The sequence below is a fragment of the Oryctolagus cuniculus genome, chromosome X (genome assembly GCF_051225735.1).
Source record: "Oryctolagus cuniculus isolate XC-2025 breed Fujian yellow rabbit chromosome X, ASM5122573v1, whole genome shotgun sequence".
Classification (NCBI taxonomy): Eukaryota; Metazoa; Chordata; class Mammalia; order Lagomorpha; family Leporidae; genus Oryctolagus; species Oryctolagus cuniculus.
In genome coordinates this window covers 39,885,311-39,957,399 of record NC_142888.1, presented here as the reverse complement: position 1 = coordinate 39,957,399, position 72,089 = coordinate 39,885,311, and the positions used below count along the sequence as shown (strand labels likewise).

At 40.5% G+C, this 72,089-nt stretch overlaps 2 protein-coding genes across 2 annotated transcripts; both read left to right on the top strand.

Moving 5' to 3' along the window:
- The first annotated feature begins 5,701 nt into the window (after positions 1-5,701).
- On the top strand, positions 5,702-6,385 carry LOC100353374 (spindlin-2). The gene has a single exon (XM_002720048.2). The coding sequence runs from the start codon at positions 5,717-5,719 to the stop codon at positions 6,383-6,385; it is 669 nt and encodes a 222-aa protein (XP_002720094.2). The 5' UTR covers positions 5,702-5,716.
- A 44,593-nt stretch (positions 6,386-50,978) lies between these two features.
- SPIN3 (spindlin family member 3) lies at positions 50,979-55,626 on the top strand. Its single transcript, XM_008272686.5, has 2 exons — positions 50,979-51,260; positions 51,556-55,626. The coding sequence occupies exon 2, from the start codon at positions 51,574-51,576 to the stop codon at positions 52,348-52,350; it is 777 nt and encodes a 258-aa protein (XP_008270908.1). The 5' UTR covers positions 50,979-51,260; positions 51,556-51,573; the 3' UTR covers positions 52,351-55,626.
- The last annotated feature ends 16,463 nt before the right edge of the window (positions 55,627-72,089 follow it).

Genomic DNA, 72,089 nt, shown 5'->3' with positions numbered 1-72,089 from the left:
TTGCCCACACTCAAATGCTGGAAACATGGCTGATAAGTTTTTTCTCTGGTTGGTACACGCAATCACAAGACCTACATGACATCTTTGTTAACTTGAGTGATCGCAACCATAAATCATAGTCTATATAAATGCGTCCTCCAAATCCTCTCATTGCTATCGTCTCTTCAGGTCCAGCCCTTCCTCTGTGAGGTAACACTTTGTGTTTCTCACCTCTCCCTCCCTCTCCCCCGCCTTCCTCTCCCTCTTCTCCTTATTATTCCCTCATTTTATTACCTGCCACTTGTGGCTGTTTTTTCCTTGAGACACAACCCTTCAAGGCTGTTGCTTCACGAAGCATAGTCATCCCTCAGTGAAGTAAAATTCTGCCAGTAAATTACTGCTGACAAATCTTAGTTGGCCCATGTAACTTGGCCAGTTGAATACTTGTTAGTTTCCAGACTAGGAGTAGTAAAGAAGGAAATGGGAAGTTATAATTTAATGGGTATAGTTTCAAGATGGAAAGAATTATGAATACAAGTGGTAGTGTTGTTTTACAACAATCTGAATTATTTAATACTATTGAATTACACACTTAAAAATAAGATGATACATTTTATGTTGTGTTCATTTGCCACATTATATTTTTGTAATTACCTAATGGTGTTGAGCATCTTTTCATTTGTTCATCTGCCATCTATATAAGTAAAACATGGTACAATGCATGCTTTAAAAATTCACCGATACTACTATACTGCATCTAATCCAAGATAATGTTTCTTATTTTTAGAGAAAAAAAGAGCAACCAATCCCATATCCTTTCATTTTCTTCTTTTTTTTTCTATTCTTCCATGCTTTAATTTTTAAAATTTATTTTATTGATTTGAAAGGCAGAGTGATAGAGACAGGGAGAGACAGAGAGAGAAACAGATCTTCCATCTGCTGGTTTCACTTCCCAAATGGCCTGAATGGCAGGCCTAAGCCAGGAGACCAAACTACATTCAGGCCTCCCATGTGGGTGGCAGCAGCCCAAGTTTTGGACCATCTTCCACTGTTTTCCCAGGCATAGTAGAAAGCTGGATCAGAAGCAGAGCCAGAACCTGACCAGGTGCTCCAGGATGGGATGTGAGCATCACAAATGGTGGCTCAACCCACTATGCCACAAGACCAGCCCCATATGCATCCACATTTTAATGTCTTTGAATATGGTATGTATCTTACAGTTCATGGCTGATATAATTCTTTCTTATTGCTACAAACAAAAAATGAGTCTTAAAATGTAATAGCATATAAATATGATTAATGATTTATTAGTTATGATTAATGATCAATTATATACAATATATAAGTTCTATGAGTATATAAGTAGAGAAGGCAATAATTAGGGAAATAAAACAATTGTGATTGAGTATGTTTCTACATCTTTATTTGAAGTATTATAATAAAGGGATGATGTCAACATTTGTTGTGTGATTTAAAAATAATTTTATGTAGAATATGTAAAACTTACCAAGACTATGAATAACAACTTTTAAATATACAAGTACACTTAAAACAAAAGTAGTAGAAAAACATGAAAACAACTCAATGGCCAAATAACACCAGAGCATAAGTTCAATCTCACAAATAATAGGGAAAATCTAAACTAAAATAAACAGCCCTTGTTCAATCATAAGTTTGGCATGTAATAAAAACCAAGAAAATATCAAGAGCTAACTAGCATGTGGGAAACAGGAAACACATACACTACTGATTACATTATATTATAATTTAGTATAATTAGCAACAATTTGGCAATGTGTAGATATTTGAAGTGTTTATAGTTACAACTCAGCCTCTAGGATTTACTCTATAGAAACCCTGGTACATGCACACAAATTCATTGTAGCATTTTTATAAGAATGAAATATTGGAATGAATCAAAATTATCATTAATAGTTGGCCGGTGCCACGGCTCACTTGGCTAATCCTCTGCCTGCAGCCCCAGCACCCTGGGTTCTAGTCCCGGCTGGGCCTCCAGATTCTGTCCCGGTTGCTCCTCTTCCAGTCCAGCCCTCTGCTGTGGCCCGGGAAGGCAGTGGAGGATGGCCCAAGTGCTTGGGCCCTGCACCCACATGGAAGAACAGGAGGAAGCACCTGGCTCCTGGTTTTGGATCCGTGTAGCGCGCTGGCTGTAGCAGCCATTTCGGGTGTGAACCAATGGAAAAGAAAGACCTTTCTCTCTGTCTCTCTCTCACTAACTCTGCCTGTCAAAAAAATAAATAAATAAAAAAGATAATTGATTAAAATTATCATCAATAGTAGGATAAGTGTTTGAATACATTTTCCCATATATGACAAAAAGGTCACATATGTATCCATGCAATGGACTTTTATAGCAACAAGGAATCCTAGACATACAATAGAGGAATGAATGCTTAAAACAAAACACTGAATTTAAAAAAAGAGTTGCAGAAAAAGAATAAAATATAATCAGCTTTATTATTAAAGTTCGGATAATTTAAATTGGAAGATATGTCAGTGTTCTATTTCAGACTTGCTGAGAGTGTAAACACTAATAAAAATACATTTTCTTGAGTATCTTTGAACACAAATTTATCTTGTAAGAAAAAGAGATGCTAAATAAAGTATAGGATTGGCTAGTTTTACAAACTGAAAAGCTGTCACATTTTTATCAGCTGTGGAGCATATACCTGGGAGGTAAAGACCCAGAGCCACTTAACGGAAACATCAGGGTGAGTCACTGAAGAGAATTATTCATTTTTTCCACATTATGGAGAACTTCTGTATAATTTACATTTGAAAAAATATGAGATGTAAAATGCATAGCACATATATAATTTAATGTTTTGTTTACTAAGAATTGTTGTATATATACAAATATTTTTGAGATAAACAAAAACAAATGATGATTGTTACCATTATAGGGGTGGTAGAAAACAGAATCAGCACTGGAGGATTTTAAAAGGTTGACATTTTACTGGTAACACTTTATTTTTATTTTCTTTTTTTTTAACTTTTATTTAATGAATATAAATTTCCAAAGTACAGAATATTGATTACAATGGCTTCCCCCCCATAACGTCCCTCCAACCCGTAACCCTCCCCTTATCCACTCCCTCTCCCCTTCCATTCACATCAAGATTCATTTTTGATTCTCTTTATATACAGAAGATCAGTTTAGCATACATTAAGTAAAGATTTCAACAGTTTGCTCCCACACAGAAACACAAAGTGAAAAATACTGTTTGAGTACTAGTTATAGCATTAAATCTCAATGTACAGCACACTAAGGACAAAGATCCTACATGAGGAGTAAGTGCACAGTGACTCCTGTTGTTGACTTAACAAATTGACACTCTGGTTTATGGCATCAGTAATCACCCTAGGCTCTTGTCATGAGCTGACAAGGCTATGGAAGCCCCCTGAGTTCACTGACTCTGATCATATTTAGACAAGGCCATGGTCAAAGTGGAAGTTCTCTCCTCCACTCAGAGAAAGGTACCTCCTTCTTTGATGACCCATTCTTTCCACTGGGATCTCACTGGTGGAGATCTTTCATTTAGGTTTTTTTTTTTTTTTTCCCCAGAGTGTCTTGGCTTTCCATGCCTGAAATACTCTCATGGGCATTTCAACTGGATCTGCATGCCTTAAGGGCTGATTCAGAGGCCAGAGTGCTGTTAGGACATTTGCCATTCTATGGGTCTGTTGTGTCTCTCACTTCCCATGTTGGATCATTCTCTCCCTTTTTTATTCTATCAGCTAGTATTTGCAGACACTATTCTTGTTTATGTGATCCCTTTGGTTCTTAGTCCTATCATTATGATCAATTGTGAACAGAAATTGATCACTGGGACTAGTGAGATGGCATTGGTACATGCCACCTCAATGGGACTGAATTCGAATCCCCTGGTATGTTTCTAACTCTACTGTTTGAGGTAAGTCAGCTTGAGCATGTCCCTAATTGCACATCTCTTGAATTATAATGCATAATGCTAATTCTGAAAGGAGAGTATTTAGTATTTCTGCTATTGCTATACTCTGTATTTTTTGAAATATCAACCAAAAATAATTTTACAAAGAATTTTAAATGACTGAATTTGCAAAAATGAACATAGAAAAAAAGCAAAGGAAACAATGACTGCTAGCAATTTGCTGTGAGCCCTGAGGAATAAGAAGCAAGCTTAGAGTTGACTTTTGTCTTCAAGTCTATTTTAACACAGAATGCATACTGTGCATGCAATTGTTGGGAAATTGGCGGGGGTGAAGTGGGTAGTAGATAATCCTTAAGAAGTGAAGTCTGGGAATAAGCAGTTGCTAAAGATTATATACAGATTGTGTAGAGATGGCACACTGAGCGCTGAGTACTAGGGAATTTCTCTCATCCAAAACCCCAAATGACAAGAAAGGCAGCATTTTGTCCAGAAAGAGTAACTCCATAAGGGTATGGGGCCAGAGGAAAGGGCGAATTCCTGGAAGATGGAAAGCAGATGGGGCAGTGGCGTTGAACGCTTGAAGCCAGAGATGAAAGGGGAGCCAGACAGCCTTGTATGGGAGGAGGGGGCTCTAGGGCAGAAAGGTAGCGGTGGGCTGGGCTACTCTAGATTTGAGGAAAGGGGCGGGGCAAAGAGCCCGGGAACACAACACGGGCCCAGAGCCGTGTTGTGGCTTGATGGGGGCAGGGAAGCCTCGCGGAAAGTGGAGGCCTCTCTCGTGGCAGGAAGCTGAGCTGTGTAAAGAGGGAGGGGACTGCAGTGGCAGCAGCCCCTGGTGAAAGCCGGCTGTGGCAGAGGGGCCTCCGCTGCATACACGGAAGCAGAGGGCACAGGACCCAAGCGCTGGGGACACTGCCACTGTCCTCTTAGTCAGCCATGCTACCCTCCTATGCATGTTTGTAAAGATTTTCCCCTCTGAGCTCTTGCAGTCACTCGTCTGGTAACCTGCTGATCCTCCTTCATCACAGGCTCCCAGTGGAGGCATCAGTGAGGTGTCTAATTAGGGCACATGAGGTGGTGCGGAGGTGGTCTCTGGACTGTGGAATAGGATGACGGGGGTGGCGGTGCCAAGCGAGAAAATTGGGGTGGGTTCAGGATGAAACAACAGGGAGACTGGAAAAAGTGACTTGAGGTATCAGGGATGGGGGGGGCGGGGTGAGGGCTCAAAGAACATCAAGATGGTATATAAAGGTGGCAAAGAGAGAATAGGTTTGTGGTTGGAGCACACTGGCGAAATGGGGGTGTCCACGATTAACAAGTAGGAAGGATGAATAGCAAATGGCTGTAGACAAGAAACATGTGGAAGACATATACAGAAATGGAGAGATTAGGTGCAGACTTAAAAATGGGGGTGCATTAGCATGGCAAAAGAGAGACACACAATATGCAAAGGAACCCGTTCCCTCTGGTCGGTTTCTCGACCACTAATATCACCATAGCCATCTCTTCTGTAGCTCTCCTATGCAGCCAAACAAGCCTGCAAGGAGTGTGCTGTAGGCAGGAATCAAAGAGTGCTACTGTGTTGCTATGTGTTGCTACTGAACACATAAATAACTTGGCAGTGATGCACTTGTTGCACAGGAACATTGCAATATGAAGAGAAACTCACCTTATAGTATATTGAATGTTACTCCCTAGCATCTTCCCCTACAGCTATGAAGACACCTCACAAAAAGACACCAGCAGGACAACGATCCAAGGAAGCTGTAAGTCACCACACCATATCTACAAACATAGGGAAGAAAATGACCTCTCAAAAGAAGCAGAGGGGCAGACCTTTGTCCCAACACCTCAAGAACATTGTGGGTTGCAGAATTTCTCACGGATGGAAGGAAGGCAATGAGCCCATCACGCAGTGGAAAGGAACCGTTCTAGATCAGGTGCCTATAAATCCTTCCCTTTATCTGGTGAAATATGATGGAATTGACTGTGTCTATGGACTGGAACTTCACAGAGATGAAAGAGTTTTGTCTCTTAAAATTCTTTCTGACAGGGTGGCATCATCCCAAGTTAGTGACACCAGCCTTGCAAACACCATAATAGGAAAAGCAGTGGAACATATGTTTGAGGGTGAGCATGGTTCTAAGGATGAATGGAGGGGGATGGTCTTGGCCCAAGCACCTATCATGAAAGCCTGGTTTTATATAACCTATGAGAAAGATCCTGTCTTGTACATGTACCAGCTTCTAGATGATTATAAAGAAGGTGATCTCCGTATCATGCCAGAGTCCAGTGAGCCTCCTCCAGCAGAGAGGGAGCCAGGAGGAGTTGTAGATGGCCTGATAGGGAAACATGTGGAATATACCAAAGAAGACGGCTCCAAAAGGATTGGCATGGTGATTCACCAAGTGGAAGCCAAGTTTGATGATGATTTCCACATCTATGTCTATGATTTGGTGAAAAAATCCTGTTAGGGAAGAATTTGGCAAATTTGTGGATGCAAATGTGTAATATGTAAACATGCAAAAAATGTTAACTTGTCCATGTATTCAAAGTTTAAGGATCCCTGGTAACTCATCTTCTTAGCCACCATAACTGTTGTTTTGTTCTGAGACATAAAAATTCACGTGAACATGACATGTGATGTGTAAGCACTTTGTCTTGCTAAAAAGGTTGGACGTGTTTAGTGGATGGTGTGTGAAAGATAGGAACAGTTGTCCATTCAGTCTGTGAGTAAAGTTTAACTAGCATAATTAGTCATCTGAAAGGAAATGGGTCTTAGCTGCTTTGGTTGGGGATTGAGAAGTAACTAAAGATGGTGTAGGTGAAAGGAAAGGAGGAGATGATTGCCTAAAAAGAGATGAAGAGGGCCCAAGAGGGAAGAAACTCCCTGTTAGGGGAGGGGGGTCACTATGAGGGGGAATATCCAACTGGGAATGCAAGATCTGGACATAGAGAACAACATACAGAATAAATTTAGTAGAAAAGGACAAAATGAGTCTTAGAAGAGATCCACAGTAATGGAGAGTAAGATTAAGGTGTAAGGGAACCAGAAAGAAGCTAAAAGATACGCAAAATGGAGGGACTAGCCTGGGTGGGAGAAACTGAAGGGAGAAGGGACACTCAAGGAGGGATTCCAAGAAGAAATATTGACAGAGTGGATGAGAATACAAAGAAAGAGATGCGGGGAATGGGGCCCATGAAAGATGAGGAGATTCAGAAAAAGTTGGACTTCTGGCACTACTCCATATGGCTCTCTCTGACTAGGTGCATAAAGAAAGTAGCGATTGCAAAAGAAGTCAGATAAATTGTAGATTCTCTACAAGAGCATTTTAACAGGCATAAGTCAGGCAAATTAAGCAGGAGCATATAAGGTCTTTATACCAATAAGTCCTTTCTTCTTTCAGGGAGTTTGTGCCAAACCTACCCAGCAGAACCATAACCTTCAGCCTAATCACACTAACATAGTGTTCAATAAGTGCTGTTCTATGGTCTGTCTCATATTTACTATACAATACATGTGCAAGAATATTCGACCTGAAAGTTCATTGATTCATTTTCCATTCAAAGATAAACAATACTTGTGGAGAATGGGTTGATTGGGCTGTCAGAATTTTTTAAATGTGCCACTTTGTATTTGAAGAGTATTTTATCCAGAAGAATAAAATGCTACTGGATTCTAACCAGCACCCACATGGGATGCTGACATTGTAGGCAGCAGCCTAACCAGCTGTTACCACAAGGCAGGTCTCATGATTTGTCCATTTCTGAAAGCAGGGTGCTAAAATCCTCCACTACTAGTGTATTGGAGAGTTTCTCTCTCTGTCTCAAGATTTGCTTTATATATCTAGATTTCTAATATTGGGTGTATGTTTAAAGGTGTTATGTGCTCCTAGAGGACTGAGCACTTTATCATTATATAATGATATAATGACCTTCCTGGTTTCTTTTCATTGTGGTTCATTTAAAATCTTTTTTAAAGTAGAACTACTCTTGTTTTTGGGGTTTTGATTTGCACGGGATATCTAGTTCCAGCCTTTCATTTTTGTTGCCTGTGTGTTGTTAGAGATGAAATGAGTTTGATATGAGCAGTATATAGTTGGACCGTGTTTTTTATCTCTTTGATCATTCTATGTTTCCTAATTGGAGAATTTACTCCATTAATATTTAAGATAAATATTGCCAGGTAAGTTTTACAATTGCCATTTTCATATTTGTTTTGTAATTTTGTTGTAAATTTTCCTTCTCTCCTCTCTTAAAATTTTCATTTGTGGGTAAGTAATTTTCTTTAGTGCTGTACTTTGACACCTTACATGTCATTTTTGGTAATTTTTATTTGCCAAAAGGCTGACAAATATTTCTTTGGGCTATAAAAAGCTATCTTGAAATGCTAACAATTTTTAAAGATTTATTTATTTATTTATTTGAAAGGCAGAGTTACATAGACGGAGAGACAGAGAAAGATTTTCCATTCATTGTTTCATTTCCCAGATGGACACAATGGCCAACACTGGGCCAGGACAAAGCCAGAAGACTGGAGATTCATTCAGGTCTCCCTCGTGGATTGAAGGGACCCAAATATTTGAGCTTTCTACTCTTGGGTGTCAGGGGCACAAACACTTGGGCTGTCCCTGACTGCTTTTCCCCAGGATATTAACAGGGAGCTGGATCGGAAGTGGAGCATCCAGGAAATGAATCGGCACCCAAATCATATGCCGGCATCGCAGGCAGAGACTTCACTCACTATGCCACAATCTCAGCCCCAAAATGTCAGCAATTTTATATTGGTTATAAATATAAAGAATGAGACCAAAAAATGAACCAGTAGTAAATCCTAATAAAGAACTATATATATGGACTCCAGTCTTCTCTACATTTGGAATTTTTGATGTTACATTTTTACCTGTTTCCATATTGCTTGTTTCTTAATACTTGTATGTAATAATTTCACTTTTTAATCTTCACTCTAAAGATATAAATTCTTTACACATCATATTTACAATGTTGCAGTATTCTGAATTTGTTCACACAGTTACTCCATCCTGTGAATTTTCTATCTTCTGATATTTTCTTGTTATTCATTAGAATTTATTGTAATACACAGCTGATGGTGACAAAATGTCTCAATTTTTGTTTGTCTGAAAAGATCTTATATCCCCCTAATATATAAAAGATAGCTTTGCTGCATACAATATTCCTGACTGGCATTTTTTTTTTACTAAAGTACTGTGAAAGTCTCCTCCTACTCCCTGCTGGCCTTTATAAGATTTCTGCAGAGAAGTCTGCAATCAGGTGGACTGAGACCACTTTATGTGTCATTATGTGTTATTTGCTTTTATTCTCTACACTTTTGAGAATCCTCTTTATCTTTAAGCATGGAAATCTTGATCATAATATGTCTCAGGATAGACTTGATTGGATTGAATTTGACTGATGATATTTGACCTTCTTTACCAAGATAGTTATATTGTTCTCTTGGTTTGGGAGGCTTTCTATAATTATCTGTTTGAATATAATTTCTACCCTTTTGGCATTTTCAAGTCCGTCTTGAATCCCAGTAACTCAGATATTTGCTCTTCTCATGCTAACTTGTAGTTATTGTGAGCTTTTTTCATGCCTCTTGATTCTTGTATCTCTTCCAGTTGTGTATTTACAAATAATCTTTGAGTACACTAATTCTTTCTTCCTTTCAATATATTCTGTCATTCATGCTTTCTTATTTTTAATTTACTTTAGTGTATTTTTCAGTTGAGGGATTTTTACTTGTTTTTGCTTAATGATTTCTGCATCTCTGTGAAATCTGTGTGAATCTTATTGACTTTCAGTTCCTGGATAGTTGTTTTCTGGCACCTTAGTTTGTTCTTTAGGTGAAGTCATAGTCCCCTTGAAGTTCTTGACATTCATTGATGTATCAGTTCCACTGGGAATCCGGTTCATTTGTGGGTGGTGTATTACTCTGCTTTTGGTTACTTCAACTAAAATACCTGAGAAGAGCTTCATGGAAAAGAAACTGTTTTTTAGTTTAAATTTGGAGGCTATAGTTCAGGATCCATTATCCTCATAGTCTGCTGACAGGTGAAATCATATCATGGCAGATGCAGAGGAATAATCACATGGTGAGCCAGAAAGCAGAAGGAACAGATAGGTAGAACTTGAACTCAAATAATCAACTCTCCTGAGAACCACCTTCTACACTGGCATGGCCTAATGAACAAAGGACCTCCCACCATATCCTAAATCTCAGATGCCAAAGTTAACTAAATTTTCCACATTTAATCCATTGATTATTAACATTAAAACATTAATTTAAACATCTGGAGAGTCAAACTTTTTTACACCATCCTTCTTGAAATTCTAGTCTTGTTTTCTGAGACTATGGATATCTCTGCTATTTCAGCACTAGATGGCGCCCTAAGTAGATATTTGCCCTAGGTCCACTGAATGTTTTTTACAGATTAGGTCACTCAGTACTCAGCAAATTCAATATTTGCCAAGTCTGCAGTTTAAGCGTTGTTCTGTATAAACTGAAGAAGTGCCTAAAAAAAGTGCAGTCTGTTCTACAAGCTTCTTTCTGGGCAATAAGTAGTGATAGTGATGAGCTTAAGATTCCTTGTTTGTTGTTCACCAAGGCCATAATGCTAAATCATATCTGGATGGCACAGCTCACCAAGATCAGTGTAGCGTATGAGTTAGGAAAAAGCTCATTCTGCTATGGTGTATGTGACACTGAGGTGTATTTGTGATGATTCCACAAATGCAAACCATTAGTTATAGGACTCTCTACGAGGACTATGGAACTCCACTTGGCACTGAAACACCTACAGAGACTCTGTCTATTGGCACTATCCTGGGGACAGGGTCTACTGCTGAATTCTGGGTTTTACCACCTTAGCACTGAGTTCCAAAAACAAGCCTGTGATTCTTTGCTGTTCCCACAAGATTATAGGAAGGATGCACAGAGGCAGGCCCCAGCTACACAGATAAATACTAGGTGGATCACACTTGGCTCCATAGTCACCAGGCTCTTTGTAACCCTGCGAGTGCATATGAAAGGTTGGTGATTCATATCAAACAAGTCTTTCCCACCAGGGCCCATGTCTTGATATGATAGTGGGAAAAATTTGGAGAGTATCTATAGGTATTTATCTAGCAATAGAAATAATCAGAATCTGATCAGTGTTGGGTTTCACCAGTCCAACCCTGCAACTGAAGACAATTCTGTGAACCATGATGGCTGCCCAAAGTTGGAAGAGGGTGATAAAGGCAGCCCTATGGCCACTGAGCATGGTTCCATCCTGTTCACACCTGGGTCCCACAGTCACTGATGCCCAAAAAGATCTGAAGTAATACACCAAGCCAACCCAAAGCTGGTAGTGATACAAACCAAAATGAATCTGAGCCACTGGACCATATGTCTCTGCCTGATGCCAGGCAAATCTAGAGACTCACTTTGTGAGCACTGGCCAGGTTTAGAGGCCTTTTTGTTCAAAATCTTAGCATAGAAGGTCTAATTCTGAGCCCTAAGGTGTTATCCTTAATTTCCTCTCTTGACTTCTCTGTATGGCTAGAGCCTCACTTTCTATCAGAAGTTAGGGAAGGAGTATCAGAGGCCAATTGGCTAAGGAGGTTCCAAATACTCAGTTCACAGGTATGGGCTTGGGGGCAGGGTCTGAGTGTTCAATCCAACCCAGTCCTGCACTGGAATTCTTTTCCTTCTTCTTTGAAGTTGGAGATGTCTCTCTCCATGCTATGTTTCTTGGACTAGGTGAAGGGTGACTCAGACACTTTTCCTTCTTGCTTTCTTCAATGTGACTTTTGTTATGATTATAAAAATCATAAATATAAAAAATGAAGCACTGTAGTCTCTCACCTGGCTTCTGTTTCTCTTGTAAAGGTGGCTTGGTGTGTGTGTGGTTGTTCAAGACAGTGTCTCTGTAAAGGAGGTGGCTGCTGGAGCATCTTATTCAATCACCAACTTGATTCCTACTTAATACTTAAATTTTGAAAGTAAGATTTATAAAACTTTTAGAGTAAAATGTAATAAACTTTTCTTTATCTCCTTGGAAATTGAGAAAATTTTATTTACAAGTATAAAATGCAGATACTGAAGGATATTAATATATTAGAATACAACTCACAATTATAAAATCCATCACAAAACAGGAAAATCAGCTGTGACTACAAACTAGGATAGTTACTAAATAAAATAAGTAAATAAAGCCATAATCAACTGCTAAAGGCAAACTATCCCTAGAAAAATGGAGAAAAAGGATGTAAAAAGGCAAGTCACAAAAACAGTAGATCAATTGATCAGTAATTATTACTTTAATCACACTCATTATCTGACTAGCACACATACTCTTATAAGATTCGATGCAATTTGCTTAATTAAATGTTTATTTCTGTTTACCCTACCAGACGACAAGCTCTGAAAGTGAACAATTTTTCTTCCATTATATTCCTCATGTCCCAAATACTTAAGCAGAGCACTCAGAATAAGATAAGTATTCAATAAATACTTGTTCAACATGTGAATCTCACCAGGAATCTGTAAAAATTGGCCTTAGAATTACAGATGATTTCATATATATTAAATGAACAACAAGTATACAACTCAAAAATATGTATCAATTAGTTGAACAAATGGGTGATATCCTATAAACTATTGGCAGGAATTTAAGTTGGAAAGAAATTTGTCACTATCTAGTGAATCTGAGAATGGCATATTACGAGCAATTTTGTGGTTACATAAGAAGACTCAGAAGAAGATCCTGGCTCCTAACTTCATATAGGCCCAGCTCGGCCATTGCGGCCACTTGGGGAGTGAACCAGTAGATGGAAGATTTCCCTCTCTCTTTCTGCCTCTGCTTCTGCCTTTTAAATAAATAGATAAATCTTTTTTAAAAAGTTAGTAGATTTTTGTAAAATATAAGAATGGGAATAAGAGAGGGAGGAGGAAGAAGGTTGGGAGTGCATCCAGGAGAGATGGTAGGGTGGGAAGAATCACCATGTTTCTAATTTGTATATATGAAATTCTTGAAGTTTGTATACCTTAAAGAAAAGATTCCTAGGTTATAAAGGGCAATAATAAAGGAGGAACAGAATACCAAAAAAAGAATGAATCTTTGATATTTCTATACATCTTGCAGGAAAGGTATTGATTATCCTTTGTTTTAGGCTATACTTTGGAATATGTTTTCATAGCAAACAACTTTGGAATACAGTGACAGTGTCTCACTAAAGTAAAGAGGAGACCTTTAGAAGGGAGAGAATGTTTCCCTCTGTAGTTATCTTATTCCAATGTAATAATGATAATGTCTCCAAAAAGTGTAAAAAAGATCTATTTAGAAAAACAGTATAGTTGGAAAACATGCTTACTGCACATTTAAGACACTGAAGTACCCCAAACTTAGTTTCCCTTCCCCATATTACATCGAACTGTATATGCATATGTCAGTTGGCCATTTGGCATCATGCTGTGGGATGCAAGGCTTAAGGGTTTGGGGCACTTTCCTTCTGACCAGTGTTCTCATTTCTTCCACAACACCCAAATCACTGTGGCGGATTATCTTGTTAGCTTACAAGTAGGGAAAAATCTCACAATCTTCAAAGTTCTTGATTATTATAGGAATAAGCAAGGAATAATGAAAGGCATGCTTTTTGGTAAGAGGAATAATGAAAACTTCACCAATTATTGGAATCTAAGGCTAATTTATGATAATAAATGGTGAATGTAAAGACCAGACTGTATGATCAACAATGCAGTAAATGGTCCTTTCGTTGTTAATGTTTAAAGACTGGGGAAGTGATTGCAAGAGAAGGGTTGGGAACTCCATTTACCAAGTGAAGACTTAAGATCATGTGAGCCTGTGTGAATGGGCTAGGAAATTTTATGAAAGGGAGAGACTCAAACTTTCAGGGTCCAGTTGAATGTGGATGCTTAAGTCAATATCTACCTAGACCTATAGAAGGAAGTGGCATTCAGGATTACCTATTGAGATTTGAATTGGTTTACATTAGGGAAAAGAAGTCAATATGACCCTGTGAGTGAAATCGTCTAAGCTAATTCTGTGCACTCTTCATTTTACTTCTATATCTGAAAATATACTAGGAATTGGGGCCTGTGTTGTGGCACAGCATATTAACCCACCACTTGCAATACTGTCATCCCATATAGGTACCAGTTCCAGTCCTGGCTGCTCCACTTCTGATACAGTTCATCGCAAATGGCCTGAGAAATCATCAGAAGATGGCTCAAGTGTTTGGGTCCATACAACCTATGTGGGAGACTCAGATGAAGCTCCTGGCCCCTGGCTCCTGGCTTTGGCCGGGACCAGCCCCAACTGTTGTGGCCATTTGGGAAGTGAACCAGCAGATACAAATTCTCTCTCTCTCTCTCTCTCTCTCTCATAAGATAAATAAATCTTTAAAAAAATATATATATATACTACAATGTAATGCTTGTATTCCCCTGCACCATTAATTACTAGATGAGATTTAGTCATGTGTAAATAAGTGCTAGCAGAACACAAATATTTTCTTTAAAAAAAAATCTATTCATTTGAAAGTCAGAGTTACAGAGATGCAGAGGCAGAGAGAAAGATCTCCCATCCACTGGTTCACTCCCCAAATGGCCGCAACAACCAGAACTGGGCTGATCCAAAGCCAGGAGCCAGGAGCTTCTTCCAGGTCTCCCATATGGGTGGCAGAAGCCCAAGCACTTGAGTCATCATCTGCTGCCGCCCAGCAGATGCATTATCAGGAAGCTGGATTGGGAGCAGAACAGCCAGGAATTGAATCAGTACTCCAATAGGGCATGTGGGTATCCCAAGTAGCAATGTTAATCAGCTGTGCTGCTATGCCCACACCATGGACAGGATGAAATTTAGCACAAATGTTTCTGCATTCTTATTTCTAAAACTTTCACTGTGTAAATGACATCCTGATAATGAACAATCATAGTAGTTAGCTCAACAGCCCTGGCTATAGTATTATCTCATCTCCTAGAAAGAATAACCAAAATCCCCAACAGAATCCAAACTCTACTTGCTGTGTAAAGTGTCTCACTACTGTGGAAGTATATTTACAGTACAGTCTCTCCAGCAGTAAAAGAAAAGTCTCATCTCTTCAATCCAGCAACAAAAAGGAGACCCAGTGCCCAGATGAGGCCTTTGGATACTGGAAACAGTTCTTTTTTTTTTTTTTAAGATTTATTTATTTATTTGAAAGTCATAGTTACACAGATAGAGAAGGAGAGGAACAGAGAGAAAAGTGAGAGAAGTTTTCCATCTGCTGGTTCACTCCCCAATTGCGCAGATCCACAGCCAGGAGCCAGGAGCTTCTTCTAGGTTTCCCACGCAGGTGCAGGGGCCCAAGCACTTGGGCCATCTCCCGCTGCTTTCCCAGGCCATAGCAGAGAGCTGTACCGGAAGTGGAGCAGTCGGGTCTCGAACCAGTGCCCATAGGGGATGCTGGTACTGCAGGCGGCAGTGTCAACTGCTATGCTACAGCACCGGCCCCTGTTGGCCATTTATATTTCATCTTTTGAAAAATACCTTTCCGGCCAGCGCTGCTACTCATTAAGCTAATCCTCTTCCTTGCGGCGCACGCACACCTGGTTCTAGTTCCGGTCGGGGCACCAGATTCTGTCCCGGTTGCACCTCTTCCAGGCCAGCTCTCTGCTGTGGCCAAGGAATGCAGTGGAAGATGGCCCAAGTGCTTGGGCCCTGTACTCCATTGGAGACCAGGATAAGTACCTGGTTCCTGCCATTGGATCAGCACGTGAGCCGGCCATAGGAGGGTGAACCAACGGCAAAAGGAAGACCTTTCTCTCTGTCTCTCTCTCTCAATGTCCACTCTGCCTGTCAAAAAATAAAAAAAAGAAATACCTTTCCATGTCTTTTGCTTATTTCTTAACTGGGTCCTTTGTTTTGTTGTCGTTGAATTTCTTGAGCCCTTTTTATATTCTGGATATTAATCAATTTTTAAATTGTAGTTTGCAATTTTTTTCCCATTCTTTTGGTTGTTTCTTCAATTTTCAGGTTGTTTCCTTTGCTGTACAGGAGCTTCTTTGCCTGATGCAATCCCATTTGTTTTTGTTTTTATTGCCTATGTTTCTGGGGTCTTATCCAAGAATTCTATCTAGTACAGTATCTTGTAGCATTTCACCTATGTTTTTCTCTAGAAATTTATGTTTTACTGTTTGACATTTAGATCTTTGATCCATTATGAGTTGATTTTTGTATACGGTGCAAGGTAGAGGTCTTGCTTCATGCTTCTGCATACAGAGATCCAATTTCCCAACACTGTTTTTTGAAAAGACTATCTTCCTCCAGGGAGTGATTTTAATTCATATGTTAAAGATTATATTTTTGTGGATGTGTGGATTAATTTCTGGTGTTTTTATTCTGTTCTGTTGGTCCACATGTCTATTTTTGTACCAGTACCAGATGGCTTTGACTTTAACAGACCTGCAGTGTATTTTTAAATATAATTTTTGTCATGCTGCTGGCTTAGTTTTTATTGTCTAAGATTGTTTTAGTTATTCAGGATCTCTTGTGTTTACATATGAGCTTTAAAATCATTTTTTTCTAGATCTCAGAAGAATGTCCTTGGTACTCTTGGGGGATTATATTGAATCTATAAATTGCTTTGGGTAGTATGGACACTTTGTATCAGTTCTTTGTGTTTTGTGTCTTCTGTTTCTTTCCTTAAGACTTTGTAGTTGTCCTTGTAGAGATCTTTCACATCATTGGTTAAATTTAGCTTGATATGTAAATGTTTTTTAGTTATTGTGAATGGGACTTTTTAAAAATTCTTTTTCAGCCATAGCATTCTTAGTGTATACAAATGCTATTGTGTTTTGTGTGTTGATTTTATATCCTGCAACTTTACTGAACTCTCTTATGAGTTCCAATAGTCTTTCAGTGGAGTTATTTGGTTGCCCTATGTATAGGATCATGTAATCTACAAACAGAAAATTTGACTTCCTCCTTTGCAATTTGTATCACTTGAATTTCTTTTTCTTGCCTAATGACTCTGACCAAAACTTCTTTATTTAATAGTAATGGTGAGAGTAGGCATTGTTACCTGGTTCCAGGTATTAATGAAATGCTGGAAGTCTTCCAGGTTCAATATGAGGCTAGTTGTGCATTTGTCATACATTGCCTTGATTGCGTTGTTATATTCCTTCTATACCCAGTTTTTTAAGTATTTTTTTTTCATGAAAGGATATTGCGTTTTACCAAACGCTTTCTCTGCATCTATTGAAATAATCATATGGATTTTACTTTCCATTTTGTTAATGTGTTGCATCATATTTATTGATTTATATATGCTTTTTTAGAAGATTTATTTGTTTATTTGAAAGACAGAGTCACAGAGAGAGGTAGAGACAGAGAGAAAAGTCTTTCATCCACTGGTTCAGTTCCCAGATGCCTGCAATGGCCGGAGCTGCGCCTATCCGAAGCCAGGAACCTCTTCCGGATCTCCCACGTGGGTGCAGGGGCCCAGTGACGTGAGCCATCTTCTACTGATATCCCAGGCCATAGCAGAGAGCTGGATTGGAAGAGGAGCAACCAGGTCTTGAACCAGCACCCATATGGGATGCTGGTGCTTCAGGCCAGGGTGTTAACCTGCTGTACCACAGTGCCAGCCCTTGATTTATGTATGCTTAACCATCCCTGCATCCCTGGGATAAATCTGACTTGTTCCAGGTGGATGACCTTTTTGATGTTGAACATTTTTGCATCTATGTTCATCATGGATATAGGTCTAAAATATTTTTCATTCTTATATATTTTTCTTGTTGTACAGTTGAGATGATACTGACCTGAAAGAACTAGTTTGGGAAGGATCCCCTCCCTTTCAATGTTTTAAAATACTTTAAGAAGAACTGAGGGTGCTGGCATTGTGGAGTAATGGGTTTGGTTCACCATCTGTGATTCCAGCATCCCATATGGGCGGCAGTTAATGTTCTGGCTGCTCCTCTTCTGATCCAGCTACCTGATGATGTGCTTGGAAAGGCAATGGAAAATGGCCCAAGTCACTGGGCCCCTGCACCCCCACAAGGGAGACCCAGATGAAGTTCCTTGTTCTTGGCTTTGGCCTGGCCCAGCCCTAGCCATTGCAGCCATTTGGGGGAGTGAATTAGTGAATGGAAGATTCTCTCTTTCTTTCTCTCTGTAACTCTGACTTTCAAATAAAAAAAATTTTTAAAAAAAGAATTAGGATTAGTTCTTTAAAATGTTGGTAGAATTCAGCAGTGAATCCTTCCAGTCTTGGACTTACCTTTTTGGGGAGGTTGTTTATTACTGAATCAATGTATGTCTTGGTAATTATTGATCTATTTATGTACTTCTTTGTCTCTTTTCAGTTTTTGATTTAGGTTCTGTTCTATCTATGAGTTTATGTACTCCAGTTTGTTTTGGGTTTCCATTTGCATGATGTATCTTTTTCAAGCCTTTCACTTTTAGTCTATACATATCTTTACCTGTGAAGTGAGTTTCCTGTAGATAGCACATAGTTGGATATTTTTATTATCTTTTTGGCCAATCTATATCTTTTGACCAAAGAATTTAATCCATATACATCCAAAGTCAGTATTAATAGACAAGAACTAACTCCTGTCATGATGTTTATTGGTTGCTGAGTGTACCTGCTCTGTGAGTGAATTTTGTATTGTTCTGTGTTTTCATAATGTATGATTCCCTTCAGAATTTCTTGCAACCCCCATCTGGTGATGATGAATCCTCTCAGTTTTTGCTTGTCTAGGAAATATTTTATATGTGTTTCACTTTTTTTTTTTTTGACAGGCAGAGTGGACAGTGAGAGAGAGACAGAGAGAAAGGTCTTCCTTTGCCGTTGGTTCACCCTCCAATGGCCGCCGCTGCAGCTGGCGCACCGCGCTGATCCGATGGCAGGAGCCAGGATCCAGGTGCTTTTCCTGGTCTTCCATGGGGTGCAGGGCCCTAGCACCTGGGTCATCCTCCACTGCACTCCCTGGCCATAGCAGAGAGCTGGCCTGGAAGAGGGGCAACCGGGACAGAATCCGGCGCCCCGACCGGGACTAGAACCCGGTGTGCCGGCACCGCAAGGTGGAGGATTAGCCTATTGAGCCACGGCGCCGGCCCGTGTTTCACTTCTAAATGATACATTTATAAGGTATAATATTCTTGGTTCAAAGTGTTTTTCTTTCAAGATTTTAATATATCATCCCTCTTTTGGTCTATAGGCTTCCTATTGAGAAGCTTACTCTTTCCCACACAGTCTTTATTATTATCTCCTAGTCCTTAACTTTTGAAAATTTTATAATATGTATTATAGGGAAGATTATTTTTTGGTTGAATCTAGTTAAGGTACTTTGAGCTTCCAATATCCAAATGCTCATATCTCCTCTAAGACTTGGGAAATTTTCATTTATTTCGTTCAGAGTGATCTCTGTGTTTTCTTCCTTCTCTTCTTCAGTTGTTCCTATAATATGAACTTGGGTTGGCTTAAATGTATCCCATTGACTTTCATACTTCTTTTTAATTCATTTATTTTCACCTAACTGGGTTGTTTCAAAAGTCTCAACCTCAAGATCGGAGATTTTTTTCTCCTGGATCTATTCTGTTGTTGAATCTCTCAATTGTATTTATCATTTCATTAATCTAAGTTTTAAGCTCCAAAGTTTCTATTTGGTACTCTTTTAATAGTTTCTATTCCTTTGTTGTATGTCTGTTTTGTATAATTTATTGTTTTCTTATTTCTTTGAAGTGGCACGCTGTATTCTCTTTCTACTTTTTAAGTTTCCTTGAGATGACTATTTAGGATTCTTCTTCGGGCATTTCATATATTTCCTTAAGATCAGGATATATTTTAGGAGAACTCATCTGCTCTTTTTGAAGATATCATACATCCTTAAATCTTCATGTTCCTTATGTCTCTACATTCATAGCCATGTATCTGTTATAATAGTTGATTCATTTTTCTTTATGGTTTAGTTTTCATTGGAAAATACTTTTTGTTTGAACAGAAAGCAGAATATCACTTGGGTTGTTACTTTGGTTTTGGTTCTGGGTGAGCCCAGAACTGTGTTCTCTGTGTGATTTCTTCAGCTGTAATCCGTGTTAGCAGTTTATATAAATGCCAAAATTTTCTAGCCCACAGCATTTTATAGAAGTAGCAGTATGACTTTGAGGTGAATATGTGCTTTCAACAGTGTATGTCTTCAGTTCCCAGAGAGTTGGCTAATCAATCACACTAGGGTTTGTGATGCCTTTAACCACTTTCCTGTTGCTGTGAGACACAGTAGGTGCTGTCCTCCCAGGCAAATATGAGTGATGGTGGAGCTTCAGGCAACAATAATCATAACCTTGGGACTGTGATGTGGGTGAGACCTTCCCTAGGTCCAATTGGGTAGACCTGAGTGATGTTGGGACTTATAGTTATCAAGAATCTGAATCATAACAGTGGATGGTGTTAAAGTAAACTTGCCAATAGGGTGAATGTAGATTTTTTTCCTTGAGATTGTGCATTGGTCAGTGGATGTCTGGAGCAGTGGGATACTTATAGATGCTATTGGCATGTTCCATTGACTCTGAAGAATATAGCACTAATAGTCACAGTCCTGGAGCTGTAGTTTTCCATAATGTCCTTACCTAGATCTCACACAGTCCAGTTATGCCACCAACCAGAAGCAGAAGAATGAGTGTGAGTTACTTAAGGGGTTGTAGGACCAATAGTGAAAGTCCCATAGCATTAAGGCACATAGGGGATCACCCCTAGTTCCCACAGAGTATGCAGGAGTGATGCTTATTTTGCTTAGGATCTGGGATTCCTGGAAAAGAATCCCTCAAGATAAGACCCAACATCAGATGTTATCTCTAGGAAGGATAAACAACCTTATGAGTCCTGTATTCAGGAATCTTGTAGAACTGGCTGCACCACTCCCTGAATTTAGTGAGTAAATTTTATTCAAAGGGCAAGGAAACTTTAAGTTAAGAGAAGGGAAGCTAGGAAACTGCAGGAAACTAGGACCTGATAATATCTATCATCTGCATAAAAGGCACTATATCGGGGCAGTTTTATTAGTGGTTGTGAAATGGTATCTCATTTGTGGCTTTCATTTACATTTCTCCAATAAGGAATGATGATGAATTTTCTTTCTTATACATATTGGACATTTGCATCATTTCATAAATGTCTATATTCTTTGTTAATTTTTTATGTTTAATTATTTTTATTTATTTGAATGGGAGGGAGGGGAGGAGGGAGGGAGGGAGAGAATGCCTTCCATGCACCGATTCACTCCCCAAAGGCTTGCAACACTCAGGGGAACTGGCTATGCAAAAGCCATGATCCTGGAACTCAATCCAGGTCTACTACATGGGTTGCAAGAACTCAAATACTTGAGCAACCATATGCTACCTCCCAGAAGGCACATTAACAGGAAGCTGTTTCAGAAGCAGGAATAGCCAGATTTTAAATTTGGTTCACTAGAGTTCAGTTGCTCAGGGGTTCTTGTCTTCATGAAAGAATAAATTCAGGCATGAGACAGAAAAGTATTGGTGAACAATGTAGCAAGGTTTAATAGGGTAGGGCATCATCAGAATGGAATGGATGGCACCCCTCTTGACAGAATCTGAGAGTACCCAGCCATTGAGAGAGGTAAGCAAGGTCATATAGTTTTCTTAGGTAGGAAGTCATAAATTTAGCCTATGTGTGTTTGTGAGATAGGCCTGAAGACCAACACCTACTGTGGAAGCTACAGAAGCCCAGCATCTTGCACTTCAAAGTCCTGTTCAGACCCTGACAACCTCTCAGGTGGTCCCAGCCCTTCCCCCAAGGAAAGCTCCCAGGAGAATTTTCTCTATTTGGGACTAAATGGGTTACCTGATAACATGGGGCAATAAAACTTTCAGAGATACCCTAAGGGAAGCTCCCCTACTCCACCAGGGTGCGAGCAAATCTAGGGAGGATTTTGCTAATTTTCTTTTTTTTTTTTTTAATATTTCTTTATTTATTCAAAAGTCAGAGTTACCCAGAGAGAGGAGAGGCAGAGAGAGGGAGATAGAGTGGTCTTCCATCCGATGGTTCACTCCCCAGATGGCTGCAACATTTGGAGCTGCGCCAATCCAAAGCCAGGAGCCAGGAGCTTCTTCCGGATCTCCCACGTGGGTGCAGGGGCCCAAGTGTTAGGTAGGAAGTCACTTATGAGCTTATGTGTGTGTGACATAAAGGCCTAAAGAGAAGACATCTATGTCCAGCATATGCATCTGCTGACAATGTTTCAGGGGCAGCCCAGTATTCACATTCTGCCCTGCCCCCTTCTACCTGATAACCTGCCAGGTAGAGATCCCCGCCCCTTCTGCCTGACAAATCTTCCACAATCTCCCAGATGCAGCCCAATATCTGCATTTCAAACACCCTGCTCCGGATCCCCATTCTCTAGGGGGTCCTGCTCACCCTTCCTCTGAACCCAGGATGGCGCCAGCTAGGCTTCCTCCTGTCTTGATACCTTCAAGGGAAAACTCAGATAGGAGCTTCTTAATATTTACAGCCATAAAATCCTTTGTTTCAGGAGGAGATGTGTGAAGACAAAGACCCATCTCCTTAAAATCCCCGGCCTCAACTGGGCTTCGCACTTAGCACTCTGCCTCTCTGCTGAGCCACCTGCCTGCCTGGCCAGGTGTAATCTCTCCACTCAACCATGTAACCTCACTCCTTCCTCCCCCCCCCAAGTCTGAGCGACTGCACTCTTTCCGACGTCCTGTCTGGAGAGGTGCCTATCCATTCTTACGGATGTACCTTCCCTAATAAACTTTGCTACTTTTACTTTCCACTACTCTGTATCATGCCTGAATTCTTTCTTGCACGAAGACAAGAACCTTGCATTTCTCTGGTAATAGTTTGGTAACCACGAAAGGATTTTGAGAAGACATCGGAGGTCAGTATTCCTTCCCTCAAGCGGGACTGGATCTGAGGAAGTGACCTTTGAGTGTCCGGCACCCCACAGCTCTCCAAGAATGAGGATGTCCGCCCCCCCCCCCCCGCCATGGCTTAGCTAGGGCCGAAACTTCAGAGGGATTGTACAGATCCGGAGGGAAATTAGGAAGGGCAGTTGGCTGAGAGCCTGGAGACCCCCTGAGCTCGCTTTGGCTTCCCGGCGGCCGGACTGCGACCTGAAGACCAGGTCTCTCTCTTGGAGGGACGACTGGTCACACTGCCTACTGCTGTGCGAGCAGGACTTAGCTTCGGTAGAGGCTAATATTGGCCCTCCATGTAAACTCAGACAACTAGGTAGTGGGCAATCTTGAGTGATAGGAGATTCTGAAAACCCATTCAGCCCCCAGACATAAGGGCCTCCAGCTGAGATTCCTAGGGGAAGGTGAGGGCAGTCTCTCACATCTTGTTCTCTGTTGCCTTCTGTCTCCCTCCCCCACTCTTCCCTCTGCTCTCCTCATCTCCATTCCGACACCGACACCGATACCGCTGGCCTGGAGAAAGGGAGAGGGAATTCCACAGATTTCTCCACCTAGGGAAAAGCTGTTACCAGTTAACCCTTTCAAACCTGGTAGAAAGTTTTCTGTCTTTGCAACTTATGGTAGCTCTGGTGCATCTTAAAGTTTTTGTGCGCTGTTACTATTGCTAAGCTTTGATTGTCTGAGGATTGAATCTGGAAAGGAGCTAAAGTTAACCATCTGTTTCAATTGACTGAGTGTTTGCAGTAGTCCTGATTTGTGGGGAGCCGCAGGCAGTCACCCCTTTTGTTTATGCTTAAACATATGGATGGAGACATCCCAGCACAGACAATTAGGCTAAGGAGATTCCAGGAAGAGGCAGGAAGAACTGTATCTCACTGCTAGACTTCTCACAAGAAATGATGTAGATAATCAACCACACCTGAAACCAGCATTTATTACCTAGGTGTTTTATTATGCCCTTGTAATCTATGATTGATAACATTTTGTGATCTGTTAAGTGGAGGAACTTTTTCGGGAACTCTTTGGGAACTCTTTGTAACCCCAAAAGAATTTTAGATATGTAAATCCTCTGTGTGCCTTCTTGTGTACAACTGGCCATGTTTAAATACTACTGGACTTGTTGAATAAACGAGCCTTGATCAGGATTTGTCTTGGCTCCATTCTTTGCATCCTTGTCCCTACATTCCCACTCTCTGTTTCAGGAAACCTGGTTCTTTGTGCTGCAGGCCGGCACAGTGATTGATCTGGCTTTGGTTGAATTATAGGACGTTCCCAGCACTCTTGGTGAAAGGGCGCACCTACCCAACCCCATGGCCAGTCCTGCCAGGCCCCGGTGTGTGTAGTCTTTCCTGTAAGTGGGGGACCACAGCCTTTCTCTGCACTCTATTCCAGTCCAAGTGGCCTGCTGCACCTAGGCAGGCAAGGCCAGAAATCTCTAGGGAGAGCGCACCCCAGGGCTGCTTTTTTCCTCTCCAATTCAATACTACTGCTGGCCTTACCTAAGGGAGCCAGAACCTTAAGTCATTAACCCTTTCCAACCTGATGGGCTTTTCTCTTTGCAGTTAATGGAAACCTAAGCAATGGGCTCATATGCTGATGATCAGCTCTTTTCTGTGCTGCTGTACCTGACTTAGCTGATAAGAGTTTTCATGTCTCTTGAAGGTTTCATGTTTTTCTATTTGTAGTACTGAGACTATGTTATTTGTCTGTTTTTAATGTTTGAGTGATTACCTAACTGATCAGAAACGTACTAATTTTGGCTAAACGGTTTGACTCTCTGACAGCTTAAATTCTAAACCGAGTCTTCCAACTTTGGGCTTCCAGTTGGATCCCTGGAACTCTCAAAGAATGAGACTCTAAATTTGTTAAAGTAACAGCTGTTTGAGTCCATTCAAATTATGCAAAATGCACTAAAATGTTGTAAATGATGTCAGACCTATGCTGTATTCATGTTTTTGCTTTCCAGCTAGAGTGGTCTTATGAAAACGAGAGTAAATTATGTGTATACAAGCCTTTATATTGTTAACTAAAGTAAGCCAATACAGATTGGTTCAGAGAATTGAGTTAATGCAAAAGCCCTTCGGTTTGCTTGGTGGCTCACTTGCTCAGTTTTACATGTCTTTGATTTGCTTTAAACTTGTTTCTCTTAACAATGAAGATCTTTTCAAAGTTGTAAACATGCAATAGTGTCCCTGTTTGCTGCTCAGGTGTTATCCTTATGTTACTTAAAAGCATGGAAATGTAATTTTGACTTTTAATTCAGATAATGGTGTGGTATTCATTAATAACTCAGTGTTTTAAGTCATCTAGGCATTGGTGCTAAGTAAAACGTGGGAAAATGTATTATGTGTACTTTTCACATAATTCGATAAGAGAGACTGTTTGAGTTTGTTAGCATGTATTCTCATAGGTTGTCCATACATGACAATTCAAGACTATGTAGAAGTAACTATGGGTGAAAAGTTTCAGAAGGTATAAGCAAGTCATGAAGTTTTCCAATGTTTACGATTTTAAGATATTGTTTACAGAGTTTTCTTTAAGTTGAGTGCTAATGCCAAAATTACACTGACCTAAAGCTGAAGTCTGATCTTCTGTTATAACAATGGGGTTCTTAAAAAATGTGCACTAATGTTAGTAAATATCTGGAAATGGTCTAAATCATAAATCTTGGAATCTGTTTTTGCAAAAACTGTAACATCTATTTTAACAGTGTCTGTTTAATTGGTTACTCTGCCATTTCTAAAGTTAGGTCGTGTAAGCTCTTTTGACTCTGTTAAATAATTCTGAGTTATGTGATGATTTTGTGTGCTAACTCTTATGTTCCAGGTTTTTTTTTTTTATTTCTGGTTTATTCAACAACAAAAGACATAGAATTCATGTTCTGCCAAAGTAATCTATTGTGTACTCTACTGTCTCTGTTAAGTTCAGATTGATGAAAAGCATTGTTAAATATCATGATCAGGTTTGGTCTAAAAGTGTTAAAATTGCCCTAAATGAATGGCTATCATTTCAGGATGTTAAGGAATTCTGTTTTGACCAGATACTCTAAGTTCTCTTGGCACCTTTAACAGACTTTCTGAAAATCAAAGTTCTAAATTTTCTGGACTTTTGGTATCTCCAGAGGGGCCCCTGGAGATGTCAAAAGATATATCTCTCATCTTGCAGAGATAATAACCAATTGGGCTGTTTAGATTAAAAGTGGTGCCAAGATGTAAAATGATGCTAAACTTCAGTTATAAACATGTTTCTTTCTAGCTGCTCCAGTCTCTGACTCAGAAGCCAGATCCTTTAAAGAGGGACTGACAAAGTCTCCCTCCGTCCAGCTAATGCTGAATAACCAGGCATTGCTGGTTCAAATGTATTGCTAGTTCAAATGTGGATCAAATGGGAGGTCTAGCCAAAAGGGAGAAATTGTTCCTAAAGAGACTTAGAGATGACGGGAGATGGTTATGCGGCAGATGCTAGAGAACTGAGTTCCAGGAGCCCAAGAAAGCTCTAGTGTCCACAGGCTACACGGTGAAAGCCTGGAAGCCCAAAAACCTAAACTTATGGGTTACACGGTAATACTAGTTAAACTCGGAAACCCAGGCCCATAACCCACTGGCTACATGGTAAATATCTGGAAGCCAAAGGATGGCAGAGACCTCTGCCATAATTTCTCCTCTAAGTCAGGCTATGCAGTAAGCACTGGTTAAACTGCAGTTAAATCTGAAAGCCCAGGAAGTCAGGCTAGAGACCCAACTCGCTACCTCACTTCTCCTCTTTTCTCTTCCAGAAGGGAAGTTACTACTGTTCTGCAGGACTCTCCACTGTGATGTACGGTTTGATCCCCAGACCTTATGTAAGGGATGACCTTTTCTGTAATAATGCCTGGCCACAGTATAGAGGACCAAACAGCATAGCCAGAATAAGAGGTTAAACTATGAAATAATGTGACATCTAGATTGATTTTTCAGTGTATGCGGTAAATTTGCAGAACTCCCCTTTTAAACCAAACTGAGGGGGGCGGAGCCAAGATGGTGGAATAGTGAGGACGTGCAATGATAGTCTGGGAAAAGATAGGTTGATAAAAGAGGAATTACAGTAATCACAGGGAAAGGCTCGGGGGGGGGGGTGGAAATGCAGAGGAAACCCTTCCAGATCTAGTGGATGTGACACAGACGACCAGCAGGGAGAGCAGGGATGCCCACGGCTCCGAGTCCACATATCAGCGCTGGAAGGGGAGGTGAGCTCAGTAACCCGAGACGGTGGACAGAGCTTAGAGGGAGCTGGGCTGGAGGCCCCGCTGGGAAAAGTTCACCAGACAGACTACAGGAGAGAAGAGGAAAAAAAAGAAAGAAAGAAAAAAGGAAAAAAAAAAGAGGGGGGGGACTGGTATGGACGAGTTTCTCTCTCCTCCGACCTTGCAAAGGTGAGCAAGAGACAAAGAGCAGGTGCCATTCTGGATATGCATAACAGGTGTGCAACCTCAGGACTGTGAATGACCTCAGAGCTATGCGTGACGTCAGAACTGTGCGCGAACTCAGAGCTCAGTGTGACAGACCTGTGCCTGCCCTAAGTCAAACAGAAAAACCTGACTCTGGGGAGGTGAAATATCAGGAGGTTAGGATTTATTGAAAGGGTAGAGCTAATGAACTGAGGGGTGGGGGGAGACAGTGGGTGAGAAAACTAACAGAGTGCTTTCCAGAGATGCTACAATTCGGTAACCTAGGCAACCTGGTGGGAGACCACAGGAGAAATCGAGCCCAAACTGAGGGCAGTACAGACTCTTTGGGTGGTCTGTGGGAAAAAGCAGATGAATGACATACACATAGAAGCCAGAGAATGGAAGCTAAATACCATCAATTCTGCTCAGCTGCGTGGTACTAATTCCCTCCTGAATAAAAAATTAATTAATTAATTAATAAAAAGAGAGAGATTTAACACTCCTAACCTGAGTGTGTCTCCTTTGGCACACCCTTAACCCTGAAGAACTAAGCAGAACTCTCTGGCCACACCCATCTCAAGCCTCCAAGGCTCCTCCAACAGCAGACAGTCCACTTAACACAGACATAGTTTTAAAAAAAAGAAGAAAACACCACAGTGAGGGAAGAAGAATGCACAATGCCAACCAACAAACACAAAAGCAGAGGGAACAAGATCAACAAAGACAATATGACACCTCCAAATAAACAAAACACCCCAAGCCAAGATTATGAAGATGATGAGATAGAAGAAATGCAAGATACGGATTTCAAAAAATTTATGAGAAGAACATTTAGAAGTTTTCAAAAGCAAATCCTTGAACTACAGAAATCCTTATTGGACAGGATAGAAAATCTCTCTCGTGAAAATGAAATCTTAAGGAGGAATGAAAATGAATTACAGAAACTAGTAGAACAGGAAAGTGTGATAGTGAAGAGAAATCAAAATGAAATGAAGAACTCAATAGATCAAATGACAAACACATTAGAGAGTCTAAAAAACAGAGTCAGTGAAACAGAAGAGAGAATATCAGACTTAGAAGATAGAGCACAGGCTGGTGCCGCGGCTCACTAAGCCTAGTGGTGCATTGTGGTGCCGGAACACCGGGTTCTAGTCCCGGTCGGGGCGCTGGATTCTGTCGCAGTAGCCCTTCTTCCAGGCCAGCTCTCTGCTGTGGAGGATGGCCCAAGTGCTTGGGCCCTGCACCCCATGGGAGACCAGGAGAAGCACTGGCTCCTGCCATCGGATCAGCATGGTGCGCTGGCCACAGTGCACCGGCCACGGCGGCCAATGGAGGGTGAACCAATGGCAAAAGGAAGACCTTTCTCTCTCACTGTCCACTCTGCTTGTCAAAAAATAAAAAATAAAAATAAATAAAAAAAGAAGATAGAGCACAGGAAAACATACAGTCAAACCAAAGAAAAGAAGAGGAAATTAGAAATCTAAAAAATATTGTTGGGAATCTACAGGATACTATTAAACAAAAAAACAATATTCAAGTTCTAGCAGTTCCTGAAGGCATGGAGAGAGAGAAAGGATTAGAAGGCCTTTTTAGTGAGATACTAGCAGAGAACTTTCCAGGTTTGGAGAAGGACAGAGACATCCTAGTACAGGAAGCTCATAGAACCCATAGTAAACATGACCAAAAGAGATCCTCACCACGACACGTTGTAATTAAACTCACCACAGTGAAACATAAAGAAAAGATCCTAAAATGTGCAAGAGAGAAACGTCAGATTACTCTCAGAGGATCTCCAATCAGACTCACAGCAGACTTCTCATCAGAAACACTACAGGCTAGGAGGGAATGGCGAGATATAGCCCAGGTGCTAAAAGAGAAAAATTGCCAGCCCAGAATATTATATCCTGAAAAGCTCTCATTTATGAATGAAGGTGAAATAAAGATCTTTCATAGCAAACAGAAATTGAAAGAGTTCGCCGCAACTCATCCGGCCCTGCAAAAGATGCTTAAAGATGTGTTACACTCAGAAACACAGAAACACGGCCATCAATATGAAAGAAGGTAAAGGAAGAAAACCTACCAGTAAAAGAACATAGCATGATCAAAGCATATACTAGAAAATATCTTTGGGAAAATGGCAGGGCAAAGTCACTACTTATCAATAGTCTCATTGAACATTAATGGACTGAACTCTAAAGTTAAAAGGTACAGACTGGCTGAATGAACTAAAGAACAAAACCCATCAATTTGTTCCCTACAAGAAACACATCTTTCTAACAAAGATGCATGCAGACTGAAAGTGAAAGGTTGGAAAAAGATATTCCATGCCAACAGAAACCAAAAAAAGCAGGTGAAGCCATATTAATATAAGACAAAATAAACTTTAACACAAAAACTGTTAAGAGAGACAAAGAGGGGCACTATATAATGATTAAGGGTTCAATTCAACAGGAAGATGTAACTATTATAAATGCATATGCACCTAATTACAGGGCACCGGTATATTTAAAAGATATGCTAAGGGACTTAAAGGGAGACTTAGATTCCAATACAATAGTACTGGGGGACTTCAATACTCCACTCTCAGAAACAGACAGATCATCTGGACAGAAGATCAACAAGGAAACGGCAGATTTAATCGATACTATTGCCCAAATGGATCTAACAGATATCTACAGAACTTTCAACCCTACATCTAAAGACTTAACTTTTTTCTCAGCAGTGCATTGAACCTTCTCTAGGATTGATTACATACTAGGCCATAAAGCAAGTCTCAGCAAATTTAAAAGAATTAGAATCATACCATGCAGCTTCTCAGACCACAGTGGAATGAAGGTGGAAATTAGCAACTCGGGAATCCCTAGAGCATATGCAAACACATGGAGACTGAACAACATGCTCCTGAATGAACAGTGGGCCATAGAAGAAATCAAAAGGAAATCAAAAACTTTCTGGTAGTAAATGAGGATAACAACACAACATATCAGTACTTATGGGATACAGCAAAAGCAGTACTGAGAGGAAAGCTTATAGCAATAGGTGCCTGCATCAAGAAATTGGAAAGGTACCAAATAAATGAGCTTTCAGCACATCTCAAGGACCTAGAAAAACTGCAGCAAACCAGACCCAAATCTAGCAGAAGAAGAGAAATAATTAAAATCAGAGAAGAAATTAAGAGGATTGAATCCAAAAAAAAATTACAAAAAATAAGCCAAGCGAAGAGTTGGTTGTTTGAAAAAATAAACAAAATTGACACCCCATTGGCCCAACTAACAAAAAAAAAAGAAAAGACCAAATCAATAAAATCAGAGATGAAAAAGGAAATGTAACAACAAACACCACAGAAATTAAAAGAATCATCAGAAATTACTACAAAGAGTCATATGCCAGCAAACAGAAAAATCTATAAGAAATGGATAGATTGCTGGACACATGCAACCTACCTAAATTGAACCAGGAAGACATCAAAAACCTAAACAGACCCATAACTGAGACAGAAATTGAAACAGTAATAAAGGCCCTCCCAACAAAGAAAAGACCAGGACCAGATGGATTCACTGCTGAATTCTACCAGACATTTAAAGAAGAACTAATTCCATTTCTTCTCAAACAATTCAGAACAATTGAAAAAGATGGAATCCTCCTAAATTCTTTCTATGAAGCTAGAATCACCTTAATCCCTAAGACAGAGAAAGATGCAGCATTGAAAGAGAATTACAGACCAATATCCCTGATGAACATAGACGCAAAAATCCTCAATAAAGTTCTGGCCAATAGGATACAACAGCACATCAGAAAAATCATTCACCCAGACCAAGTGGGATTCATCCCTGGTATGCAGGGATGGTTCAACATTCGCAAATCAATCAATGTGATACACCATATTAACAGACTGCAGAAGAAACAAAATATGATTATCTAAATAGATGCAGAGAAAGCATTCGATAAAATTCAACACACTTTCATGATGAAAACTCTAAGCAAATTGGGTATAGAAGGAACATTCCTCAATATAATCAAAGCAATTTATGAAAAATCCATGGCAGCATCCTATTGAATGGGGAAAAGCTGCAAGTATTTCCACTGAGATCTGGTAGCAGACAGGGATGCCCACTCTCACCACCGTTATTTAACAAAGTTCTGGAAGTCTTAGCCAGAGCCGTCAGGCAAGAAAAATAAATTAAAGGGATACAAATAGAGAAGGAAGAAGTCAAACTATCCCTCTTTGCAGACGATATGATTCTTTATTTAGGGGATCCAAAGAACTCTACTAAGAGACTATTGGAACTCACAGAAGAATTTGGCAAAGTAGCAGGATATAAAATCAATGCACAAAAATCAACAACCTTTGTATACATAAGCGATGCCATGGCTGAGAAAGAACTGCTAAGGTCAATCCCATTCGCAATAGCTACAAAAACAATCAAATACCTTGGAATAAACTTAACCAAGGATGTCAAAGATCTCTATGATGAGAATTACAAAATCCTAAAGAAAAAAGTAGAAGAGGATACGAGAAAATGGAAAAATTTTCCATGCTCATGGATTGGAAGAATCAACATCATCAAAATGTCCATTCTCCCAAAAGCAATTTATAGATTCAATGGGATGCCAATCAAGATACCAAATACATTCTTCTCAGATCTGGAAAAAATGATGCTGAAATTCATATGGAGACGCAGGAGACCTCGAATAGCTAAAGCAATTTTGTACAAGAAAAACAAAGCTGGAGGCATCACAATACCAGATTTCAGGACATACTACAGGGCAGTTGTAATCAAAACAGCATGGTACTGGTACAGAAACAGATGGATAGACCAATGGAAAAGAATAGAAACACCAGAAATCAACCCAAACATCTACAGCCAACTTATATTTGATCAAGGATCTAAAACCAATCCCTGGAGTAAGGGCAGTCTATTCAATAAATGGTGCTGGGAAAACTGGATTTCTATGTGCCGAAGCATGAAGCAAGAACACTACCTTACACCTTACACAAAAACCCACTCCACATGGATTAAAGACCTAAATCTATGACCCGACACCATCAAATTATTAGAGAACATTGGAGAAAGCCTTCAAGATATTGGCACCGGCAAAGACTTCCTGGAAAAGACCCAGGAGGCACAGGCAGTCAAAGCCAAAATTAACTATTGGGATTGCATCAAATTGAGAAGTTTCTGCACTGCAAAAGAAACAGTCAGGAGAGTGAAGAGACAACCGACAGAATGGGAAAAAATATTTGCAAACTATGCAGCAGATAAGGGTTAATAACCAAAATCTACAAAGAGATCAAGAAACTCCACAACATCAAAAAAACAACCCACTTAAGAGGTGGGCCAAGGACCTCAACAGACATTTTTCAAAAGAGGAAATCCAAATGGCCAACAGGCACATGAAAAAATGTTCAAGAGCACTAGCAATCAGGGAAATGCAAATCAAAATTACAATGAGGTTTCACCTCACCCCAGTTAGAATGGCTCACATTCAGAAATCTAGCAACAACAGATGCTGGCGAGGATGTGGGGAAAAGGGACACTAAACCACTGTTGGTGGGAATGCAAACTGGTTAAGCCACTATGGAAGTCAGTCTGGAGATTCTTCAGAAACCTGAATATAACCCTACCACACAACCCAGCCATCCCACTCCTTGGAATTTACCCAAAGGAAATGAAATTGGCAAACAAAAAAGCGGTCTGCACACTAATGTTTATTGCAGCTCAATTTACAGTTGCTAAGACTTGGAACCAACCTAAATGCCCATCAACGGTAGACTGGATAAAGAAATTATGGGTCATGTACTCTATAGAATATTATACAGCAGTCAAAAACAATGAAATCCGGTCATTTGTAACAAGATGGAGGAATCTGGAAAACATTATGCTGAGTGAATTAAGCAAGTCCCAAAGGGACAAATATCATATGTTCTCCCTGATCAGCGACAACTAACTGAGCACCAAAGGGGAAACCTGTTGAAGTGAAATGGACACTATGAGAAACAGTGACTTGATCAGCTCTTGTCCTGACTGTTGATGTACAATGTAATACTTTATCCATTTTAGTATTTTTTCTTTGTTTTGTTCTAGTACTATTGGTGAACTCTGTAATTAACACACAATTATTCTTCGGTGTTTAAATTTTAACTGAAAAGTGATTCCTGTTAAATATAACAGTGGGAATAAGAGAGGGAGGAGACGTACAATTTGGGACATGCTCAATCGGACTTGCCCCAAAAGGTGGAGTTAGAATCATGCCAGGGGATCCCAATACAATCCCATCAAGGTGGCATGTACCAATGCCATCTCACTAGTCCAAGTTATCAATTTCAGTTCACAATTGATCACACTGACAGGTCTAAGAGTCAAAGAGATCACACAAACAAGACTAGTGTCTGCTAATACTAACTGATAGAATCAAAAAGGGAGAGAATGATCCATCATGGGAAGCGGGATACATAGCAGACTGATAGAATGGCAGATGTCCTAAATAGCCTCAGAATCAGCCCTTAAGGCATTTGGATATGGCTGAAGAGCCCATGAGAGTATTTTAGGCATGGAAAGCCAAGACACCTTGGGAAAAAAAAAAAAAAAGAAGACCTAAATGAAAGATCTCTGCGAGTGAGATTCCAGTGGAAAGAATGGGGCTCCATCAAAGAAGGAGGTACCTTTCTCTGAAGGGAGGAGAGAACTACCAATTTGACTATGACCCTGTCGGAATAAGATCGAAATCGACGAACTCAAAAGACTTCCATAGGCTTGGCAACTCATGACTAGAGCCTAGGGAGATTACTGATGCCATAAACCAGAGTGTCACATTGTTAAGTCAGGCCAGCGCCGTGGCTCACTAGGCTAATCCTCCACCTTGCGACACTGGCACACCGGGTTCTAGTCCCGGTAGGGGTGCCAGATTCTGTCCCGGTTGCCCCTCTTCCAGGCCACCTCGCTGCTGGGGCCAGGGAGTGCAGTGGAGGATGGTCCAAGTACTTGGGCCCTGCACCCCATGGGAGACCAGGATAAGTTCCTGGCTCCTGGCTTCGGATGAGCGTGGTGCACCGGCAGCAGTGCGCCGGCCACGGTGGCCATTGGAGGGTGAACCAACGGCAAAGGAAGACCTTTCTCTCTCTCTCTCTCTCTCTCTCTCACTGTCCACTCTGCCTGTCAAAAAAAATTGTTAAGTCAACAACAGGAGTCACTGTGTACTTACTTCTCATGTGGGATCTGTCCTTAGTGTGTTGTCCAATGTGAAGTTATGCTATACCTAGTACTGAAACAGTATTTTACATTTTGTGTTTCTGTGTGGGTTCAAACTCATGAAATCTTTACTTAATATATACTAAATTGATCTTCTGTATATAAAGATAATTGAAAATGAATCCTGATATGAATGGAATGGGAGAGGGAGCGGGAGATGGGAGGGGTGTGACTGGGAGGAAAATTATGGGGGGGGGAAGCCATTGTAATCCATTAACTGTACTTTGGAAATTTTATATTTACTAAATAAAAAATAATAATAAAAAAACAAACTGAGGGATAGATAGGAAATTGCACTTATGACCTCAAAGTATGCAAGCAGGTCACCACAGTTGATCTTACCTAAAAGGTCATAGTTCTCCTCATGGGCATGGTCTTAACTCTCAGGAAAATACTAAGTGTCAGCATTTGTCCATGATCATAGTTTTTCTAGCTCACCCTGATATTAAAAAGATCTCCAAAAATCAGGGTTGGGTTGAGCACCCCCTTGATTGACATCATAGAGGCTGCCTCCATGGTCTACTTTATTAGAGACCAGGAGAATGAGGAGCAAGCTAGCCAGTCAATGGCTGCTTTACAGGATGATCTGCCGTCAAGGAGACCCAGCAAGGCCAGTGCACCCAAAACGGCACCTGTTGCTGATATAAGGAGCCAGGGCATTGGGCAAGCAGCTGTTGTGACAGAAACTGCCTTCTGTCAGCTCTGCCAAGAGCATGGCCACTGGACACAGAACTGCCCTGGGTGTTGAAGGACTCCTGGTTCAGAACCACAGAACCTGTGGCCCTGAGATAAAAGCCTTTGGCTCTGCCCAGCCTCTACCCAGCTTCCAGCTCCAGCCACTGCTATTGAGGGGATGGGCTAAAGTCAGTGAAACAAAATTTGCCTGTTTCTATCAGCCTCCTATTCAGCTATCCTCGAGTCCAGCCATGTAATGCAAGTCAACAGGGTGCCTCCCTTAAAGGAGATTTGCATCTCTTGAAATTCTCTTCCAGCACCCCATGGATAGGTTTGGGCCTCACACACCCAGCCAGGCCTTAAAAGTCTATCCAAGCTGGCACCGCGGCTCACTAGGCTAATCCTCCACCTTGCGGCGCACGCACACCAGGTTCTAGTCCCGGTCGGGGCGCCAGATTCTGTCCCGGTTGCACCTCTTCCAGGCCAGCTCTCTGCTGGGGCCAGGGAGTGCAGTGGAGGATGGCCCAAGTGCTTGGGCCCTGTACCCCATGGGAGACCAGGATAAGTACCTGGCTCCGGCCATCGGATCAGCACGGTGCACTGGCCGCAGTGCACTGGCCACGGCGGCCATGGGAAGGTGAACCAATGGCAAAAGGAAGACCTTTCTCTCTGTCTCTCTCTCTCACTGTCCACTCTGCCTGTCAAAAAAAAAAAAGTCTATCCAAATAGTATTAAGCTTAGAAAGCCCTCCCTGCCAGTTCCTAAAAACAGGGCTGTTAGTAACAGCTAACTCAGATAGTCCTGCACCTATTTGGACAGGTCCTCCCTGAGGACTTAAAGGGCCTATCTCTTGAGGGGGTGCACAATAATCCATAATGTAGATGGTTAAATGTAAATGATTTGTTGGTTTGTCTCTTTTCCCAGCCTGAGACTCTAGTCTTGTACATTGGCTTAACTTCTTAGCAAAACTAGCTACTAGGTATCCAGAGGAAAACAAAGCATTGCTAGTCCATTAGAGTGTTATTTAACCCTTATCCTCACCCCTGGGGAGAGAAAACCTGCCCCAGAGAGGATATGGTCCACGCAGCAAATTCCTACTTCTGCAAACTTCAGGCAGTCCCAGTTTTCTCTATCAGATTCCTAGATACAGGGAAACAGCACAGTTCCTAAACCAGGCTCTCGACAGGCAGTCAAAGCAGAGCCCCCTCCTTTGGGGGAAAGAGCAAACCACAGCCTTTGCTCAGCTGAAGGATGCTATGACTAAAGCCCCTGTGCTAGGACTGCCAAACCCAGGGAGACCCTCCCAGCTGTACATCACTGGGAGGCAGGGAGTCACCTTAGGAGGGTTAACTCAGGATCCAGGACCTGTTAGGCAACCTGTGGGCTACTTTTCTAAAACCTTAGACATGGTTGCACAAGGATGGCCTCACTGCCTAAAGACAATGGCAGCAGCTGCCTTGCTGACAGAGGATGTATCTAGAATTACAGTGGGACAAGATATCGCCCTTTATACCGCACATCAAATAAATTCTCTATTAGAGCAAAAGGACTCTCACTGGCTCACAGATAGTAAAATACTAAAATATCAGGTCCTCCTTCTAAAAACCCCTCAGGTAAAAATAAAGTGGTCCCCTCCACTCCTCTGCTGAGACTATAGACTTGATCTATGCCAGCAGAAGGGACCTAAAAGACAGCCCCCTGACTAACACAGATGAAGTTTGGTTCATAGATGGAATCAGATTTGTCAGACGGGATCTGCTTCTCAGGGTATGCAACAGTTATGGCATGGCACGTTATTGAAGCGTGCTCTGGCCCCAGGAAATTTTGCTCAGTTAGCAGAACTTATCACTTAACCAGAGCTCTAGAACTAGGTAAGGACACGAGAAAATAACTCTCAGGGGTCTATACAGCAAAAGGGAACTTACCTCGGGAAAGACTGGCAAATAGATTTTACACAAATGCCACTCTGTCAAGGCTATAGGTACCTGCTTGTACTTATAGACACCTTTACTGGATAGGTAGAAGCCTTCCCAACCAGAACTAAAAGAGCTCAGGAAGTGACCAAAACTCTCCTGAAGGAAGTTATTCCATGCTTTGGTCTCCCAAAATCTTTACAAAGTGACAATGGGTCTTCCTTCATCTCCCAGACTACATAAGGGATTTGTAAGGCCCTAGGAATAACCAGCCCCTTCACTCTGCATGGAGACCTCAGTCTTCTGGTAAGGTAGAGAGAGCCAACCAGACTCTATGGAAAACACCACAAGTATAAAAATGTGTGCTTGGTAAGGAAGGTTAAAAAGGAAATAGTGTTCTTGGTAATGAAAGTTAGAAGGAAAGAGTTTTTTAATAAGGAAAGGAAATGGTTTGTAAGAATGACTTTATCCTGATGGCTAGTTTACTCTAGGCTGGAATGGAAATGATGGAATGTTTCAAGTAAGTTGAAGAGGGTATGTGGAAGTCACAAAAGGTTATGAAAGAAAAAATATTGGACATGCTAACTGCTGCTCTGAGAGGTATCTGTGCCATGTTCCAGGAAGAATGTTGTCTCTGGGTCAGTCAGACTGGACAGGTACAAACCCAAATTTGTACTTTTCCTGGACAAACCCAAGCATCTCCAGGACCAGGCCAAGCAGGGCTGATTTCTGGCCTGACATCTGGTCATGGAAATCCTGGATATTTCCTCTCCTTGGCCCAATAACTTCTGTAATCTTGCTGCTTCTCTTTGAACCTTATGTTTTTAATGCCCTTGTTTGTTTTGTCTCTAACAGAATAAAAGCTGTCAAACTCCAAATGATCATCAGACAAGGCTTCCAGCCCATTCCATTGGACGACCTGAGCAGCCCTCTGGAACGAGCAGGACAGTCTTTCCAAGGCCACTGTTACACACCATAAGACAGAGAGCAAGAGGAAATACCCAAATCCTCCTCGACGTCCACATGCCAGGTTCGAAGAAGTTACAGAAAACGGAACTCCACCCATAATCCCAAAGAAGAATTTTGGATATTGCCTCTTGAGGGGGGAATGTTAGGTAGGAAGTCAGTTATGAGCTTATGCGTGTGTGACATAAAGGCCTAAAGAGAAGACATCTATGTCCAGCATATGCATCTGCTGACAATGTTTCAGGGGCAGCCCAGTATTCACATTCTGCCCTGCCCCCTTCTACCTGATAACCTGCCAGGTAGAGATCCCCGCCCCTTCTGCCTGACAAATCTTCCACAATCTCCCAGATGCAGCCCAATATCTGCATTTCAAACACCCTGCTCCGGATCCCCATTCTCTAGGGGGTCCTGCTCACCCTTCCTCTGAACCCAGGATGGCGCCAGCTAGGCTTCCTCCTGTCTTGATACCTTCAAGGGAAAACTCAGATAGGAGCTTCTTAATATTTACAGCCATAAAATCCTTTGTTTCAGGAGGAGATGTGTGAAGACAAAGACCCATCTCCTTAAAATCCCCGGCCTCAACTGGGCTGCGCACTTAGCACTCTGCCTCTCTGCTGAGCCACCCACCTGCCTGGCCAGGTGTGATCTCTCTACCATGTAACCTCACTCCTTTCTCCCCACCCCCCCCAGTCCAAGCAACTGCACTCTTTCCGACGTCCTGTCTGGAGAGGTGCCCATCCATTCTTATGGATGTACCTTCCCTAATAAACTTTGCTACTTTTACTTTCCACTACTCTGTATCACGCCTGAATTCTTTCTTGCACGAAGACAAGAACCCTGCATTTCTCCGGTAACACAAGGACTTGGGCCATCTTCTACTGCTTTCCCAGTCCATAGCAGAGAGGTGGATCAGAAGAGGAGTGGCCGGGACTAAAACTGGCGCCCATATGGGATGCAGGCACTTCAGGCCAGGGCGTTAACCCGCTGTGTCACAGCGCTGGCCCTGGAATTTGCTAATTTTCACTCAACAAACTCTTCGGCCAGGACTCTCCATCCTTTGTCCTGGAGGAGAGGGGGAGGTGAATAAACAGACTCCCTTAAAAACCTAGGGAGTCCAAACAGACTGTGCTCAGTCCTCTGTCTCTCAGCTGAGCCACCCACCTGGCCTGTCCAGGTGTATTCTCTCCATTCAACCATGTAACCTGGCTCTCCCCCAGTCCAAGTGACTGGGCACTCTCTGTCTGTCCCTTCCATTCTGAAGGATGCCCTGTCCCTAATAAAGCCATATCACTCTGCTTTCTTTCTCACGCCTGAATTCCTTCTTACATGAAGAAAAGAACCCCATGGCTTCCATGGCCTTCCCTCTGGTAAAATTTCAATGGGGAGAATACACCTGACAGGCCAGGTAGGCATCTCGGGAGAGACTGAGCATGTAGTTTGCATTCTGACTTGGATTTACCATCACATTAGGAGAAAACATTGGATACACTCTGCAAGACATTCGCATAGGCAAAGACTTCTTGGAAAAGACACCAGAAGCACAGGCAATCAAAGACAAAATTCACAAATGATATAACATCAAGATGAGAAGCTTCTGAACTGCAAAAGAAACACTCAGCAAAATGAAGAAGAAACTGACAGAATGGGATAAAATATTTGCAAACTACACAACTGATAAAGGGCTAATATCCAGAATATATAAAGAGCTCAAGAAATTCAACAAAAGCAAAGCAAACAATTCAATAAAGAAATGAGCAAAGGACTTAAACAGGCATTTTTCAAGAGAGGAAATTCAAATGGCCAATAGACACTTGCAAAAATGCTCACTTCACTAGCCATCAGGGAAATGCAAATCAAAACCACAAGATTCCACCTTATACCAGTTAGAATGGATAGCATACAGAAATCAACAAACAAATGCAGGAGAGGATGTGAGGGAGAACATACTCTGATTTACTGCTGGTGGGAATGTAAACTGGTACAACCACTGTGGAAGACAGTATAGAGATAACTCAGAAATCTGAATATAGACCTACCATAGGATTCAGTCAACACACTCCTCGGATTTTACCCAAACCAAAAGAGAGCAGTACATGAAAAAAATATCTGTACTTCCATGTTCATTATAGCACAATTCACAATAGCAAAGATATGGAATCAATCCAGATGTCCATCAACTAGTGACTAGATAAAGTGTGTATACACACACACACTACAGATTACTACTCACCTGTGGAAAAAAATGAAATATTGTCTTTTGCAACAAAATGAACACAACTGGAAAGTGTTATGCTTAGTGAAATAGTCCAGTCCCAAAAAGATAGATACCATATGTTTTCCATGAACTGAGGTAACTAATAGAGTACCTAAAATGTAATGTATTGGAGTGAAATGAACATTTTGAAATTCAGTGTTTGTTTTTTTTTTCTTTTTTCTTTTTTTTAACTTTTATTTACTGAATATAAATTTCCAAAGTACAGCTTATGGATTACAATGGCTTCCCCCCATAACGTCCCTCCCACCCAAAACCCTCCCCTCTCCCACTCCCTCTCCCCTTCCATTCACATCAAGATTCATTTTCAATTCTCTTTATCTACAGAAGATCAGTTTAGCATACATTAAGTAAAGATTTCAACAGTTTGCTCCCACACAGAAACATAAAGTGAAAAATAATAGATGATTTTTTAAATGATGATGAAATCAAATCAGACCTATTGTCATGTTTAATCCCAGTGAGAGTCAAGTTGGGAATTGATAATTTCTCCTTCTTTTTTTTTTACAGAAGATCAGTTTACTATACATTAAGTAAAGATTTCAACAGTTTGCACCCCCATAGAAACACAAAGTGAAATATACTGTTTGAGTACTCGTTATAGCAATAAGTCTCAATGTACAGCACACTAAGGACAGAGATCCTACATGAGGAGTAAGTGCACAGTGACTCCTGTTGTTGACTTTACAAATTGACACTCTTGTTTATGGCCTCAGTAATCTCCCCATGCTCCAGTCATGAGTTTCCAAGGCTATGGAAGCCCTCTGAGTTCTCCGACTCTTATCTTGTTTAGACAAGGTCATAGTCAAAGTGGAGGTTCTCTCCTCCCTTCAGAGAAAGATACCTCCTTCTTTGAAGACCTGTTCTTTCCACTGGGATCTCACTCACAGAGATCTTTCATTTACGTGGTTTGTTGTTGTGTTTTTTTTTTTTTTTTTTTTTTTTGCCTGAGTGTCTTGGCTTTCCATGCCTGAAATACTCTCATGGGCTTTTCAGCCAGATCCGAATGCCTTTAGGGCTGATTCTGAGGCCAGAGTGCTGTTTAGGACATCCGCCATTCTATGAGTCTGCTGAGTATCTCGCTTCCCATGTTGGATCACTCTCCCCTTTATTTATTCTATCAGTTAGTATTACCAGGTACTAGACTTGTTTATGTACTCCCTTTGACTCTTAGTCCTTTCATTATGATAAATTGTGAACTGAAGTTAATCACTTGGACTAGTGAGATGGCATTGGTACATGCCACCTTGATGGGATTGAATTGGAGTCCCCTGGTATGTTCCTAACTCTACCATTTGGGGCAAGTCAGCCTGAGCATGTCCCAAATTGTACATCTCTTCCCTCTCTTATTCCGACTCTTATGTTTAACAGGGATCACATTTCAGTTAAATTTCAACACTTAAGAATAACTGTGTATTAATTACAGAATTAAACCAGTCATATTAAGTAGAGCAGACAAAAAAACTACTAAGAGGGATAATGTATTAAGCTGTTCATTAACAGTCAGGGCTATGCTGATCAAGTCACTGTTTCCCATAGTGTCCATTTCACTTCAACAGGTTTCCTTTTTGGAGTTGACTCAGTTGTCACCAATCAGGGAGAACATATGATATTTGTCCCTTTGGGACTGGCTTATTTCACTCAGCATGATGTGTTCCAGATTCCTCCATTTTGTTGCAAATGACTGGATTTCGTTGTTTCTTACTGCGGTATAGTATTCTAAAGAGTACATATCCCATAATTTCTTTATCCAGTCTATTGTTGATGGGCATTTAGGTTGGTTCCAGGTCTTGGCTATTGTGAATTGTGCTACGATAAACATTAGGGTGCAGACCGCTTTTTTTGTTTGCCAATTTAAATTCCTTTGGGTAAATTCCAAGGAGTGGGATGGCTGGGTCGAACGGTAGGGTTATCTTCAGGTTTCTGAGGAATCTCCAGACTGACTTCCATAGTGGCTTGACCAGTTTGCATTACCACCAACAGTGGGTTAGTGTCCCTTTTCCCCACATCCTCGCCTGCATCTTTTTGTTGCTAGATTTCTGTATGTGAGCCATTCTAACCGGGATGAGGTGAAACCTCATTGTGGTTTTGATTTGCATTTCCCTGATTGCTAGTGGCCTTGAACATTTTTTCATGTGCCTGTTGGCCATTTGGATTTCCTCTTATGAAAAATGTCTATTGAGGTCCTTGGCCCATCTCTTAAGTGGGTTGTTGGTTTTGTTTTTGTGGAGTTTCTTGATCTCTTTGTAGATTCTGGTTATTAACCCTTTATCTGTTGCATAGTTTGCAAATATTTTTTCCCATTCTGTCGGTTGTCTCTTCACTCTCCTGACTGTTTCTTTTGCAGTGCAGAAACTTCTCAATTTGATGCAATCCCAATAGTTGATTTTGGCTTTGACTGCCTGTGCCTCCTGGATCTTTTCCAGAAATTCTTTGCCTGTGCCAATATCTTGAAGGGTTTCTCCAATGTTCTCTAATAACTTGATGGTGTCAGGTCATAGATTTAGGTCTTTAATCCATGTTGAGTGTATTTTTGTGTAAGGTGTAAGGTAGGGGTCTTGCTTCATGCTTCTGCACGTGGAAATCCAGTTTTCCCAGCACCATTTACTGAATAGACTGTCCTTGCTCCAGGAATTGTTTTTAGATCCTTGATCAAATATAAGTTGGCTGTAGATGTTTGGGTTGATTTCTGGTGTTTCTATTCTTTTCCATTGGTCTATCCATCTGTTTCTGTACCAGTACCATGCTGTTTTGATTACAACTGCCCTGTAGTATGTCCTGAAATCTGGCATTGTGATGCCTAAGGCTTTGTTTTTGTTGGACAAGATTGCTTTAGCTATTTGAGGTCTCTTGCGCCTCCATATGAATTTCAGCATCATTTTTTCTAGATCTGTTAAGAATGTCTTTGGTATCTTGATTGGGATTGCATTGAATCTATATATTGCTTTTGGGAGAATGGACATTTTGATGATGTTGGTTCTTCCAATCCATGAGCATGGAAGATTTTTCCATTTTTTGGTATCCTCTTCTATTTCTTTCTTCAAGAATTTTTAATTCTCATCATAGAGATCTTTAACGTCCTTGGTTAAGTTTATTCCAAGGTATTTGATTGTTTTTCTAGCTATTGTGAATGGGATTGATCTTAGCAGTTCTTTCTCAGCCATGGCATTGCTTGTGTATACAAAGGCTGTTGATTTTTGTGCATTGATTTTATATCCTGCCACTTTGCCAAACTCCTCTGTGAGTTCCAATAGTCTCTTAGTAGAGTACTTTGGATCCCCTAAATAAAGAATCATGTCATGTGCAAAGAGGGATACTTTGACTTCTTCCTTCTCAGTTTGTATTCCTTTAATTTCTTTTTCTTGTCTGATGGCTCTGGCTAAAACATCCAGAACTATGTTAAACAGAAGTGGTGAGAGTGGGCATCCCTGTCTGGTACCAGATCTCAGTGGAAATGCTTCCAACTTTTCCCCATTGAATAGGATGCTGGCTGTGGGCTTTTCATAAATTGCTTTGATTATATTGAGGAATGTTCCTTCTATACCCAATTTGCTTAGAGTTTTCATCATGAAACGGTGTTGAATTTTATCGAATGCTTTCTTTGCATCTATTGAGATAATCATATGGTTTTTCTTCTGCAGTCTGTTAATGTGGTGAATCACATTGATTGATTTGCGAATGTTGAACCATCCCTGCATACCAGGGATAAATCCCACTTGGTCTGGGTGGATGATTTTCCTGATGTGTTGTTGTATTCTATTGGCGAGAATTTTATTGAGGATTTTTGCGTCTATGTTCATCAGGGATATTGGTCTATAATTTTCTTTCAGTGCTGCATCTTTCTCTGGCTTAGGGATTAAGGTGATGCTGGTTTCATAGAAAGAATTTGGGGGGATTCCATCTTTTTTGATTGTTCTTAATAGTTTGAAAAGAAATGGAATTAGTTCTTCTTTAAATGTCTGGTAGAATTCAGCAATGAATCCATCTGGTCCTGGGCTTTTCTTTGTTGGGAGGGCCTTTATTACGGTTTCAATTTCTGTTTCAGTTATGGGTCTATTTAGGTTTTCTATGTCTTCCTGGTTCAATTTAGGTAGATTGCATGTGTCCAGGAATCTATCCATTTCTGATAGGTTTCCCTGTTTGCTGGCATACAAGTCCTTGTAGTAATTTCTGATGATTCTTTTTATTTCTGTGGTGTCTGTTGTTATGTTTCCTTTTTCATCTCTGATTTTATTGATTTGGGTCTTTTCTCTTCTTTTTTTAGTTAGTTGGGCCAATGTTTATTTTTTCATTTTTTTATTTTATTTTATTTTTTGTTCAGGAGGTAAGTAATACTGCAAGGCTGAGCAGAATGGATGGTATTTAGCTTCGCTGGCTTCTACCCAAAGAGTCTATGCAGGCTTGGTTTCTCCTGCGGACTCCCACTGGGTTGCCTAGGCTACTGAACTCTCCCCTTTTATTATGTATATCTCAGCTCTTTGTCTCTTGCTTGCCTTTGCAAGGTTGGCAGAGAGTGGAACTTGTCTGTACCAGTATGCCCCCACCTTTTTATTTATTTATTTATTTATTTATTTATTTATTTTTCCTTCTCTCCTGTAGTCTGTTGGACTTTCCTGCTTCCAAACCGCGTCCCTCTAAAATTCTGTCCGCCGTTTCCCCGCCAATGTCTCCGGTTACTGAGCTCACCTCCGCTTCCAGCGCTGATGTGTGGACTTGGAGCCCTGGGCGTCTCTCCTCTCCCCGCTGGTGTCTTTGTCACATAGACTCCCCTTCCCGCACTGACGCTCAGACTCTGCAGCTCCCGTGGTTTGGCTTCCGCGTGGTGGGCGACCCTGCTCTCCCAGTAGGTCCTTTGAGTCACAGCAAATAGCTCCGGAAGAGTTTCCTCTGCAATTTTTTGCTGATCCTTTTTCTGAGGCTACCGTAACTCCGCTTTTATTAAACTAAATTTTCCCGGACTATCGGTGCACGCCCTCACTATTCCGCCATCTTGGCTCCGCCCCCCCTCAGTGTTTGTTTATACCCCTTCTCTCTTCTTTTGAAGGACAGTGGTTTGTTGTTGTTGTTGTTGTTCATACAATTTTTTGAACACTTATACTTTGTGTAGAGTTAACTTTATGATCATTAAGTAAACTGAAAGTAGATCTTGGTAAAAATCAACAGTAGAAATGGGATAGGGAGGACGAAGGCTTGGAGCATGAGTTGGAGGGAGGGCAGTGTGTAAAATATTATGATTTTCCTAAATCTGGATATATGAAATACATGAAATATGTATAAATTAAATAACATTTTAAAAAATAATGAAATTCTGCCATTTGTTGCAAAATGGATGACATCATGTTTAGTGAAGTAAGCTGGACACAGAAAGATAAATACCACATGTTCCCCCTGTTACTGGAGAATGGCAGGGTCCTTGTCTTCACGCAAGAAAGAATTCAGGCGTGAGAAAGAGAGTAAGTGGAAAGCAAATAGCAAGGTTTATTAGGGCAGGGACATCTGTAAGAACAGATGGGCACCTCCTCAGACAGAACCTGAGAGAGAGTGCCCAGTTGCTCAGACCGGGGGAGAGCGAGGTTACAGGATTGAGTGGAGAGAATACACCTGGGCAGGTCAAGGGGGCAACTCAGCAGAGAGGCAGAGGGCTGAGTACACAGTCTGGTTGAGGCCGGGCGTTTTTAAGGGGATGGGTCTTTGTCTTCGCACATCTTCTCCTCCTGGAACAAAGGACTTTTTGGATGTAAATACTAAAAATTCCTTTCTGAGTTTTCCCCCTGAAGTTATCAGATAGGAGGAATCCTGGAAGGCACCACCCCGGTTAGAGGAAGGATGAGCAGGACACCCTGGAAGGTCGGGATCTGGGCAGGATATTTGAAATGAAGATACTGGGCTGCACCTGGAAAATTATCAGGCAGAAGGGGCGGGGACCCCCATCTAGCAGGTTATTGGGTAGAAGGGGCAGGGCAGGATGTATATACCGGGCTACCCCTGGAAGGTTATCGGGATGACTTTGAGATGCATATGCTGGACATAGATGTCTTCTTAGGCCTTTGTCACACACACATAAGCTCATATCTGACTTCCTACCTAACGCTCCCTTATATGTGTGAGCTAAAATTAAAGAAGTAAAAAAAGAACAAAAAAAAAAGGAAGAAATGCCTTTGTACATCAGTAATGATGCAAATATAATTTCACCAAACTTTGTTTTATACCTTTGTCAAACCAATGGTTAAGAATGCTATACTACTATAGTTTCAATTATCTATGATTATTTTAAATTTTACTGTATATGGGTGAAATGGTCATCTTTACATTTGACTGTTTATAGCACTTGCCTGTATTCCTGCTACAGTAGGATCTTTTTACTTTTTCGTTGTTGTTCTTTATTTGATGGATCATTAAGCCATTGACTTTAATGTAAATTAAAAATGTTATCTCAAAAACTAGAAAAAGAAAGAAAGAAAGAAGGAAAGAAAGAAAGGAAAAATAAAGGAAGGAGGAAGTAGGAAGGGAAGATCATTATATTCTTTGAATTGTATCTGTGTACTATATTCAAAATATCAAAAGCAAACATTTAAGCATTAAGTCAAAATATCTATGATTATCAAAGAATCATAAATAAATAAAATGTTGCATAGGAGAATCTTTTGATGAATGTGATTTGAAACTATTTTCTCTGATTTTCTGGGTTGTCTTTTCACTTTCTTGATTCTATCCAATTTATGTATTTATGTTGTGTGTTACCTGTGGTTTTGCTGTCATATATTTAGATAGGAAGTTAGAAATAGCCTATGTGTGTGAGGGGCCTGAAGAAAACAAAAGTTTCTTTGGAGAAGAATGTAACAACCTCAGAAACACACCTTGGAAGCAGCCCAGTATTTTACACTACAAAGTACTGCCTATATCCGGATGACTTTACAGGTGGTCTCAGCTTTCTCCCACAAGGAAAGCTACCAAGGAGAATCCTCTCTGCTCAGCACTAATGGGCTACCTGGCTGGATAACACTGGGCAATAAAACCTTCACAGTCTTTCTCCAATGAAGGCACCCTAGGGAAAGCTCTTCTACCCAGTGCCAAGTGAGATATCCACTAAATGAGATAATAGCACTGAGTAATGGAATCTTGGGAGGCATGTTACCTAATTCACACTCCTTTGTCCTGGAGAACAGGGGTAGGGGAAGGAGAAACAGCAGAAATAACTGGACTCCTTTGCCTTATAAGCCCCAGTCTGAATGCAAACTGTGTGCTCAGATCTCAGGTCTCTGAGCCTCCCATCTGGCCTGTCAGGTGTATTCTCTCTATTAAACCATGTAACTTTGCTTTCTCCAGCCTGAATGACTGGGTATTTTCTCTCAGATTCAATCTGGGGAAGGCCCATCCATTCTGATGGATGCCTTAATCCATTAAACCTTGTTACCTTGCTTACCACTCCTCACTATCTCATCTCTGAGTTCTTTCTTTCACCAAGACAAAAACCTATCCCACCCATCTCTGCTAATAATATGTAAGAAATATTTGTCAAATCCAAGGTTATGAAGCTATATCTCTATGTTTTCTTATAAGAAATTTATGTTTGTAGGTCCTATATTTATGTCTTTGACCCAGTTTTAGTTATTTACTATATATTGTGTGATGATAACTGAATGCATTATTTTTCCCATAGATATCTAGTTATCATAGCACTTTTTATTGAAAAGATAATTCTTGGCACATTTAACTGTCTCAGCACATTTATTAATAATTTACTGTAGAGCCGGCGCCGTGGCTCAATAGGCTAATCCTCCACCTTGCGGCGCCGGCACACCGGGTTCTAGTCCCGGTCGGGGCGCCGGATTCTGTCCCGGTTGCCCCTCTTCCAGGCCAGCTCTCTGCTATGGCCAGGGAGTGCAGTGGAGGATGGCCCAGGTGCTTGGGCCCTGCACCCCATGGGAGATCAGGAAAAGCACCTGGATCCTGGCTCCTGCCATCGGATCAGCACGGTGCGCCGGCTGCAGCGGCGGCCATTGGAGGGTGAACCAACGGCAAAGGAAGACCTTTCTCTCTGTCTCTCTCTCTCTCACTGTCCACTCTGCCTGTCAAAAATAAAAAAAAAAAAAATAATTTACTGTAAATATGGACTTACTTCTGGGCTCTAAATTCTATGTCACTTCTCTCTATACATCTATACCAATACCACATATTTTTTAATCCTATAGCTTTGTGGTAAGGTTTGAAATTGGGAAGTGTAAGTTCCTGAAAAATGTTCTTTTAAAAGATTGTTTTGTTTCATGTGAATTTTAGGAATTGACCTTTTCTTACCTGAAAAAAAAAGAACATTGGGATTTTCATAGAGGTTACATTGAATCTGTGAATAAACTTGGGGAAGAATTGTCTTTTAAACAATACTGTCTTTCAGGACGTAAATATGAAATTTCCCATGAATATTGAATATCTGTCATCTTTCAATTATTTCAACTGTTTTATTTAAATGTTTTTCTAAGTTATGTTATTTTTGATGCTATTGTAAATGGGACTATTTACTGTAATATTGTGCAATATATATTTGATATTTATTCTCCTTTTCTGGTGCACATCTCTTAAAACTATTGAAATTTCTTGAGTGTTTTTTTGGATGCTAAAGAGATAAATGCTGGTTGGGGATCCTTAGATAGCCTCAGGATGAAATCTGGACACCAGAAATAGCAAGGCGTGATAACAGCATTGGGAAGGAGAGGGGCTGAAAGTTGGATTGATTGCAAGTAGCTAATGATGCAGTCATATCTACATAATGAAGTGTCCATAAAACCCTAAAACTATAGGATTTGGAGAGTTTCTAGATAGCCAGATACATGCAGGTTCCTTGGAAGCTAGCATCCTGAACAAGGCATAAAAACTCCAAATCCCTTTCCACACTTTTTCCTGTGCATCTTTTCAATTTGACTAGTCATCTCTATCCATTGTAATATCCTTTATAATAAATGCAAAAATATAAGCAAAGTCTTCTGCGAGCTGTTCTAACAAATTAATTGAACCAAGGAAGGGTGTCCTTGCAACCCTGATTTATAACAGATCTTTCAGAAGTGCTAATGTGAAGTGGGAGACAGTCTGTGGCACTGAGCCTTTTACCTGTGGGATCTGATACTATCTCCAGGTCAACTACAAATAGACATAGCTTTACAACTTTCTTTCCAATCTAGTTGCTTTTTATTCATGTCTCCAGGTAGATACTGTCAGAATTGAATTGAATGATAGGATACCCAATTAATATCTGTTGAAAAATTACTTGCTTGGTGTGTGTGGAAAATCTCCATGTATCTGGTGTCAAAAGTTTTTTGAGTGACTGCATGAGAGTAGGAAAACATTTTATTTTCCTTATCACCTATATTTACTTATTTCCCGTTTTGGATTGCTCAGTGCTGGTGTACAGAAAACAAATTATTTTGGCTCTTTACTATTTTATTCTATCTTCATTTGGGCTGCTATAACAAATTACCATAGACTGGTTGATGTAAACAGCCAGATATTTCTTTCTCACAATTCTGAAGGCTGGTCAAAATACTGGTCAATCTGGTTCCTAGGAAAGCCCCTCTTTCTGATTGCAGTTAGCTTTTTTCTTATCATACCCTCATATTTAGAAAAGGAGAAGAGAGAGGGAGTTAGGAAGTGGGAGTGTGTGTGTGTGTGTGTGTGTGTGAGAGAGAGAGAGAGAGAGGGAACTCCATATTGTATGGGCACATGGGGGCTCTACCCTGATGACCTAACTATATCCTAAAGACCTTAATATAATTATTATAACAATTGTTTTATTGTAAACTTGGTATTGATGTTATTTTGTTCAAGTGGACAGATTAATAATTTATTTACAAGTACAATTTATAGAAAATTTTTAAATGTCTGAAGCTAGGCAGAAACGAAGAAATTATTTTAAAATCCTTGTGATGAATTTTATACAAAGGATGTTTTCAGAACATATCTAAAAACCTGAGCAAATACTGTATCTATATGGAAAAACACAGGGCATGAAATTGCATATGCAAAAGTATCCTTGTTTCTCTTTCAAAGAAAGTAAAGGAAATAATGAGTGTTAGTATTTCACTATGAGCCCTAGGAGATGGGAGGTGGCTTAGTTGAACTGCTTCGTACCAATTTTCTGAATTTTACAGTGTTCACTTGTGCATGTAATTCACTTGCAACTGAGGAAAAAGGAAAACACGGATGAAAAGAAGTAAAGTCTGGGCATGACAAAAAAAAATTGAGTAGATTGGATCAGGATGGCAGTCTGAGCACTAAACAGCAGCATATTTCATTCATCCCTCCAAATTCCCTTAAAATCTCAGGAAAGGCAGGTTTTTGCATAGAAAGAATAACTCCATAAGGGCACGCTGAAACGAAAGGGTGAATTCCTGGAAAATGGAAAGCAAAGGAGGCAGAGACACTAAATGCATGGAGCTTCTCCTCAGGGGTTAGGCGGTGCAGGATCCTGCTCCTCAAGACCAGTGGCACTGGGAGGGGCCCAGGAGCACATCCCGGGCCCGGAGGTGTGGTGTGGCTTGATGGGGGCGGGGGTGCCGCTCAGTGTTTGGCAGGAAGTAGAGGCCTCTCTTTTGGCAGGAAGCTGCGCTACGGAGAAGAGGGAGGAGACTGCTGCAGTAACTGCGTCTGGTGGAACCCCGATGTGGCAAGAGGGGCCGCCGCCGCCGCTGATCGGGAGGCGAGCGCTGGGGACGCTACCGCTCTCCTCTTCGCTAAGCCCCGCCGCCCTCCTAAACTCATTCCTTGCGTCGTCGCCTCACAGCTTTTGCAAGCATCCAACTGGTCGCCTGCTGATCCTCCTTCACCACAGGCTCACAGCTGAGGCAGCGGCGAGGTGTCCGATTTGGGCACGTGAGCCTCTCAATCCGGGACGGTGGGCAATCCGCACCCCCAGGCCAGAGTAGTGTTGGACACAAGGCGGGGGGAATGGTCGGATGCCCATTTCTTCCTTTCTAAGTCACAGCTCCCTTGCACTAGCTCAGCGGGAAGGAGCTGGGGAGGAAGGATACTCCAGGCACACAGCCAGCGTCCTTGGTTTTCAGCTTTGCCATATAGCTTTTGGGAAAAATAAGTGTGGGTGTACAGGGTACTCTGAATAAGACTAAAAGCTCACTGTGTTATGCATTGAATTTATTTATTGTTTTTAATTTCCTTTTCGGTCTGCCTAGTGACTCCTGCTTGCAGGCATGAAGACCCCATTTGGAAAGGCAACTGCAGGGCAGAGATCCAGGACAGGCGCAGAACATGCCAGTGTATCTGTTACCGTGATGAAGAAGAAGGTTGCACAAAAGAAGCAAAGGAGCAGACTCACCTCCCAGCCTCGAAGGAATATCGTGGGTTGCAGAATTCAGCATGGATGGAAAGATGGAGATGAACCCTTAACACAGTGGAAGGGAACCGTTCTGGATCAGGTACCTGTAAATCCCTCTCTGTATCTTATCAAATATGATGGATTTGACTGTGTTTATGGATTGGAACTTCACAGAGATGAAAGAGTGTCATCACTTGAAGTCCTTCCCAATAGAGTTGCATCATCTAGAATCAGTGACACACACTTAGCAGAAATCATGATTGGCAAAGCAGTGGAACATATTTTTGAGACAGAGGAAGGTTCCAGAAATGAATGGAGGGGGATGGTCTTAGCTCAGGCACCTGTAATGAGCTCATGGTTTTACATTACTTATGAAAAAGACCCTGTATTATATATGTACCAGCTCTTAGATGATTATAAAGATGGTGACCTCCGCGTTCTTCAAGATTCCAGTGATTCTCCTCCAGCAGAGAGGGAGCCAGGAGAAGTTGTAGACAGCCTAGTAGGCAAACAGGTGGAATATGCCAAAGAGGATGGTTCCAAGAGAACGGGCATGGTCATTCATCAAGTGGAAGCAAAACCCTCTGTGTACTTCATCAAATTTGATGATGATTTCCATATCTATGTCTACGATTTGGTAAAAACATCTTAAAGATCATCTTGAAATTTGCTAAGTATGTGAAACTGTAAAATCTGTAGACACAAAATGTTTTCATTGCTTTCCAGTTTGTAAAAACCAATTCCCTTTTTGCACGTTTTTGCTCAGTAAGTTTTGGAAGAAACTTTTTTGCCCTTCTTTCCAGCCTTTTCATTGGTTCCTCTCCACAGGAAAATGATTTCACTAAGGGTGAGGTCTAACATCCATTGACCCATACTTTTATCTTGGGTGATGTTAATAGATTAAAGGTAACCTAAACACCTCTCACCTCACTCTTTTTGATACTTGGACCTTCTGCATTCATTGGATTGTGAAGCTTCCTGAGATATCCTATGTGACTGGCTGGGTAGAGTATTTGCAATCTGAAATCTCCCCATAGATGGCTTCAAAAGTCTTAACTTGGAAAGGAGTGGGAAGCCCAATTTGGTCACCTGCCCAAGTTGCATTTTTAATTCTAACTTACTAAAAACTATGGCTAGAATTTTGCTCCCTTTCTGCTACTTACACCTATTATTACTCAACTGCTTCTGAATCAGAGTAATCACTTTGCATTTTAATATATAAACCTAGGCTGAGTAACCTTACACAATTGATGAAGGCAAGCACTTGAGGACTAAATTCCAAGTGGAGAGATCAAGATTTCTGGTGGAGATGAATTTTGGTGCTCAGAGGCATTAAGAGCTCTCTTTTCTGTAATAGTTCTAGAGATATCTACAGACATAGAGTGGATTTTAACAGATGCAAGCTGCATAGGCAGACTTCAGCACAAGTGGGGTTTGCTAGCCCCATGGAGCATTAAACTTGGCCCCAGATAGAGTCCTCAGTCATTGGGGCAAAGGCTGGTTTTAACCAGGGGTGACAGGCATGTCCAGATCCTCAAATTGAAAAAGCAAAAATCTGGAATCCGACTGATACAGATTTCTATCTTGGTCCAAGAGAGACTCTTCAAAAATTTTAATTAGGTTTTAGTTTTGATTCTTAGCAAACTTCAGAGTTACAACATAGGAGGTGAACAGGTTATTTACAAGAAGCAGGAAAGATTGAAAACAGGATTTGCTTATTTGCATAGATGGGAAGACTCATCTATCCTAGTGTCCCAATGGGACTATGAAACATACTCAGTGTTAGATAATCTGTAGGCCTAATGATGTTTTAAGTGCTGGCATTGGTAGATAAAAATCTAACAGGTTTTTTTTAAGTGTTCTGTTTTTCAACTCTATTCTGTTTCTTGGTTGGCCCTAAGAAACTCATATGCAGATAAGACTGAACACTATGGCAACAGAAAATTAAGCAAAGGAAGGGATTTTGTATTTTCCATTCTTGATGGCATTAAGTGAAATTTAACAAAAACCTAGAAAAAAAAGCTTGAAAAATTAGTAAGGTTTTGAAGAAGAGTACCGGGCCAAAGCCAGTGCTTTCTCATTGGGGTTCTGACATAAACTCTGTTAACAGTAGAAAGTTAATAAGACCTTGAACGTATGCATATTTGGGGCTGGTACTTATGACAGTACAATCAATCACTTGGGAGATATCTTCCAAATTAGTTTAAGTTCACAGGTCATGGAGTCCAGACTACTGGCACAGAGAGCCTGGCATCATGCTGAGGATGAAACCAAGAAGATATTCTTTTTCCCACATGTTTTTCTGTCTACTTTCCTTCTTTCTGGTGGCACTAAGTCTCATCTATGACATTTGACTGACAATAGCAATATGGGTCTGTATTGCCCTAATTCCTGGAACATAAATTTGCTTGGGGTACCAGTTCTAGTGGCTGGGAATTAGTGTGCTTTCTCATTTTTTTTTTTTTGGATGGGAGGTTGATACCTTAATAATCTATTGTCCTATTGACTCTTTGGACTCTGAAAATGTGTGACATGCAATTGTGGGGTTAGAGTAATTCAGCTCCTGAGGTCCTGAAGGAACTACACCCAATCAAGAGGAAGACAGCCCAGGCTGCAGCTGCTGAAGGATTCCCACTCATATTTATCCAGACATCTTTGTGAGATCTATATGGCTGAAATGAGAAAAACAAGACATTAAGAAAGGCAAAATTTTGGACACTAATTCCTTTGGACTTTAATAGAAATTTAATTTGGAGCATTTATTTAATGGTTGGGGAGGGTATTGTAGAGTTCAAATTAAGGCATTTTCATTACGTTGTTGACATTGTATTATCTGCACTATTTAATGATGTTTTCAGAGGTCGTTTTATAATTTTCGTAAGTTATGTCAGGTAGTATGGCTAGACATAATTGTAAATTTTAGAGATAAAGTAGTGGATTTTTAGATGGGGGTGTAATGTAACCTTGGAGTTAATTTAATTCCTGCCCTATGATGACCCATTTCAGAGGCTCTGAAGGACTTAACTAGACTTGCTCACCAATTTTACACAGATGGTAACAGAACTTTCCTAAGAAAGGTGTTTCTGGTCTCTCCCTAGAAGGGGACAGCCAAGCCACATGCCTGTTTGTTGACCAGAGCCTGAAGTGTTAACTACTGTGGCTTAAAAGGACAAAAATGTCTAAAAGTGTGATGAAGTCTATCCTCTGCCTCTCTCCATGTTCCTGACTCAAGAAAATAAAAGAATTTTACCTCTCAAAAATATTTGGAAGAAAATTTCTGCCCATAACCTCTTAATATTTATTTTGGTATGGGGGGAGGAGTAAATCTAATGAAACTGAGTAAAGGGTTATAAAGGATAGGGAGCTTAGGCTCTTCTTGGCTCATCAACTCATTCCTCACAGCAAAGTATGGGAAAAACTTCAGTCTTTCAGTACATGGCTGGGCAAACGTTTGCTCAGTAGACCTAACTTTCTGCTTGAGGAAGGGAATCCCTAAGTCTTTAGATTTGGGGTAGAAGTTCGCTTTAGCCTCAGGTCCAAGCTGTGTTCTCCAATCTAGCTCTATCAACAATGAAGCTAGTATCTATTTTTATTATTTTTAATATATAAATTGGTTTTTAAAAACAAATAGTGTAGGTTTGTGGTAAAAGTCAAACAATACAAAAGGATATACAGTAAAGAATAAGTCTCTTTTCCTAATTCCCACCCTGGCCTCAGTCTTCTAGTCCTAATTTCCAAAGGTAACTACTGTTACCAGTTACTTTTGTATCCTTCCAAAGATATTCCATGTATTTACAAGCGTATTGTGTGTGAGTATGTGTGTGTATCAGTTTAAAAAAAAACACAAATGGTGGCATAGTATACATGCCGTTCTGATATTTGCTTTTTTTCACTAAATAACATATTAAAGCTGATATTTTAATCCCTATTTGATTCCTGTGTATATTTTTTAGTTGGTTCAGAATCTGGAAGGGAAGGAGGTGTGACTAATTCAAACCTTCAAGCCCTAACCCAGATTATTGCAAGTTTATATGACCCTACGAACCCACAATTTTGGCCAGCCAAATTTTTTTGAATAGTAGAATATGAGATATATGTTAACATGATATATTTTGTGGGAGTAACTCCTTTAAAGAGGCCAGTATATTTTTATTGAGGGAAGTTAAAGGAATAATCAACTTTACATTGAAACTGTGGGAAAAGTTAAGATGATATAAACAGTAATCTAAAAATTAAATGAACAATTTTTTTTCTATTTAACCTTGAATTCACATCTGTTTTGTGCAAATTTATGCCAATAGCTTTGAGTTGCTGTTTCTGTGAAAACTTTCCTCAATGTAACAGGAACCCAAACATGTTTAAACAGTTACCAAAATTAATTGATTCATATAACTGAAAAAAGGAAAAGAAAAATCTGGAAGTCAGATGGATGGGTTTCAGGCATAGGGCCTGTGACTCTTTAGGTTGCTTCCTCTGTGTGTCAGTTTCATTCTCAGCCTGCCTTTCCTTATGGTACTAAACTATACCAGTAGTTCTAAGCTGCAACAATTCCAGCCCGGAAAAAGATAGATAATCTCTGTCCAGTGATGTATTCTGAGCTGGCTAAGGTCACATACCTGGACCTCTGCAGTTTCATGGATGAAATACACTGATTATTCAAGTCATTGTTCCATTTGTGGACCCTGGGGTGTATCTCCCTAGTACCAAACGTATTTTAGATAAAACCAAGGGCTTTTGGGAAGCAGTCCCAAATGTCTATTATTCCTTCTTTCTTTGAGTACCTACGATCCATGGACCTTTTCTTGCCACATATCCAATTTTTAAAATATCTACACATATATGTGTTGAGTTTATATTCCCAAAAAAGAAAAAACCTAAAGTATCCAGTTACTGAACTTAGCATTAAGTTCAGGACCTCTAGTTGATATGTGTCCATCTTTGAATCCATTTTCTGGCCTGTCTTTCTTAAATTATAAACTGTTCTTCACCTCAACATACCAAATCTGAACTAGTGTTGAGATAAACAGAAATCTGATAAAAACTATTTGTAAAGTGGAGGAAATAGGAACCCATACACAGAAGTTTCTGGTCCAAAGCAAATATCATGCCCTGTTACACAAAGACTCCATATCCTGGAAGTTGATTGAATCATCTAGTCAGAGCCTTGTTGTTTTCTGGGAAGGTCACTCTTGGAGGCATATCTTGACCAATAACAGTATTTTACTGTTGTTGTCCATGACTAGAGTTTATTCAGTACAGTAGGCCTCAAACTTTAGCACATACTATAATCACCTGGAGAATTTGTTAAAATAAAGATTTCGAGGGCACACCAATACAGATTCTCATTTAATAGGTCTAAAGTAGGGTCCAAGAATTTATAAAACTTATCATATTTATAATAATTTCTCATCTGAGATTGCTGTTGGTCCAGGAACCGCACATTGAAAATCATTGACTTGTAGGTGGTAATTGAGTAAAGCCAAAGTCATTGTTTCCTAAATTTACCTGAAGCAAGGATTCACCTGTAGTGCTTCTTTAAAACAAATTTCTGAGCCCCATCTTCAAATTGTCTGAAGAGGCACCTGGGAAAGCTATACCAGACAGTCTAGGTGATTCTTACCATCACTAATGATTAGGAAACGGTGAATGGTAAGAGAAATCAGGCTTGCCCCCTATCTTAACTCCTTACAAGTCTTTTGTCCTTGTTCTCACTAGTCTTAGTTTGGGGTGAAGAACTTGGCTTTTCTAATCTTGTAAAGTTCCAAAATATCCACATGTCTTTCAACTAGAATTTTAGGAAACCAGTGAAAGTTAAAATTATATTTTCTTCCCTCAGTGTTTTAGGAAATGCCTGTTTCCATGAAGGAATATCATATCATTTAACTTGACCTAGGAAATGCAGATCTGAGGACCACATTATCTCTAGACAACATGAAATAGGAGAAAGAAATGATGATGTCAACTGACTGAACATTAATTCTAGGTTCCATATTGGGCTAGTCACTTAAATCTTTCTAAGCCTATTTCTTCATTATGATAGTGGGAATAGAAAACCTAAATAGACCAATAACCAAGATGAAGATTGAATCAGTAATAAGGACCTCCCAACAAAAGTCCAACAAAGAACTAAATGAGAAACTATATCCTTAGCACATAGCATTATGCTGCACAGGTACTTAACAAAGATTAATTCCCAAGAGGGCAGAGCCCATGTCATTTTGGTTAAACCACATGTTTAGTAATGACATTTAACTACTGAATATAGTTCCAGAAATTCTGTTTTTAAAATGTGAAAAGAATTATTTAAATAATTCTTCGGGTCTACATGGCTCTTTCCTTTCCTGTTAAAAGAGATTGCAGGCCGGCTCCGTGGCTCACTTGGTTAATCCTCCGCCTGCGGTGCCGGCATCCCATATGGGCGCCAGGTTCCAGTCCCGGGTGCTCCTCTTCAGTCCAGCTTTCTCTTGTGGCCAGGGAAGGCAGTAGAGGATTGCCCAAGTGCTTGGGCCCCTGCACCTGCATGGGGAGACCAGAAAGAAGCACCTGACTCCTGGCTTCAGATCAGCGCAGCGCTGTCCGTAGCACCCATTTGGGGAGTGAACCAACGGAAGGAAGACCTTTCTCTCTGTCTCTCTCTCTCTCTCTCTCTCTCTCTCTCTCACTGTCTATAACGCTACCTGTCAAATAAATAAATAAAAAAAAGATATTGCTTTCCCAGAGAACTCATTAATTTTCATAGTATTCCTGGGTGGTTAGAAGATCAGAGTATTATTCTGTTTTGGAAATTCAATCATCTGTTTATTCCAACTACTTTTTTATGGATTTTGCAAGTACTGATGAAGGAGACAGATACTGTTCATACTCTCAAGAAGCTAAGATTCTTATGGGGAAGAGAGACAAAGGCCACAAAGATGTACACAGATAACCTACATAATTTCGAAGGATGGCAAATTGTATGAAGTAAACAAATCAGAGCAATGAAACAGAGATTGATTGAAATAAGGGAGATACTTTAGCTAGGGGTTGTCTGGGAAAGGACTGAGTGCATATTTGAGCAAATAACTGAGTGAAAGTAAGACAGTCCTTTGAAAGTCAGAGGTAGAGAAAGAGAGAGAGGGTGAGCAAGTGCCGCCATCTGCCGGCTCACTCTCCAAATAGCAACAATGACCATGGCTGAACTAGGAGCTAGCAGCTCCATCCAGGTCTCCCACGTGGGGGGCAGGGGCCCAAAGACTTGGGCCATTTTCTGCTGCTCTTCTCAGACCATTAATAGGGAGCTATATAGGAGCCAGGACTCAAGCTGGTGCCCATCTGGGATGCCGGTATCACAGTGACAGCTTTACACAGTATGCCAGTCCTGGGCTAAAGATTCTTATAATTGTGGCTGAAAAAAGGTGCATGTTTAGTTTGTTTCCAAGTTCCTGGTTGATCAACGTTACTTGTACCCTTCCTTTGGTTGGTTGATGATGTCATATTCATTAAGGAATTTATGATGACCAGGTGAACTTCAATTCATCTTGGGGAGGAGGTGTGTATTACGTGTAGGTTGTAGTTATATTCAGATCTGGAAGTTCCCTTCCAGGACCTGGAATTTCCCTAAACAAACCCCTCCGGACAAGCTGTTTAGTAATGTATTTACACTGAGACCTATACCCCATGATTCTTTTCTGCTGTTCGGTACAGCTAACATCATCTCTCTGTTGTTTTTCTAGTATTTTTAGAGGTCAAAGAATATTACAGAGCATAAGATAGTGTTTTTAATCATTATCTTGAATCTTGACAATAAATGAAAGGTCTAGGAGCTCACTAATTAAATGGAAATGGGTCAAATTTCCTTCCTTACCCTAAATTCACGAAGTAGATACATAGCATAGAGTTAAAATTTAAGCCTATATATAATGCAATCAATGTGTGTACCTATTTTTCTGGTTATATTGTCAAGCATACACATTTGCTCCATTTTGTTTATATCACTTGTTGCTTAAAGGTGTTGGCATAGTAATAGCATTTGTTGAACACCTATTATGCACCAATCACATCTTAATCTTCATAAGACACTGGAAACTAAGTGTTACTAGTTCCATTTTACAAATGAGGAAATCAAGCTTAAATAAATAAAAGAAACCAGAGTCACAGAGTCAGTAAGATTGCTGGACATGAACCTAGGTCTCTTGATTCCAAGTAATCCTCTCATCATTATTTTCTAGCAATATTTTCATGATGAAATGGGAAAGAAGCGGGAGCACTAAGGGACAAGTCAAAGTAAATCATAGCTGACATCTTCTACACAACTTGTTCATATTCTCCCTTCCTCATCACCCTCCCTCAACATGCACTTTGTTTCTACTGTTAAATCCACTTATTTATTCATTTGTTCAACAAATTTATTTAACCCCTGCTTTGTTCCAGACACTGTACCTAGGCACTTGGGATTCATGTTAACAAAACAGTCCATGATGCCTGCCTCATGTAACTTACATTCAAGCAAAGGGAGGTTATAGTAAATAATAACTATAATAAGTAAGTATATTATTTGGGATGTCAAAAACATGATAACTGTATGCATAAAAGGAAAATTAGAGCACAGCAAGAAGGAAGAAGTGTACAATATTCAACAGGAAGATTAAAGAGGATTTTATGGAAATAATAACAATTGAGTAAATAAATGAATGAAAAGATTTAGCCAATCATATATCTAGAAGAACTACTCAAGAACATGTCCTTAGGTAGCCATGTTCATAGACCAGTAAGGAGGCTGGTTTGGCTGGTGCCATATGGGTGAGGGAAACATAGTAGAAGTCATAGAAGAAATAAAAGGCCAAATTACGTAAGGCCATGTAAAGCATTGTGGGGATTTTGGCATTTACTCAGTATGAAATGGGGAGCCTTTCACAGATTGAGTTCTCCTGGAAACAAACCCTGAAACAAAATTAATCCTGCATAAATTGTATTAGGCAGTCACTTTGGGGTCAGTACTTGTGGAAGAAATGGGGGAAAAAAGCAGAAGCATCTAGGGAGAAATCAAGTTCTCAAAAAGATTCAATGATAGTATCAGCCATGAACACAGAAAGCTCTGGAGCTAGAATGGCACTTAAGGATTGGAACAAGATCGACAAGCCTGTAAATCCCTAGAATGATGAATTGCTGGAGGTGAGATGTCCCAGGAAGGAAGGTGACAAAGCAACTAAAGCAATTCCTAGTGTGTATGACAGCTGAAGCAGGGTAATGAGTCTGTCATTTAAGGAGAACTTGGGTGTTGCCTCTCCATGTTCACAAAACCATTGCATATTTTGAACAGAGAACTGAGCTAACTTAATTTTTAAAGGAACTCTGCTCTTCAGAACATAGGCCATAGTGGGAAAAGTGTGGAAGCCAAGGGACTAGTTGAGATATTGTATCCAGTGTGCGAGATGATATCTGAGTGGTAACAATGGAGGTGGTGAGAGTTATTTGGATTTGGGATATATTTTCAAGGAATAGCTAACAGGATTTTCTCACAGAAATGGAATATAAGAGAAATACAAAAGTCATATATGGCTCCAAGATTTTTGTATTAAACAACTGGAAAGATGGAGTGGCTTTTGACAAAGATGTGGAAGTCTGGGTGTAGAGAGGAAATCAGGATTTCATTTTCAGACAAATTAAGTGTAAAGGTATTTTTAGGATACAAGTGGAGTTGTTGAGCAATTATTGGATAGATGAGTTATACTTAAGTGAAGAAGTCTGACTGAGCTAGATACATAAATTTTGGGATTTCTTTATGTAAATAACATTTTGGAACTCTATGAGATCACCTTCAGGAGTGGGTGCACATATAGAAGAGCAGATGACCGTGGATAGAGACATAGTGAAAGAGATCAGAGGTGGGCATTTGACACAGTGATTAAGACACCACTTGTAGGAGGGCATCGTGGTACAGCAGGTTAAGCTGACACTTATAATGTCCCACAACTCATGTTGGAGTGTTGATTAAAGTCTTGGCCACTGTGCTTCTGATTCAGTTTTCTGCAGCTTGGGACCCTGCCACCACTTGAGAGACCTAGCTCAAGTTCCAGAATCCTGGCTTCTGCCTGGCCCGGTCCCAGCTATTGCAGGCATTTGAGGACTGAACCAGCAGATGGAAGATCTCTTTCTCTATCTCTCTCTGAAATGAAAATAAACAAACATTATTTTTAAAATACACCACTTGGTACACCCATATCCCACATCTCACACCAGAGTGCCTGGGTTCGAGTTCCAGCTCCACTCCCGATTCCAGCTTCCTGCTAATGCACATCCTGGAAAACAGCAGTGATTACTGAAGGAGATGAGTTCCTGTCATCCATGTAGAAGGCAAGGACTGGGGTTTTGGCTCCTGACTTCAACCTTGCCTGGCCCTGTTACAGACATTTGAGAAATTAACTAGCAGATGGAAAATTTCTTTTTCTTTCTCTCTCTTTTTCCTTCCCTCGCTCCAATAAATATAATAAACAAATAATTTTTTAAAAAGATATCAGGAAGAAGAGGAGACAGAAATAACGAGACTACGAAATCATCCCCAGTGGGGTAAGAGGTGAACAAAGAGTGGTATCCTAGAAATCCTTCCTTCTTAGCCACACTTTTCCCCCTAAATCTCTTTCTGACATAGTCTTAACATTCAATCTCAAATATTATCTCCTCCAAGATGCTTTTTTTGCTTTTCAGCTCCTTTGAATAAACTGCCCGCCACCAAGAACCCATGCATGACATTCTTTTCATTATATCAAAAATAATGTGTCCACCGGTCTGAGCACCCTCAAGTCAATCCTTCCTCAGACACTTCTAATTCTGGAAAGATTTGAGGGATAATGTGGTTTCCCTCAACTCACCCCAATGTTATGAATGAGAGCATCAGACTAACATCAAACACCTAGAAGGTAAGAGGTTTATTTTTTATGTTCTGTCCCCACCCCATAGCAGCAGAAAGCAAATGAGGTGGATGGAACATCACAGAAGAATACCTTAGTCTGGCAGGGGTGGGTGGGGAGATGGGAAGTGGACTGCCAAAAGCCTAGCTCAAAACTTATCTAACTAAACACAAAGAAAGAAGTCAGAGCCAGTGAAAGGCGAGCCCTTAATTCACCTAGGGCCCTATTATATCTGTCTTTTATATTACATTTGCACAGCCAAGCACTACTTAGACATTATCATTCAGTGATATGGCTTTTCATAGTAGTATTTAGTTATGGAACACAGAATATTTCTGGTGCACATGGCCTCAGCAGAGTCAGTAGTTATTTAATCTTCCCCATGCCCATCAGGCATAGTACTTGATCTTGCAGTCTTTGTCCACCCCACCCACCCAGATCTACTGAACACATCAATTCCCATGAATATTTGATTCATTCCGTGGATATGTGTTGATTTGCTATTTGCTGCAGAGCTGGACCCATCTGAAGCCAGGAACCAGGAGCTTCTTCTAGGTCTCCCAAGAGAGTGCAGGGACACAAGCACTTGAGCCATGTTCCTCTGTTTTCCCAGGCTATTAGCAGAAAACAAAATCAGAAGTGGAGCAGCTGGGACTTTGAACCAGCACCCATATGGAATGCTGGCACCCCGGGTGGAAACTTTATCTTCTACAGCACAGCATTGGCCTCTATTTGCTGTTTTTGATTCCCATGGAAATATTCCTTGACTATGGGATCTCCCATCCATGAACACTAGTAGATAAATCATTGTACACACAATGTCAGATTCAGTCACTCACACAATAATTCAAATGGCTCATGGTCACTCTTTTCCAGAACCACTCAAGACAAGATTCTTGTGATGCTTTTGATTCCTCTGTGTGCGACTGTGACTGTTTCTTATGAGAGTCCATTCTGTATGTAAGAGAAAATTGAGGAACAGTAAAGGTAAAAAGCCCCATAGTTTTCTAATCCTAACCTTCTTTTTTTAAAAAAAAGTATTTTATTTATTTGAAAGGCAGCATTAACAGAGAGAGAAGGGAGAGACAGATAGATATTCTATCTGCTAGTTCACTCCTTAAATAAGGCACAACAACTGGGCCTGAGCCATGATAAAACTAGGATTCTGGAACTCCATTCAAGTCTCCCACATAGCTGCTAGGGGCTCAAGCATTTGGGTCATCCTCCGCTGCCTTCTAAAGCACATTAGCAGTGAGCTAGATCAGAAGTGTAGCAATGGGACTCGAACCGGCACCTACATGGGATTCCAGCATCACAGGCAATGGCTTAACTTGATGTGGCACAACACCAGCCTCTAATCCTATTCTCTTGTCCCATCTTTCCATCTTCCTTCTGCTTAACTTACTAACTCACTAAAATGTAAATAACCTGTACATAAGAGAACCACCAGCTAAAGGGCATGAAAAGAACAAATATTCCAAGGTTGATTATGTTGAAAGTATTACCCTGGACAAGGAAAGATGGACATTGGAATGAATTTTAACATGTTCAGTATTCCACTGAAATTGATTATTCCTCTTAAAGTGCATGGTGTCATAGAATGGAAAAAAATGTAACTTGTAATTTTGCATGAAGAATTGGGCTATAATACATACTTTGCCTGGAAAGAAAACCATCCCTTCTGTCTGTCATTCAAGGCTTGTTATGACCTGGATCCTTCCTCCTTTTTCAGTTTTACTAGTTACTGATCCTTAATTATATATTTCTAGTTGCTGCTACTTACATTCCAGACCACTTACCTCAATGGTCCAAGTTGTTTCAAGTCTCTTGGCTTTTGCACTTGTTTCTCCTGTCTGGAATGCATCTCCTCCCACTACATGTCCTAGGTGAAAACATGCTCAATTTTTCAGGACTCATTTAAAAATTTCATCACTGAAGTTTTTCCTTAATACCCTCGCTTCACCAATTGCCCCTTCCTTTGTACTGACATAGCTTCCATCCCTCTGTTATAATAGTTACTGCTTCTTCCTCACTTCCTCCCCCAAATGACATCTCTTCAGATGCAATGGCTGTGTGGTCTGATTCCCTCTCTATATCTTAGACATTGTTGAGCACATGATAGACATTAAGAAGTGTTTTTTGACAAATTGGCTAGCTGAGAGAGGTGAATCAGACCCTGGGTCATTTCCTCCTAAAACAAGAAGAAAGTGATTTGCCTTATCAGTCCACAGAAGAACAGAAGAGGAAAAAAGTTGAGGTGACATTAAAAATCTTAATGGTCATTCTCTCAGACAATACCACCATTGCAGGCCAGAAGCTTGCCTCTCTTTTCACTCAAGAAGAAATGGAGAAGTAATATATCTCTCAGGCAGCCAATCAGCAATGGGCTGAAACTCCAGTCTTGGACTCCTGATATCAGCCCTTAAATGTTGTGCATCACCCTCCATGAATATGAGCAGGAATTGTAGTTCAAGTCTGACCTGGATGCACTCCAGGTAAAAGATTTTCACCATATGTTACTTGTAGCCCTAAGGATGCTCAGCTATGCTCATGGGTGATCTATGGGCAAGCTCATTTAAGCTAAGAAAATGTCACAAATAGAACAAGGTTCCTCTTGATGCCAAGCATCTATCCCTGGCCAGCCTTGAGATGACAGTTTTCCTCATCTGTCACTGAGTTGAACAAACCAAGGGGAGAGCAACAGATGGTGGGGAGCCTTCTTGCTCCACTTTTACAAGTTATTGCCTGGAAGACATTAAAGAAATCAGTCAGTTTCTCTTCTCCTTGAACATATCAATTCTTGAAACAAAATTAAAGGCATAAGGAAGTAATGGTGAGAAGCGGCAGCCATGTGCCATGCACCTCATTGGTTTTTATGCTATTCTAATTGCATCATGAGGAAATAAATACTTGTGAGGTGAATTGGATGTGTAAGTATGGAAAAAGCTATTAAAGAGGCAGATATTTGGCCTAGCAGTTAAAATGCCACTTGAGATGCCTGCATACCATGTCAGAGTGTCAATTCCTGGCTCCACTCCCAATTCCAGCTTCATGCTAATGCACACTGTGGGAGGCAGTAGATTATGGCTGAAGTGCTTGGGTTCCTGTTTTCCATGTGGGGGATCCAGATGGAGTTGCAGGCTCCTGGCTTTATCATGGCCCACACAAACTATTGTAGGCATTTAGGGAGTGAACTAATAAATGGGAGATCTCTGTTTCTCTGTTTGTTCTCTTTCATTCTCTTTGTCTTTCTACCTTTAAAATAGATAAAGTAATTTTTTTAATTTGATGGTATAAATCAGAGAATGAATGTTACTATTGTAAATAAAATTCAGATGAGAAATAAGTGTAAAAGCCAGAAACCAGTTGAATATCTGCAGTTATTATAGCTATAAAACATGCTTTTCTGTGCCACTGTAAGAATTATAAGAGACTTTAGAACCGTAATTTGAGGAATTGATGTTCAGGAACTTTATTCCTATTGGTAGTTAAAGTTCACATTAACAGCAGCTTAAACTTGGACCTGTAACCGGACACCTTTGAGAGTGTATGGAGAAGGTATGAATGAAAAGGAAGGCACTACCATAGAAAACCAAATCACAAACAAGAAAGAAAACTTTCCTCCTGATTGTTCCGTTTGAATCTGTGAATTTAAAGGTGCTTTAGGCCATTTCTCCCCTTTTTTCTTAGTATTGTTAGCCAATATGTTGTTTTAATTTTCTGTCACAAACAAAAAGCTTTTGACTAATATGTTACCTTTTTGTTTTCTCTCTTTCCCTGTCACATTCTGTACCAGTAGGGGAAATGCCAACTAACTGATTAGATATATAGATGTTTGTTAACAGGGTACATGGAAATGAGGGCTGTACACATAGGCAAACAAGGAACCCTGGTGAGTACAGAACAATAAAAGATCAGAGCTTTGTGAATCTTGGAGATTATCTTCTACACTTTCTCCTTTGTTAGAGTATGAAATAGGTCACGAGAGGGGAAAAGATTTAAAGCAATTTAAAGATCCTAAAGAAGCAAAACCTCAAACCAGTACTTCCTGATTGTTGGTGTTTTCTCAATTTTTTCACAGAAGATAAAATGTTAAAGATAGATTTGTAGACCTTATTTTTATCCCTACCCATTTTTTCTTTGTTCTTAACTACAGTTGATTCTTCCTGCTGTATTTTTTATTTCATAAGTATCATATATGTGTGTGTAGTTTTTTAAATATCTTTGAATTTTTTACCCATATGATGTGCATGTCGATCATTTTATATCCTGTTTTTTACTTATTATTTTTGCAACATTTCTATGTGGTTAACATTCCATTATGTGGCTATACAACAACATATTTATATATTACCAAAAGATAGTTTTTTTATATAATTGTCAGTTTGGGGATTTTTTTAGTTTTTGTTATACAATATTCTTACACATGTCTCCTAAATTTCTCTAATGCAAATGTGTAAAATTGCTAGGTCATACGGTAGGCACAGCTTCACTTTTACTATACTAGCAAGCATCTCTTTAAGAGAGTTACATAGGTGTGTCAAGTGGAACCAGTGTCTGCTCTGAGTATTTCACAAGATATGATGAGGATCCAAGCAGAACAAGTGTGGAAACACTTGTGAAAGTGTTCAGTAGTCCTGTGCCATGAATCATCAGGGGGAAAATTTCAGTCAGTGTGCAAGCATCTGTGCCCCTAACAATTATCATAGGTAAACATAGGATAAATGTCAACCATTCCTATGAATGAGTTTCTAATAGTCTCTTCCAAGAGAATCAGCAAAAACAATTACATTAAACTATTTCAAATTATTGTGAGGACTTTAAATATGATACAAATATAAGGGGAAAAATTCCTATTTAATATAGTTGGAAGAGAAATATTAACATCAGCTTCTGAGCAGAAAACTAGCCCTTTAAACATTCAAAAGGCTAATTACAGACTTAACAAATTGTAATATGGTTTTGAATGTTTTCACAGAACACTAACACAACTCCTTATTTCCAAGAAGAATGTAGAAAAGTCAACTACATGTTCACAATTTAATCCACATTTAGTTATATTTTTCAGCTTAAAAGGCCACTAATTGAAAAGCAGAGCCAGCTCTGCTGCTCAATAGGCTAATCCTCCTCCTGCGATGCTGGCACCCTGGGTTCTAGTCCCGGTTGTGGCGCCAGATTCTGTCCAGGTTGCTCCTCTTCCAGTCCAGCTCTCTGTTGTGGCCCGGGGGGGAGGGTGCAGTGGAGGATGGCCCAAGTGCTTGGGCCCTGCACCCACATGGGAGACCAGGAGAAGCACCTGGCTCCTGGCTTTGGATCAGCGAGGTGCGCCGGCCACAGCGCACTGGCCGCAGCGGCCATTGGAGGGTGAACCAACGGCAAAAAGGAAGACCTTTCTCTCTGTCTCTCTCTCTCTCACTGTCTACTCTGCCTGTCCAAAAAGAAAAAAAAAAAAGGCAAAGCAAAGCAAAGCAGAGCAAGGGGTGCCGTGGCTCACTTGGTTAATCCTCGGGCTGCGGCGCCGGAATCCCATATGGGCGACGGGTTCTGGTTCCGGTTGCTCCTCTTCCAGTCCAGCTCTCTGCTGTGGCCTGGGAGGGCAGTGGAGGATGGCCCAAGTTCTTGGGCTCCTGCACCCATATGGGAGACCAGGAAGAAGCACGTGGGGGCCATTTGGGGAGTGAACCAACGGAAGGAAGACCTTTCTCTCTTGTCTCTCTCTCACTGTCTATAACTCTACCTGTGAAATTGAAAAAAAAAAAGAAAAGAAAGAAAGAAAAGCAGAGCAAAACAAAAGAGATCTTTCCTAAATATTGGTTGTATTTTTGGTTGGTTGATTATTTTAATGCACTTTCCTTTCTCTTGGGTTTGGTTTTTGGGTTAAGATGATAGCTACTTGGTGATGTCTCATCCACTCTTATTTCCCACTTAATGATCCATGATATTCTAGGGGACATCAGTGATTATTTGCCGTACTTTGGCAGAAATTTCTACCAAATGTCATTGTGGATAGGGCTTGACTAAGAATCTCTTGTCAACCGATATATATTTAGACAAAATGACAAAAATAAGACCAACCTGGAAAAAACTAAAATTATGTTTGTAAAAGTGCAGTTAGGTTTTGTAGACTGAGTAGGACTCCCACATAGCTAGAGATAAGCACAAGACAGAGGATGATCAAGTTTCAAATCTATGATGAGTTGGTGAGTTTATTCTAACATTGTAATCTAAAAGGGGTTTTCCGAAAAGAATTAAGGAGTTTGAAATCTATTTTTCAGAAAGAAGGGAACATATTGATGATTTTTAACAGAGTGACAATAGGATCAGATGCATGTTTTCAAAGGTCCAGCAGAATTATGAAGTATAGATTAGGGCTGGAGTGGCTAGAGGCTAGGAAATAAATATATTTCAAGAGTCCACATAAAATCATATGGAACTCACAAAGCCGTTTCCTCAAAAGTAAAAGTGCTTCACATTTTACAATTTTCAGATGAGTTATCCTTAATATTATTACCACACATGCACTCATGAGCAGGTCCTCAGGTTATTCTATTCTAATCTTGACATTGTAGCATGTTTCAACTTCTGGTGATGCTGATCCTCGGATAATTATCTCTGCTTGGAGCAACTTTTATCCATGTGTGACTACTATGAAACCAAAACTATGGCTTCTTTTTTAATTAAATCCTAAGAGTGGGCACACTCTTAAATTTTATGAAATTTTACTGAAAGTTTAGGAGTATTAAAAGGAAAATGTTACACTGAATATATAATTTAAACTATTCAGGCATTGACCCATCCTATTTTTTTAAAGATTTTATTTGAGATGTAGAGTTACAAAGAGAGAGAGGGAGGGACAGAGAGAAAGGTCTTCCATCTGCTGGTTCACTCTCTAAATGGCCACAAAGGCTGGAGTTGGGCCTATCTGAAGCCAAAAGCCAGGAGCTTCTTCCAGGTCTCATACTTGGGTCTTCCAGGTCTCGCACTTCTTCTGGGGCCCAAGCACCTGGGCCATCATCTACTGTTTTTGCAGGCCATAAGCCAAGAACTAGAACAGAAGAAGGGCAGCCAGGACATGAGCTAATCCCCATATGGATGGTGGTAAGCTTAGCCTATTATGCCACAGCTCTGGCCCCAATCCTATATGCTCTTTTTAAAAAAATATTTAATATATACAAGTTTCATTATTTCATATATACAGATTTAGGAACATAGTGATACTTTGCACCCTACCCTCCCTCCCACCAACATTTCAACCCTTCTTCCTCCTCCCTCTCCCATTCTCATTCTTAATTTTTACAAAGATCTGTTTTTAATTTACTTAGTGATGGTAAAGTCAACCCTACCCTACACTAAGTAAGAGTTCAACAAATAGTATTCTTAAAGGTTTACTCTTCTGTCCTCCCTGACTCCATTTGGCTTAAGACAGCTCACCTTCCATCTACTGGAAATGTTCACAGCATCTCCATACCTCTCTACAAGGTGGAGTTCAGGACCAAATTTTCACCAATCTTGGATACTGGAAGGCATAATTTTCCTCCTCACTCCTATTCAATACATGATCTGCCTCCTAGGTCCTTATTTCCTTTATACGCAGTAAACTGGACAGTAACAACTTGTTCAGTGTGTTGGAAATACCATCTCAACTCCAGTAGTGTGGTCTATCTTTGTCACTTGAAAAAGATCACATAGTAGTTGATGCATTTCCTACATTACACATAGGCCATCAACAATCTGATCAAAGTTAGGCTATGGCAATTCCAACACAGTTTGTAAGCATCAAATTACCGTATACTTCTGATCCAGCTCTCTACTATGGCCTGGGAAAGCAGTGAAAGTCAAGACAACAAAGAGTGATGTGAACCCTGAACGCAGCTGTTGGGATTCTTCAGCATTCAATGCGAATGATTCTGTCAATCCTATGATTACAGGTAGAAAATATCACATTTGTACCAATTACTTTCTTCATTTAAAGTAGTAGTTTGTGTGGAACAGTTTGTACAATCTTTCTTCTTGAACAAAAAAATATCCCTTAAGGAGCTGGTGCTGGGGTGCAGTGAGTTAAAGCCCCAGCCTACAGCGCTGGCATCCCATATGGGTATTGGTTCATGTCCGGGCTGCTCCTCTTCCAATCCAGCTCTCTGCTATGGCCTGGGAAAGTAGTAAAAGATGGTCCAACTCCTTGGGCCCCTGCACCCACGTGGGAGACCGGGAAGAAATTTCTGACTCCTGGCTTTGGATCAGCTCAGCTCTGGCCGTTGTGGTAGTTTGGGGAGTGCATCAGCGGAATGGAGGACTCTCTTTGGCTCTACTTCTCTCTGTAACTCTGTCTTTCAAATAAATAAAATAATTCTTTAAAAAAATCCCTTAAGAACTTCACCCATCTATAATAAATCAGAGAATCATACGTCTCCTTAACAGAGACTAAAAGGAATCCATAAAATATGATGAAACTGGGACTGCATCAAAGGAAGATGTTGTGGGAGTACCTCCCATAATCTCAAATTCTGTTTATTTTTTTTGACAGGTGGAGTGGACAGTGAGAGAGAAAGAGACAGAGAGAAAGGTCTTCCTTTGCCGTTGGTTCACCCTCCAATGGCCGCTGTGGCCGGTGCACTGCGCTGATCCAATGGCAGGAGCCAGGTGCTTTTCCTGGTCTCCCATGGGGTGCAGGGCCCAAGTACTTGGGCCATCCTCCACTGCACTTCCTGGCCACAGCAGAGAGCTGGCCTGGAAGAGGGGCAACTGGGACAGAATCCGGCACCCCGACCGGGACTAGAACCCGGTGTGCCGGCGCCGCAAGGCGGAGGATTAGCCTAGTGAGCCACAGCGCCGGCCTCAAATCCTGTTTAAAACTTACTCCAAAGACCCACCATATTTTATCTGGAAAGAAAATACCTAAAGATTTGATTTCACATCTCACCTCATAGAAATTCATTTACAACTGCACAAATATATAGTATGTGTATGACAATGTTCTTGGGGGCATTATTCATAGTAACTAATGTTTGGAAATGATATATATCAACACTGATTTGCTAAAGATACATGCCTTCCCTGTACAATGGAATATTATATAACATGGTAACTGCACAAAATAACCTAGAGACATGTCAAAATGATATTAAGTGAAAAAGGCAGGTTATACAGAAGGATATTTGCTATAGTGCCATTTTGTAATTGTGTGTATGTATAAATGCACATGTACACTATGGTGTATATACATGTGTGTGTTCCCTATTCCCGTTTTTCTCTACACACATGTATGAGCTATTGTATGCTCATACCATACACACGGGGACAATGAGTAAGACTGAATCTCCAGTTTACAGTAATTTGATGCTTAATAACTGTGTTGGACTTGCCATAGCCTAAAAATGTTAGGGTGTGAATTAGCTAGTGCTTACCATTCATTATTTTCCCTCAGACACGTCATTTCTTTTTTTAAAAGATTTATTTATTTATTTGAAAATCAGTTACACAGAGAAAGAAGGAGAGACATAGGGAG

Coding starts and splice junctions, on each gene's coding strand:
- LOC100353374 (XM_002720048.2), top strand. CDS start 5,717: ATGACCTCTCAAAAGAAGCAGAGGGGCAGACCTTTGTCCCAACACCTC.
- SPIN3 (XM_008272686.5), top strand. CDS start 51,574: ATGAAGACCCCATTTGGAAAGGCAACTGCAGGGCAGAGATCCAGGACA.